Raw genomic sequence first — 70,162 nt, 5'->3', positions numbered from 1 at the left:
TCATGGTCTGGTTGCTGAGATCTAGAGCTCAGCAGGAAGAAATTCTGCCTCCACTGCTTACTGCATCCTGCAAGGAAATGCTGCAAGAGAGCAGTATCTCTCATCTCTGGTACAGCCCCTGCTTTCTCTCCTCCCCTCACAGCCATGTGAGACAGGAGCTGACCTCTCCTTGGCCACTGTGGGTTATGAGGTGCTGTGAAAGACCCCACCGTGGGATCACAAGGGGTTTCCAGGCATTGTGAAGCACCCGTTGGGCATGAGGGATGTTGGTGTATGGGTGAGATGGGAGAGAAACCCTGAGAGGATCTGCTGAAGAGAGGTTTGGGCTGCCATGGGCTAAGGCAATGAGCTTCTCAAGGTGACCTGAGCATCCTTTGGAAACTGGGCTGGATCAATGCAATCGATCCTCCTCGTAATTTCCTCTCTGTCAAAGTGCAGAACAAAATCTTTGAGCTCACAGGCCTTATGCCACAGTGTTCCAGGGATCAGCCAGGAGCCCAGGGACCCCCATTTAGGAAAGGGGAGCCCTTTCTGGTGAATGGGGAGCTGTAGGACCCCTCTGGTTCCTTGCTGGTTTGCCAGAGATTGCACCCCAGGAGGAAGAGGCAGAGGGCGGTGTGGGGTGGCTGCCCCCAGCATAGGAGAAAGCACATCCCTTCCACACTGCTTCCCACATCCTCAAAAGGAGTTTCCTAGCCTAAATTGCCTGTCAGGGAAGGGGATCACAGAATCAAGGAATGGTAGGGGTTGGAAGGGACCTCTGGAGATCATCTAGTCCAAGCCCCCTACTAGAGCAGGTTCATTTGGAGCAGGTTGCACAGGATGGTATCCAGGCAGCTTTTGAATCTCTCCAGAGGTGGAAACTCCACCACCTCACCAGGCAGCCTGCTTCAGTGGTCTGTTACTCTTACAGTATAGACATTGTTCCTTATGCTTTAGTTGAACCTCTTTTGTTCCAGTTTGTGACCATTCCCCCTGTCGTGTCACTGGACATGGCTGCAAAGGCTTTGGTCCCATCCTCCTAACACCTGCCTTTAAATATCTGTACATATTGATGAGATCCCCCCTCACTCTTTTCTAGTCTGAGTAGACCCAGCTCCTTCAGCCTTTCCCCTCATCATCTCAGTGGCTCTGTGCTGGACTCTTTAAAGCAGTTCCTTGTCCTTCATGAACTGGGGAGCCCAGAACTGGACACAGCACTCCAGATGGGGCCTCACCAGGGCAGAGTAGAGCAGGAGGAGAACTTCCCTTGGCCTGCTGGCCACACTCTTCCTTTTGCACCTCAGGATGCCATTGGACTTACTGGCCACAAGGGCACATTGCTGTCTCATGGTCATCTTTCTGTCCACCAGGACTCCCAGCTCTTCTTCCACAGAGCTGCTTTCTAGCAGGTTGCCCCCTATCCTGTCCTGGTGCATGGGGTTGTTTCTCCCTAGGTGCAGAAACCTACACTTGCCCTTGTTGAACTTCATGCTCTTTCTCTCTGCCCTGTTCTGGTCATGCCCAGCCCTCTGGTGTGGCAGCCACCCCTCCAGTTTTGTATCATCAGCAAACTTGCTGAGGGGACACTCTGTACCCTCATCTAAGTCACTGATTAATATAGTGGAGAGAATTGGACCCAGTACCCTGGGGAAAACCAATTTTTACTGACCTCTAACTCAACTCTATACCACTGATGACCGTGATATGTTACGTGCTCTCTGTCCCACACCTTGCACATGGCAGCCACCAATCCCTAAATTTTCATCCAGGTGCTGTAACACCCCCAGCCAGCACCAGGGTTAAAGCAGCAGTGTAGTGAAAATATCAGAACTACCTGTGTTTCAGGTACACAGTCAATGGCCACTCTAGATGGCACTAAAAGACACTTCTCTGGGGCATTTCAGGATCATTTGCTCCCTCACTTAAGCTTCCTAACTAGCCGCAAGGAGGCATGGAGGGACGGATGACAAGGTGCCCCAAAGCAATTTCAGCCCTTGGAAAGAAATAACTGGCATGTAACAGTGACAGGAAATTGTGCAATTAGTACAACAGGGCAATGTCAACAAGCTCTTAACGCCAGTTGTTATGGCAACACCAGAGAAAAAGTGTTGTCGGTGCTGGAAAAATGGAAGAGACTGAAAAATAACAACAGGAGCAGCAGCTGGGATGGCTGTGGTTTTGCTTGCTGCTTGTGGCAGCATCCTGACAGCACTGCAGAGCCACGGCCACCACCTCGGGGCCAGCCCCAGCCCTGTGCTGAGGAGATGATGGGCAGAAGCAAGGGACTGGAAAGGCTTTCCCACCTGCAGCCCTGTGGAACTCATCCCTCTGGCTCTGCCCTGCAGGAGGAGCAGCCCTGGACAATGAGCTCAGAGCATCAAATGGCTGCAGGCTGGCAGCCCTCACCATGCTAATGAAGTAGCAGTGGGGGAATTGCATGAAGGAGAATATTGAATGTTTTTCTGCCAGCAAAACTGTGGTACTTTGGGTCTGGCAGCATGTTAGCTTATCCTAGGCATGTTGGCAAGGTGTGTCTTGTGTGGTTGGACATGCAACTGGCTCCTTCATATAAGGACTGGGCACAGCTGGGCTTTTGTAGCCCCCCAAATGTCCCCACTTCTGCTGGCCACCCCTCCCGTGGTGGGACTGGAGCAGAGAGAGGAGGGAAGAAGAGGACAGCTCAGCCCTCACTCCCAACCCATAGCTGTCACCTGTGCCAGCCTATGTACCCTCACCCACTGGCTTGACTTTCCAGCTTGTATCTGGAGTTGCCTGGTGATGGTTGGACTGAGGTTATTCCTTCCTAGTGTCACCAGCCTGGCTCTGAGCCCCTGGCTCACCTGTGATGGGGTGCTCAGCCACCAGTCATTACAGGGCTCCCATATCCACTGCCCCAGAGGGGCAAGCAAGACCCCGACACATCAGAAGGGTGACAAACCTGAGGAAACTGCTGCAGCATAGCCCTGAAAGCTAAAAGCATATGGCTTCAAAGAGAGAAACATCCTGAGCCTTTTGGAAAGAGCTGAGTGATGAGAGGATCAAAGCACAGAGAGAATTGTGTTTTGTTTAAAACTGAGGTCTTATGGCAGATTTGGAGTGAATCTTAAAGAAAATGTAATGGGATTTCTGAGAAAACAGTGATGTGAGGCTTGCAGCTGGTACAATGAAGAAGAGTGAAGACCTCTGTGTGTTATTTGTACAATGTTATTACCCTTGTAGCAATAGTTGGGTTAGTCATTCAAGTAGGTTAGGATGTTGGTGACCAAGTTTCTGAATGTGACAGGATGCTTTTCTGCCAGCTGAGATCTGTGTTGTGCTTCCATCTGGCCGTACAGTGACACCTTTCCTCATCCTACAATGCATCTTGTCATGGGGATGCTCTTATTCATTTTGCTGAAGCCATTTGCAGAGCAAAACCTGTAATGTGTCTTTAAGTAGGCACAACTGGGCCTGCAGTGAGAGGGATGCTTCTATAAAGCTAATGATCTCCTAATGAATGTCTGATTACTTAGTGCTTGTGCCTGTAAATGCAATAACAGCATGTGTGCAATGATAGGTTACTATACCACCATTTTGGAAAACCTCTACTATTAATCCTTCCCAGAGATTTCCAGTAGTCTACTACCCATCAGCCTACCATCAAAATAAAAGTTGGGTGGTGGAGTATGATGATGTAGTACAGGAGGAGGGGGAAGGGGTTGTTCTGCCTTCACACCTCCCTGCAGAGGAACTATTCCAGGGAGGTAACAGGGAGCTTGGATAAGATGATGTCCCAGCCCAGCCCACTTGCTAGGAAACATCTGGAGAGCTGCAGTGTGACTTTCCTTCCTACCCAATTGGCTATTTCCTTGCTAGGGACCCCAGTGAGCATCCCTCATTGCCTGTGGCTGTTTCATTTCTCACTGGTGTCTCGCCTGGATGAGACAGGAGAAGGCTCCCTCTGACCCCAGTTCCACCTCATCTTTGCCTCCCCTCTTTGTGCTTAAACACAAGGCAGCTGCTGGGATTATTTAGGACTGAGAGAAGGAAGCTTTCTCTCAGTGAGTGTGGCCAGAAGACACCACAGCCAGTCCAGGAGAAGAGAACCAGTCTGTTAAACCATTATTCTCATCTTTGATCCTAGGGACACACTGAGGAGAGCAGGGGTCTGATGCCATAAGCAGCCCTGGACATCTATCCTGACCTTCCTCCTGAAGACCCCTGGGATGTGTTGCTTCCTTACATCTGTTCCAACTCCAAAACTGCCCATTTTGGAGCACAGATCATTTGATTTCCTGACATGTCTACCTTGGGGTGACCTCAGACTTCTCTGCTGGGAATAAGGTGAGATGAGTGGGATGGAGAATGTGTGGGACAAAAACATGGGCAGGAGAATGGCACAGGAACAACACAGTAGTAGTAGTAGAGTTTTCACATAGTGTAGTAGAGTTTTCAGCAGTGATCACCGAGTACCTGGCAGGCTTGGACTTGCTGCAGAAAGGAGAAAAAACATTTAGTAATGTGGTTAATAAGAATTAACCCCAGAAATTCCTGTGTGTCTGTTGCCTGCATGACTCTTTTCAAAGAGAGCAACTCAGATGGAAGTCTTGGTGTGCTGCCAGGACACATGGATGCTGAAAATGAGTGTGGCACAGGATCTGCCCAAACATCTAATCCCTCTTTGTGCTCAGCTCAAAGCCCAGGAGAGGCTGGAAGCATGAGGGACCAGAAGTTTGGAAAGGACTTGCTTCTCTGGCAGGAAAATCTCAGCAACAGCTTTTGAATATGGATAGTTATTGTTTTGGCAGAAGAGGAATATGCAGAAAGCATCAGAAATAAGATACAGGACAGGAACTGTTGCCTGTGATTTTGAATTATTGTGTGAAGTTGTCCAGGGGCTGCCATAAGTCTGTGGACTGTGGGAATGGTGTTCCTGAATCATTTTCTTCTCAAGGGCCAGGAAACTCAAGGTGGAAATATAGGATGAAAATAATGCACCCAGTGGGACTTTTCTTTATGAGTGGTGCAGAGCAGGAGCAAGAAAGTTGCCTGATTTACCCATCTGATTAACCCCAGCATCTCTGAGGCATGCACCTCACCTCCCTCTCCTTCCTCTGGTGGGCAAGGTTTCTAATGTCCCAGTTTCTCTTCCTGCTCCCTTCTCAGTTATCCAAATCCCTTGATCAGCCAAAGATGACCTCACCTCCTCCCTCACCTTCTCCCTCAGCTCCTCCCTCACCTCCTCCCTCCTTTCTTTGGATTACTTGGACAATACCTGCAGACAGCAGAGAGAAGGCTTGCCTTTTCCCAGCCCTGTTCCTGAGCTCCTGTAAGTTTAGCTCCCTTAGCTTCCCCTCACAGCCTTCTTGCCATACTGAATAAATAAAATTTCTGTGCTGCCTCCTTTGATTTCTACAGAGGGAGCCTTTGCTAGCAGTGGAAGTGTCTGATTTTTCTCACTCCACTGTTGCAGCTTTGGAGCCCTAGAGATCCCTGGAGACTCAGATGGTCTTCAAACAGTCAGAGGAGCTGAAACCTTGAGTCTCTTGAGACATCTGAGCACAACACAGCATCAGCTTTTCCATACAAAGCTATCAAGACTTTTCTCTTTATTTCTTTTTCTATTTTCAATGGAACAGAGCTGGTTTCCCTCCTGCTGTTGTTGGGGGCTGTTGGAGAAGGAGGTATTTTCATTTCAGCTCTTGAGTCAAAGAATAAAGGAGGAGGGGAAGGTGGGAGAGAGGAGGCAGGACAGAAATAGCAGAGAGGGCAATAGGGAGAGGATCTGCTCATAGTTTTTCCATAGGCTGCAGGAGGAGGCAATCAAAGGACACTTGCTCGATAAAAGGGACAGTGCTGGAAAGCAAAGGCTTTGTGTCTAGAGGTGAATAAGAGCAGGCAGAAAGGCTTCAGGGGGCTGGAAAACACCAGTGTGCCCAGTGGGTGCCTTTGCATGAACAGATAGCAGGACTGGGAGGGACAGGGCCAAAGGAGCCAAGTGGCTTTGCTGAGCCTCAGTCAATAATCCAGTGTGGAACAGGCTGGTTTCCTCTTTCCACTGGTACAAGTGAGGGCTTTTTCCCCCTCCCAGCACCATGGGGACACCTTTCTGCACTAGTGCAAAGAATCATAGCATCATAGAATTGGCTGAGTTGGAAGGGACCTCAGAGATCATCAAGTCCAACCCTTGATCCACTCCCACTCCAGTTCCCAGCCCATGGCACTGAGTGCCACATCCAGTCTCTTCTTAAATATCTCCAGACACGGAGAATCCACTACTTCCCTGGGCAGCCCATTCCAATGTCTGATCACCCTCTCTGTAAAGAAATTCTTTCTAATCTCCAACCTAAACCTCCCCTGGCACAACTTAAGACCGTGCCCTCTTGTCTTGCTGAGAGTTGCCTGGGAAAAGAGCCCAACCCCCCCCTGGCTCCAACCTCCTTTCAGGGAGTTGTAGAGAGTGATGAGGTCTCCCCTGAGCCTCCTCTTCTCCAGGCTGAACACCCCCAGCTCCCTCAGCCCTTCTTCACAGGACTTGTGCTGGATCCCTTCACAGCCTCCTTGCTCTTCTCTGGACCTGCTCCAGCACCTCAATCTCCTTCCTGAGCTGAGGGGCCCAGAACTGGACACAGGACTCAAGCTGTGGCCTCACCAGGGCTGAGCACAGGGGCAGAATCCCTTCCCTGGACCTGCTGGCCACACTGTTCCTGATCCAGGCCAGGATGCCATTGGCCTTCTTGGCCACAATGAAGCCAGCTTCAGCTTGGCCAGCAGAAAGTTCCCCACCAGGCTGCCAGGTCCTGAGGTCTGCCCTTCCACCCCAGCCCACCCCCCGGGAACCCCAGCTCCATTGGCATGGGAGCTGCCTCTGCCAGCACTTCTCCAGTCCCAGTCCATGCATCTGCCCAGGAGTACTCCCCATCAGAGGCTGTAACAGGCATCAAACTGTTCAGATACAGAGATGCTCCAGGTTATCTGAAGAAACTGAACTCTCATTGGCCCCAAATAGTACCTGCCAAGCAGTTTGGCCTAGAGCAGGACCTGTGCCCATGCTGCCTTGGTTTGGAAGGCCAATGTATAAAATCCTAATCCCCATCAAGGTCTTCTTTGAATATGGCCTGTGATCATCAGTACAAACAATAGTCTTGTCACATGGTGCCCTCAGCAGAAATAATCCTTGTCTCCCACTTGGCTTGGCTCCAAGCTGTGGCCCCACTGGACACCCCAAAACTTTCTGCAGGAGTCTGCTTCATCCCAGTTATTCTTTGCCTGGATTTAATCTCTGCTCCATTAAAGGGCAGGCCCTGGCTGAAGGACCTCAGGCACACTTAGTGTGCAGGAATGCACTCCATATTCCCACCCCCAACTTGTCTGCCTGGCACCAGTGGGACACAAGATCTTTTGCTTCTGTTGACCCTGTGGGACATCTCAGCAGGGACTTCACCTTCCCTTGGAGCTGCCTGGAAGTGCAGGGCCATTGCTAACCAATGCTCAAAGTCTTGCTGTGTGTGTAAGGGAGTTGTTACCCTTGTATTTCCCATACTGCCAACACTTCTTCCCTGCTCCCATATGCATAATCCCCCCCAGGTCCCTTTGTTCTGCCTGCAGCACATTCATTTGAAATTCATCTATGATTTCCTCTTGCAGCTTGGGGCACCCAGACCCTCCTGCTCCATCCACACCAGAGAGGGAAGGGAGAAATGGAGGATGCTGGTGCTGTTGGAGCCAAGTGGGGGTTGGTCTCTTTTCCCAGGCAACTCTCAGCAAGACAAGAGGGCAGGGTCTCAAGTTGTGCCAGGGGAGGTCTAGGTTGGAGATTAGAAAGAATTTCTTTACAGAGAGGGTGATCAGCCATTGGAATGGGCTGCCCAGGGAAGTAGTGGATTCTCCGTGTCTGGAGATATTTCAAAAGAGACTGGATGTGGCACTCAGTGCCATGGGCTGGGAACCACAGCAGGAGTGGATCAAGGGTTGGACTTGATGATCTCAGAGGTCCCTTCCAACCCAGCCCATTCTATGATTCTATGATGATTCTCTTCCTGCCTCTCTGCACTTCTTGGGAAGCAGGTCTCTCCTTCAGCCCCCCCAGAGAGGGTCTGTGAGGCTTTTAAGCCTCCCCCACATGCATGCATGCACTCAACTCTCCACTCATCCTTTGTGCCATTTAATAGCAGAGCCAATGAGGGCTGGGAGAAACTCGTGAGTTGTTAATTCAGGTGGAATGATGAGCTAATGAGAGGAACCTTGTGAGCATCCCTCCCCACTCCTGCTGGCTCGGTGCATATTAATCTTCCTGAGCTCATGTGCCAGCAGCAGCCCCAGCAGCTGAGCACACTGATGCATGTTTGCTTTATGGGCTGTTGTTCCCTGTGCCCAAGACCTCTGCTTGACTTGCTGTAGTTCCTCCCAGTGTATTTGTGCTAAACTAGATTATTTAGTGTTACTGAAAGCCCTGGAGATGGCAGAGGGAGGCCATGTACATTTATGAGGTACCTGTTAGTACTCACCTGCTGTTGCCTGGGTAGGGGCACAGCTAAGTCCCCAGGGACACAACAAAGTCCCCAGTTCCTCTTTGCCTGCTGGGTTTGAATGTTTCCCTTCCTTCTGCATATGGTGGAGGCCTCTGGGTTATGGATTTTTCCAGCCAAACTGGATGATGGCAGTTAAGCTGCTACGGGGCAATGCCAGCATCTCTGAAGTGTAATTCATTCTGTGTGCTTCCCAGGGAATAGAGGGGAGTTTGAATATGGAGGCCATAAAAAACTCTCCCAGGTGAACACATCCATCTTGGTTTGAGCTTTGCAAGCTTTCCTGCTTTAGACCTCCTAAAAATATTCCCATGGAGACACAGATTCCTGTAGAGTAACTGTGAGGCTGCTGACAAGAGGCTTGCTTTTCTTAGTTATGCTTAGAAATAGCCCACAGCCCCCTTGGGATCCATTGACCCCTGGCTGTAAACCATTGACCTGAAGCTTGTAGAGGAGAGAAGTGAGGACAGCAGAGTGATTTCCACCCAGATAAAGCTGTGTACAGCACAAGTGCCAGGGCAGGCTGTCAGCTTAAAAACTGATGCCTGACATTATAAACCTGGCAGCATCAGGCCAAAGGCTCCCTGGTCCCTGGGATGCTAGGATGTTCCCAAAAGGGAGCAGGCAGCTCTGCTGTCCCTGTTAGGCTCCAACATGGAATGAGGCTCTCCACATGGCAGCCTCCACCTGCACGTTATCCATGGCACAGTCTTCAGTTTCCCTTCTCACCATAAATCTCTGATCTATCTTTAAAGGGAAATTTCAGAGCGTTTGGTGGCTGTGGCCACTAGAAGGACTTGCCACCAGGTCACAGCCTGGGTAGGGGACAGAGTAAGTGTGATTTAATGCCACCAAACAACAACCCAGTTTTAGGTTTGAGCGTGGGAGGACTCTGTTCTTCGATCTCAGATGGCTGCTGGTGCCTGAGCTCTAAGAGCAAGATCTATTTAAATATTGCTTCTAATTAAGAGTATTTTAGGTCTGTGTTTGTCCTAAAAATTAACTCTCTTGATTTGAAACTACAAGTTGAGGCATAAAATTACCATGGGTTATTAAAGGCATGTAATTGTAAGTACTCACAAAATGCACGTTTGTTGCCCAAAAGTTAATGCTAAGCCAACAGCTCAGGAGGAACCCAAGACCTTGAATGAAATACAAAACCAGACTTTGACAAGAGCAATAGGCTCTGTAAGTGCAGAGAAAATGCTGTCTTCAGCTCACATTTGAGAAGCTGCAAGCCCCAAAAAGCAGAAAGACTTATTTTCCACCCTTGTCTTAGCATCTTCAAGGTTGAAATCTATACTGCTGAAAATCCTCAAGGATTTTCAGAGCCAGAAACCAAGCCAAATTCATTAACTACTTCTAATGCTGCCTTTAATAAATTGTGTGGCTTTTAAATACAAATATATTTAGAGAGACCCTTTTTGTTCTGTAACTAGGACAGGTAAGGCAGGCTCATAAAACCAAATGTAGCTCCTGAGTTTACATGTTTCAGTTAATTACCAACCAAATTAAAGCTTATTCAACTGATGAATTAAAAAAAAATAATCAGCTTGTGAACAAATGCAATATTAAGCTTTTCAACACAAAGTGGAAAAAATCCTAATAAATGTTAATTACATAATAGCTCTATTAAGCTGGTTTAACTACGATGGAAGTTGGAGAAAAACAAGTATTGGGTTTTGCTGACCAGTGCCTCCTTTTGGAAAGCATTGAAGGAGCTCAAATATTTCAAGACTTCCTCTGTCCAGATTTAGATCAACCTGAACTGAAATCAATTCATCCTTTCTGTCTGGAAGGGGTTTGCTTGATAAGATGACAACACCAGCATATCAGGGACCATGGCAAGTGTGATCCCCCTTATTCACTCTTCACCTTCCTCCACAGAGGGGCGTTACATATAGTTTATATTATTCAACAACAACAAAAAAACCCTTAAAAAACCCCAAACCAAAATAAAACAAAAAATAAAATTAAAAAACCCAAACAAACAACTGGTTGTGAGGTGAGTGGCTCATCTCTCAGTATTTCTGTGAAGGAGACATTATTCAGCAGGGAATTTTCTTTTAACAGCTGAAGCCATAGCAGCTGGATCATGCCTTGGAGCTGTTGTGTACCCCCAAAATAAGGATGCTGCCAGCCCAGTGAGAGCAAACACACTCCTCACCTTCACAGGTAGGGAAGCAGGATGCTGGGTGCCTGCCCCATGCCTGTGTGCCCCAAAGCTGTGCTGGACCAGCAAGATCTGCCCATAAGGGGCCTCCTCCTCCTCCTCACCTCCCATGCAGATGGGGCTGATGTGACACCCAAATCCCTGGTGCCCTGGCTGTGGCAGATGCCTGGCACATCAGTGTTGCTAAGTGAGGAGAGGTTTTAATGCGTTGATTAATGCCCTGACTCTGGGTGAGTAATTAGAATTAATGTGGGATATCAAATCAGGAAATCAGGCATTATTAGGAGGAATTACTGATTTATTTTCATTTTACGCCTGGCTCACCCCAATCCCCCAGCACAGACGGGGGGTTTTGGCAAGAAATGAAGCTCCTCACTTTTTCAGCAAAAGGAAGGGGAAGGAAGTGGCAATGGGAGGAGGAGGAATAAAGGGGAGAGCACAGCTCCTGTGCACTTAATCTCAGTCTCATCACAGCCTGGGATTGCTGTGAGTGAGGTGCAGAGCAGAAGAGAGGGACAGAGAGGGACAATGGCTGTGACTGCCACTCAGGGTTCCAGCCAGCTGTGGATGGAGGGACAGCAAGAGGCCAGCAGCCACTTGACCAAGGAAGATCCATTCTGGCACAAACCTTGGCACTTCCCTGCTCTGATTTCTTTTGCTCTTATGGATGGGAAGAAAGTGACAGTCAAATCCATGCCTCTAAACTGGGACATGGCAGCAGGGCAAGGCAAGGGTGAACCTCACTGCTGCTAATGCTGGGGGTCCTGCTCCTCAGAGGGCTCCTGCTCTGGCACAGCAATGGGGACCAAGCAGTTTCAAGCCTCACCAGGATGCCAAGCAGCCTGTCATGTCACAGCTGGTTGCTCCAAAGCTGCTGTCAGTTAGCATATGGTTGCAGGCTGGCACATGTGGCTGAAAAATTGCTTGTGGCAGTGGGAGGGGGATGGGTTGGAAACTCCAAGCCTGCAGCCCACCTTAATGGTGTTTGGGAAGCAAGGGGGCAGGGGAGTCAAGTGGTGTAATTCAGGACCACCGGCACCAGGGTGGCTTGAGAGCATTTGCTCTGAAAGGGGAAAAATGGACCTAAGGATGGAGATAGAGGAGTGTGTTGGACCCCAATGTCAGTCTGCCCCACCCTGCATCATAGCACTGACAGGGATGCCACAGCAGCATCCTTGCTGGGGGAGAAATCACTGCACAGGGGGCCTCAGGAGGCAGGGATGACATGTGAGCCCTCCCAGCCACAACAGGTTCTTCAATCACCCAAATAAGAAGCTGGTGTTTCTCCACGGCTCATTGGTTATGTCTGAGAATGAATTTTACTTACACTGCCCAGGCTCAGTAAATCCCAGGGGCAATTAAAATCTCCATTTGCACTGACTAATTGCTTCAGAGCATGGATTGTGGTAAGATATTAAGCTTCTTAGCCATGGTACAAGGTAAAGGAGCACGGTGGATTTGGGAGGGAGTAGGAAAAGAGGGATGTAGGTAGGGGGCTGGAATCCACCCATCTTTTGCAGTCGCCATCCCACGTTCTTGGTTGACTTTAATTTGATGGCAACTCAGAAAAGAACCCAAGGGAACCTCTGCAGAAGGCAAGGCCTTTGATGTGCTTGACTGATGTGTGTTGGCTATGTAAAACTGGTACCCAGGGCCACTTTCTGCTTGTACCTCCTCATACTTTCCTTGTAGCACATCCTAGAACTCATCCCTTCTCCAGGAGGTCTGGCTCAAGTCACCCCAGCCAATGGTCCCTTACCCACCTTCCCCCCTTTCTAGCATCACCCCTCCACCAGCCCTGGCAATGAGAGAAGAATGCAAGGCAGGAGAAGAGCCAGACAGGGGTAATTCCTGCAGAGAGCCAACTCCTGGGATCAGCAGCAAGGGAGAGGAGCAGCAGGAGCTGCATCCCTGGGAAGGGCAGCAAGTGCACAGCCTGCTCAGGAGAAAGGACCCCCCTGAGCAACAACTCCTGTGCAGAACCCAGAGCCTGTGGGTTTGCTGTCAGCCAAGCCCAGAAGGCCACAGAGGAATTAATGGCATTGTAGGGGAGTGTCTGAAGACAACAGGTTCTGAAGGACTTGGTGCACACAGTTCAGTTGTCTGCCCCTTGTGTGCTTATGGCAGATGAAGGTCTGAGTTGCCCTCAAAGGAGCTCAAGGAGGTCTTGGGCTAGTAAGGAGGTAAAATGGCCTTTGATTTGCTGTGATGTGGAGGTGGGAAGGTTGAGGGGAGCAGGGAGATACATGAGCTTACGGATTGCCCAGAGGGCCAGGGCATACTGACACAGCCTACTGGGAGCTGGACATGGCCTGGAGCAGGACAGGAGTGCTTGGCAGAGTAGCAGTGATGCTGTCACAGATGGCTGCAGCATCTTCAAATGGGCTTCCCTTTCCAGTTCAGGATCTAGCTATAGTTAAACCTCATGTGACTGGGACCCAGAAGGGCTACTCTTGTTGCAAAAGGCAAGGCAAAGCTTCATTATATGGTCCCTCTTCCTGTGCCCCATGGGTGGGAGGTGGGGTGGATGTACTGATGTACTGGTTCTTGCCTTGCCCCAGCAAAAGTTTCAGGTACTGTCACATTACCACTACTGGTACCCCAGTCTGGGGAGGAGAACCATCTTCCACAAGGCTCTTTCCTGTGACGAGTCCCAGGTGGAGAAATCAGCATCAGGCTGATGATTAAAAACTCTGAGAAAATGCAGACAGAAGGAAACCTCCCTGAGTTCCTAGCTGCTGGGAAAGAATGGGGCAAAAGCAGGAAAAGTTTGCCTCTCTCAGGGTGGAGGTTATGAGCTGGGTACCTTGGAACTACATCACAGTCACTATAGATGATCATCAACTCTTGCACTTTTGCATCTTAGAATCATAGAATTGGCTGGGTTGGAAGGGACCTCAGAGATCATCAAGTCCAACCCTTGATCCACTCCCACTCCAGTTCCCAGCCCATGGCACTGAGTGCCACATCCAGTCTCTTTTGAAATATCTCCAGACACGGAGAATCCACTACTTCCCTGGGCAGCCCATTCCAATGTCTGATCACCCTCTCTGTAAAGAAATTCTTTCTAATCTCCAACCTAAACCTCCCCTGGCACAACTTAAGACCGTGCCCTCTTGTCTTGCTGAGAGTTGCCTGGGAAAAGAGCCCAACCCCCCCCTGGCTCCAACCTCCTTTCAGGGAGTTGTAGAGAGTGATGAGGTCTCCCCTGAGCCTCCTCTTCTCCAGCCTCAACACCCCCAGCTCCCTCAGCCCTTCCTCGCAGGACTTGTGCTGGATCCCTTCACAGCCTCCTTGCTCTTCTCTGGACCTGCTCCAGCACCTCAATCTCCTTCCTGAGCTGAGGGGCCCAGAACTGGACACAGGATTCAAGCTGTGGCCTCACCAGGGCTGAGTACAGGGGCAGAATCCCTTCCCTGGACCTGCTGGCCACACTGCTCCTGATCCTGGATGCCATTGGCCTTCTTGGCCACCTGGGCACACTGCTGGCTGTTAGAGCAGGGAGGAGAGAAGCCCTGGGGGTCTGGCAGCAACAGATGTCTCAGCCTTTTCCTCCCATGGAAGAGTGGGGACCCTGCCAGAAGGGACTGGGAGGAACACAGCACTGGAGCCTGTGCAGAGGACACAGCCAAGGGCTTTCCCATGGCTGCACACAGAGCACACCCCCACAGCACAAATATTCCATGGCTGTCTGGCATGGGAAGGGATGGGGGTGAGAAAGCAGGATGAATTCACAGCTATTCAAGCCCTCCAGGTCTTTGCAGGGACACATCATGAGCACAGGGTACAGGCAGGGGGAAGCACACGGAGCACTTTTACTTTGCCACTGAAGGTTGCTACAGGCAGAGCCCTAACAAAGCAGTGATGGGAGTGGTGGGGAGATGAGCAATGATTGAGTGGTATGGCAGAAAGCAAGGGGCCAGCTGCTGTCCTCCTCCCCAGGGGGCTGGGTAGGGACAAACAGGAGCAGCTGCATCCTATCAGCCCTTCATCCTCCAAGCTCTTGTATTTTGGGGGAGTATTTAACAAGCCCCAAGCTGGGGATGAAGTAGGAGACTCAGTGCTGCTGGTTCCCTGGCTGGAGGAGCCCCAGTGGGAAGAAGAGGGGTATAAAACCTCAGGTGGCAGAGTTCCTCATAGAGTTCCCCTCTCATTTGCAAATTCATCTTCTCAGGTAGGTATTTTAAGCAGATTTTTTTTCACTTTTTTTTTTTTTTTCCCTTCAAGATAAATGTCATTGGTATAGTTCATCGTACCCCTGTAGCTTCTCAGCCTTATTATATTGCCTTTGATAAATCTCATGTGCAACACACATCCTGGTAATAGTGGAATGAAGCTTAAAAAGCAGTATTCAATATGCACAAAGGCATAAACTCCTCAGGAAGTTTATATTCACCAAAAAAGGTAGGTAACCTTTCTCTTTCAATTTCCTTTGAATCAATAAACAGGTAAAAAAAAATCCTCTCTCTTATTTCTCTTCATTCTTCAGAGGAGAGAGCAAATAAGCATAATAAAAGATGCAGTGACTGGGTGGCATATTCAGGCTGCAAAGTGCTAAAAATGGGTGCTGCTTTGGAGTTCCTGGGCATTGCAGATGTAGCCTGACTGGCACAGCTCAGCCTTTACCTTTTTCCTGGGATTTTCACCCCAGCTGAAGATGCAATTATCTCCTGCTCTTGCATAAAGCAAAACAGGGCTCAGTTAAGGAGATGCTCATAAAAACCAACCTTTGCCTTGGCACGCAGTCTTGTGGAGGGAGGCAAGGAGGAAAACCTGGGTTTGGTAGGGTGTGAAGACAACAAGAGAGGTGTCTCCCAAGCAGGAGAGCTTGGAAGGTTTCAGCCCCTATTAAGTTTCATTGACCAGGCAGCTGAGACTCTCTGAGGAGGTGTAAGAGATTGCAGAGCTGACTGCTAAAATGCAGCCTGCTGTGAAGCCTCACACAGATTTCCATGTAGATTTTCATTGGAATTGAGATGTATTTGTTTAATTAGCACCACTGTAACACAGGTTTGGATGGAAAAGCTTCAGAGGAGAGTCAGGTTTACATGGAACTGGGCTCCAGGCAACACAGGAGAACAGGCTGCAGCCTGCTGTGCTGGGACAGCTTGATCCCTTCTGCACAAGCAGCCAGGAGAAGCTTTCCAAAGTGGTACCTAACAGGGCAATCAGCTCTTGGCTTTGACAGAAGGTGCTTTAGCCCGAGGAAGAAAAGAGAGAGGGGCCATTGAGGCAGTCTGTAATCCCAGCCCAAGTGAGGCAGAAAAAGGAGGTTTTTTCACCAAAAGTAGCATATGTCACTCATTCAAGTTAAATGAAGCTTGGGGGGGGGAAAAAAAAAAAGAGAGAAACAAATTATCTTAATAGTCTTCTCTCCTAGATGGTTTCTGTGAAGCTGCACATCTGCCTGAAGACACCCCAGCACCCAGGACCCTGGAGGTGAGTGCCCCAGCACTGATGTGCCAGCCAGCAGCTGCCAGCCCAAACTCCAGGGCTCTCAGCAGAGCAAACCCAGGAGCAGCTCCATGTGTGAGGGTGCAGGGACAACCAACTGGGGTGTCAGCAGGGTCCCTGCTGCTCTGCAGAGGCACTGACAGCCCCGTTACACATTTGCACTTGTCAGCCATATCAGCAGCAAACAGACACTATAGATACCATAAAGATCTACAAGAAGATGACATAAAAGAACTCCACGCATCATGTTTACCACCTCAGGTGCTTCCAGCCTTGCAATATAAAAAGAGGCACCTCCTGGCAGAGCAATCTGATTCCCAGAGGCTTCAGCACAGCTGGTGAGGGACACCAGTGGGAAGGGGATGGTGAGGGATACTGATTACAAGGAGCAGAGCCAAGGCTGGGGAGAGAGAGAGAGAGGCAACCCCATATGGTGGGAAAAGCCCAGCATAGGTGGATACAAAATCACAGGTAAGACAAGGCAAAGGGCAAGGGGCAGCAATGCTGATTCCCAGAGAGCATCTTCTTGCTGGCTCTGGGACAGACACTGCATCTGCCTCTGTCAGAGTTTTAACAGTAACTAGGTGAGAGATGCTCTCTGTTATTCACCACTGTCCTCTCTCAGGGAAAAATGAAGAATGGAATAAGGGAGAGAAGCTTTAAGGTTGGAAGAAAAAAAAAACTTGGGTAGGTTTAATGAGGTAGTAATAGCAGATGGCAAATGTATACGCAAATATGTAAATATTGCCCTCCTTGATTGGTAATTACATCCCAACCAGAAAAGCCCCACACTGGTCTGGGCAGTACATGGGGTGCCCAAGGCCAGGGCCTCAGTGAAAGTTCACAACAGACTTAGGGCAACCAAGCAGCTCCTGCTTGGGAAGGTAGAAGGCAACCAGCCCTGGTGAATGATCTTCTCCTGTGAGGAAACAAAGGAGGTAGAACCTTTACCCAGCCAAAAAAACCCCCCAGAGGTCTCTCTTGGGAGACATTTCATACTGAGCACATGGGAAGGAACACTGGGGTTGGTCCATTTGGGTTACCTGACCCATCCTCTCCTCCCATAGGCTCAGCTACTCCACATTATCACTGCCACATCACCAGGCTGACAATCACTGGGGGTGTCCCAGGCAGGGTTTTTCTGTCCTGCTCTACCCATGGGACATTTGCAAGAAGCAGCAGGGAGGCAGTGACTTTCCCTGGCCACCTGGGAGGGAGGACTTGGGTTTCTACAGATGCTTTGTTTCAGTGTAAAGGGTAGGAGCAGGGTGACAGGTCGTCTTGCCCCGAGGGTTTTAAGTAATGAAGCAAGATACAGTCTGAGCTCAGTGATGGATAGAGAGTGGCATTACAGGGGACTTAGTGCCTGTCTTGATCTTGTCTCTTGCCATCATGGAGGAGAGTGATCTAAATGCTGAGCACCGAGGTCTTGGAGCTGCTCCCATTGCTGGCCTGGGGGCAGCTAATGCCAGCTGCAGAGTGCAGGAGGGGCTGGGGGCATTGCAGACCCCACAGCATTCTTTGCTCCATGGTGTTCTGGAAGCTTCCTTCTGGCATGAAATGTACCTGGAGGTCTTGTTGTGCAGGCTTACTAAAATGGGACTTCTTACGTACAGCCAGAAGCCATCCAAAATTCAAAAGAATTGGAGGAAGCACAAGGCAAATCAAACATAGCTTTTTTTATCTGACGTATTCTACCTCATTACATGGAGATAGAAGAGGTGCCCCCTGTGACCAGTGTCCCTGTAACCACTTTTCACAGTGCTGGTAGCCCTGATACTACAGGGATGGGCTTGACTCATCCTCTCTGGGGCTTCATTTCCTCACAGGGCTGCACTCCAAAGGGACCCCAGCATAGTAGGGGGTGTGAATGGGTTGACCACCTGTGTAAACTTAAATGCCAGCCCCAACACTGCGCTCTGAGGAGTTTGTCTCTATGCCATCCCTCCTGTCATTCAAGCTGCTTTGCTGCCAGCCACTGTGCCCCTCTGCTCCTCTTCACCCAAGGGCTGGGATGCTGTCAGACTGCAGTGCCCTTCTCACATCTCAGCTGTCCCAAAGCTGGGACCTGCTGAAACAAAGCCCTAAGGAAGAGACAATCAAATGCTACATGGGTCCAGGTAAGGCGCCAGCACAAGCACAGGGGTCCCTGGTTGCACTCCCTCAGCCCCAGGATGGAGCCTTGTGCCAGTTCCTTCCCACTTGGGCAGGGCACGGGGGAAGCACTGAAGCTGCAGGCAGGGTTTGGCATAGGCCACAGCAGGCACAAAGACAAAGCTGGGCTCTGCTGCAGCAGATTGATAGGTGTCTGGCAGAAAACCTCCTGCTGATAGCCCGAGAACAAAACGCAAACAGGGAGAAATGACAGCTGCTCCTGTAGCTTTTCCATCATCTTTGCCGATAGCAGCCGTGGCGCCTGCAGCTCCACGATTGATATGTCCCCAGGGACTCCAGGACTTTGGATGCCACAATCAGGAAGGATAAAAGAATTGCTGCTGGAACCCAGAGGAGACTCTGGATCCTTATCAGGAACAAAAAGGACATCAATCTGGTGCCAGCACAGGCCTGTCAGATGCAATCTCATACTCAGCAGCCAGCCCAGCAAAGCTGGCGAGGCTCCATTACCACAGGGCCCTCCTCCCAAACTAGGGTAGCTTCCTTCTTAGGCAGAGGTACCAAGACCCAGTCAATGCTTGGCCAAGAGGTCACTGAAGCAGGAGACAAGGCTCTTTAGAGTCCCAGCTGGCTCTGGAGTGTTTAATGCTGCAGCTGCATGCAGCCCGACAACCCCTGCTGCACCACACAGCCTGAGCTGCAATGGTTGGTCCCCTGAGACCCCAGGACCCAAAATGTATGGTACTTTATACATCACTGGCAGCAGTAAGCATCAACTCCTGAGAGACAGAGGATGCCAGCATTTCCCTTTTAGATCAAGCTTCATGACATGCATGGGGTAGGGACAGGGCATGTGGTGCTGCTGGTTGGAAAGCACCCAAGTGCTTGTCTCAACTGGACTTGTGGGGCTTCCAGCCAAACAGTGCTGTAGGAAGCCCAGCTGCTGCACCTCTGACAAGCACAAGTAGCCTGGTACTCGTGTGCTGTAGCAAACACACATAGCATCCCTTTGGCTGCCACACTTGGCAGGTGCTCCTGCCTGGGAACACAGCAGGATGCTGTCTGGAAGGACCCTTCTGCCACCTCTCCTGGTGCAATCTGCTGCCCAGGAATCCTGCAGCCAGTGCTTGCCTCCAGCCTCTTCTGGGCAGAGCACACCAGTCACTTGATGAGTGCACTGCTCCAAACACTGAGAGGTTAAAGACAACTTCATGGCATGGTCTGTCCCCTGGGCATGACCAGATCCTGGGCTGGCGAAGGTGCCTGTGTGGCCAGAGCAGCTGGACTGGTGAGCTGATGCTCAACATGAGGATGGAGGCTGCTGGCACTGCCTCTGAGGGTGCTTTCTGCAGCATCCATGCCTGGATGCTCCCAGCCCCAGGGATGCTTCTCTGCTCAGCAGTGCAGGGCTGAAGAGGAGCATAGCTGCTGAGCCCCAACACACACTGTCCTCCACCCCATGCCACCAGGGCCACCATCCCCAAGGAGAATTTATTGGCATCACCTTTCAAACAGCTCTTGCATAGTAGTCTTGAGACAGCTTTTGGTGAAAATACAGCTGCTGAAAATTTTTGGGTGAAAAATACAGGAAGGCCATTCCCTGCCTGGCAGGGGGGGTAAGCTAGGACATCAGCAGCCTGCTCCCCAGCCTGCAGGCTGGGTCTGGGACCATGAAATGCCAGATTACAGGGGCATCCTGGAAATTGCAGGTTTTGCAGATCTCTTATTTAAAGTTTCCTGGTCACGACAACCAGCAAAAGCTGTAAAACTCAGGTAGTAATCAGGAGGTCTGGTATTTAGCAACAGAGGTGCTTTTTTGGCTCAGTGCCCACACAGCCAAAGGGGAAATGCATTGATTGGGTTCAGTGTGACGAGGCCTTGCAACAGTGCTGAGCAAATACTAATGCTGTGTAAAGAGGTCTAATTACTTCAGAAGTGAAGCCAGGTAAGAGTTTTCAACATCTTGAGGAAATTGCATCACAGCCATTTAAATCTCCGCAGCTGCTGCCCTCTAGAGAAGGCTGGTGATGTTTTTCTCACTCCTGGAATAATGTTTGTCTCTGTGACTCTGTTTTGCATGACTACTTCAGCTGAGGCAGGGCTACTGGAGAGCTGAGCTCCAAGTGAGACAGAATTTTTGGGAGGGACTTGGAGTGCTGAAGCCCACAGAGACCACGTAGAGCAAGTCAGAGTGGAGAATGAAGGTAGGAGGAGATATTTGGAAAAGAAGGGGATTTGGAGAAGCCTTGAGGCTCTCAGCAAACTAGAAAACTGCAAAGGTTGGATCTAGCCAGAGCTGAGTTCTTACATGTGTCCCCTCACTGCTCTGTCTTTCTCAGGACTTGCTGTTTCTACTGCAAACCAAGCTTCCAATGGCAGGGGATTCATGGCTTGCTTTTCTCTGTCTCCCACCTCACTTCATGTTTAAACAAGATTCTGTCCCTCACTGCCTGGAGGAAGGCTTTGAAAGCCTGACCCTGGTGCATCCTAAAAGCTCAGTAAGCAGCAAGTAAATAAAAAGAGTGCTTTATCTTCTGACTTTAAAAAATCATACTTAAAATCATATTTTAAATCATATTTTTTTTAAAAAAACTGCATTCTCCTAACCCTTTTTGCCCTGATTCGGGAGAAAAAATTTTTCCTCCCCTCTTTTCAGGATGCTACCCCTGGGAGATCTGAAGTTGCAATGCCAGTGCAAAAGAAGCCATTGTGCCCTTTGCTGAGGATGGCCTGTTGCCTGGCTAGGGCTGTTGTCTGCCAGACAGCACTTGGTGGCTGTTGGGGACCATAGCACTGCTCCTACTTACATCCTTTCCTGATGGAGAGCTTCACTGTGAATGTGGGACACAGCCACAGAAGCTGTACCTGTGCCAAGAGCCTTGTCACCCTGCTCTGGCCAGGGTAACTTTGGTCCTTGGAGCCATTAGCTGGGGGCTAATGCACTTGCCTTCAGCTCTCTGATTGCCAGCTGGTCCCTCTTATAGTCCTGGGTGCCTGTCCCAAACTCCTGGGGTATCTGGCAGAGGAGGCACATGGCCCTCAGGGCACTTAAGATCTGCAGTAGGCTGAATAAAGGTGCCCTCTGTGTCTGCTCCCCACTTCTGCTCATCAGCTATAGATGCTGGCAGGAGATCTCCAGCTGGAAGTGGGCTGTGAGACACTGGCAAATAATTGCTAAAGCAAGCAGAGCTGCATTAACTGAGATGAATGCAGCCAGCAATGTGCTCTCAGTTAGTCTTGGCTCTGCAACAGCCAGTGGGGAAGCAGAAAATCCAGAGGGATGGGGAGAGGGGGTCTGTGTTGCTGCAGTGATGCTTCAGGCAAGGGTTTGTAAGGCATCAGGAGGGAAACCTACATTTCCCTTAACAGTGCTCTGAGCACTTGTGAGCTGCACCTCTGCCATCACTGGGGCTCCACACCACGTTGGCATTTACAGCTGATGTGTCCTGCCAAGGCAGAGATTTGGCTCCTCAGATCCTGGGGGTGGCCACAGACCTGGCTAGCTGAAAACACAGTGGGCCAGAGAAGTGCAGCACAGCAAGATGGGGTCTGTGTCTTGCTTGCTGTCACTTCACAGCCTCCTCCCTGGGGCCACCCCCTCCAAGCTGTCAGAGGAAGGACAGTGCCTCTCATTTCATCTTAAACTGGTCAGGTTGGAGTTGCCAGTTCCCCAAGACTTCCAGGACAGGATGCAAAATGTAGTCCAAGGTCGCACAGCTGCTGAGGAGGAACCAGGTGCTGTGGCCACAGCAGCTGCTGGTTGAAAAATAAATTGGAAAAAAAAAAAACCAAACCAGGTTGGTTGTTGCTGTTTGCCTGCAGCAGCACAAGGAGCAGGACTGATAAGCAGGGCTGAGCAGCAGAGGAGTTGGGCTGTCATAGGGTGTCCAGAGGGTGGACAGGAGCCACCAACCATCTGTGCCACCCTCCTAGCCAGGTATCACGGGCTGGAGTGCCCGAAGATGGATGGTCATGGAGTAAGCATCTCCCACCTACCTGCATCACTGCCCAATGGAGGCTGGAACTGAGACAAGGGACCCCATCCTCTGTGGGAACCAGAAAATATCCCCAGCTACTCAATGCCAGGAGCTGCAGGGATCAGAGACCCCTAATTGCAGGTATTTCTTTGAGCTCATCCATGGTGTCTCCCACTGAGCTACAGGGGATTTGTTTGGTCAAGGGCTTAAGGATAAATGATGGGGTTTGAATGCCAGGGGGGAGGCCAGAGCCTCCCTGAAGCAAAGGGCTTGAAGGCAGCAGCATAGCCCAGAGATATTCTTCTAGATGTCTGCCTCCTCCACACCCACCATGTATGAGCATGAGGAGGGGTATGAACCACCTGCAGGAGTACAGGCACCTCCTCTTTCTCTGTCCCTGACCTCAGGAGTTTTGGGGATACCAAAGGCAGAACCCCACTGCAAGCCATAGCAGGGCAGCCAGTGAGGAGAAGGGAGGAGTCAAATGTGGCTGTTATGGCAACAGAAGCTCTGAAGATGAAAGGGAAGGAAAAGGCACCCTTTAAAGCAAGTTTCCATGGCAACAGGCATCTTCAAAGACCTCTATAAAAATAAAATTGAAAAAAAAAAAAGAAAAAAAAAAAGAGGAGGCTTCCGTAGAGGTAGGGAATTCGGAGAGCTGATCTGCTGCGGGTGCTTTGGGAGTTAAATGAAGAGCCTGGGCCCTCCTGAGAGTGGACAGGGACAGCCCTGCAAGGCAGAAAGAGTGGGGGGGAATCAGAGTTTTGCAGTTTAGGGGCTGTGTCCTGCCTCCTTCCTTGCTCAGCCATTGCTCCTTAGGATGGCCAAGTCCAGCAAGGAGAGCAGGGAACAAATATCGTGGTGGAAGCCAAAGGGCAAAGAAATCCCAATGCATTTTTCCTGGCTCTTCCAGCCTTGCTTTCCACACAGAAGGGAGGACTACTGCACAACATCCCCACTGCAAAGCCTTTTCAGCTCCACACCTCCAATGGACAGGAGGCAGCAGGTGATGGAGTCAATACCATAGCTGGCAGTGTGCAGCATGCTGGGGACAGGGTTGTGGCAGCATGACCATGGCTGGTGGTAACAGCCTGCTCTGCCTAGGGGTGGGATGGGGCAGAGTCAGTGTGGTCAGGCACCAGCTCCATCCTACTTGATGCTGAACCTGATTTGGGCCACATGAGTTCTGGTACCACAAGATCTTTGCAAGGATAGTCCAGAAGACATTTCCTCCTTCTTAACATGTGCCCCTTGACTAAAGTATCAGATCTTCCTGGAGGAGCACAAGCTACTGATAAAGGCTGCAGTCATCACTGTGTGCTGGGGCTGCAGGGTATCCAGACTGGATACCCAGCAAAAAATGCTCTCAGAAGGGGCCTTCACCTTCAGCCTGCTTTACTTTCTTTCCCCCCCTCTCCCCAAAAGCTGATTTGCCCCAGATTTCTCCACTGCACAGTCACAAGCCTTGGGTTCAGTTTTCTCCTTCCCCAGGGGTGCTGCCTGGTCTGCCCCGCAGGGGCCAACAGGGATGAGAGACCCCAGGCAGAGCTGCAAGCAGCCACAGGTGTGTTGTGTGGGGCTGGCTTTAGAGTTCTGAACCTTGGTAGTGGTCAATCACAGCTTCATTGCCAGGGATGTCCCACCCAAAAAATGAAGCCTCTCTTTGATCAACAATGATGAGCACTGTGGGGTGGCAGAGGGATGGTGGGTGAGCAGAGGTGCCCTGATGCTGAACAGGTCTTGGCTGGAAGAGGTTTTTCAGACTGTGGCAAACAGTAGAGTCTCCAAACCTGTAACAGTTGTTCAATAAAACAGATGAAGAGGCTTGTTCCAGATGGCCTCTCCACCCTGGATATCTTCAGTGTGGGATGCACTTAATTTTAGCTGATATAATTTCATCTGTGGGCATCCTTTGCTTCAAACAAGAGGTTGAAACTAAAAGGAGGAGCAATACTAGTTGCCAGAGACCTGGCCCTGCATCTGTCACGGGTTTCCTATCAGTGACATACTCCCTGAGAAGTGATCAATGACCCTACAGTGTCTGGCTCCACATCAGCAAGGGATCACTCTGCTCCTCCAGCCCCAGCCCCTTCTATGCAGAGATCTGGACTTCCATGTCTTGTTTCAAGGCTGCTGCTCAGATTAATGGCTAACAAATACTATGCCCAAATGAGCCTGTTGCAGAGTAATGCTCCTAATCTTCCCAGTACTCCCTTGGGATGCTGGAGAACAAGAACTCTCCCAAACCCACAGGCTCTGCAATCATATACCTCCTCTCACTGGTGCCTGATGCAACAACCCTGTGATGCTCCAGTCTCCTGTTCTACAGATGGCTTTTGGGATGTAATCTTACCTGGAAAATCTTTTTAGCTGCTTCTTTGTCTAATTATCTGCAACAGCACAGGATTGTTGAGTAGTGATGCAGGACAGCTTGGCCTCACACAGTGGAACTGGTTAGAGGCAAATTGAAAAGGACAAGCAATAAAGCAGAAATGCATTCAAGGGCCTCCTTCAAGTGTACAAATGAGAGAAAGATTCTGCACAACCAGAAAGTGTAGGTTAAGAGACTGAATGAGCTGGCTGGGTACAGCAGAGCATTTGCCCAGATTGGAAGTGGCAGCAACAGAGAGCAGAGCACTGACTGCCCAGGGGTCCCATGTGCAGCAGCAAGGGCAAGAGGCACAGCAGCTGCATTTTGGCTGTCATTAAGTCTTGTCACCAGTTCCATACAGTAACATCAGGCCAGAGGCTCCACTGACATTTATCAGGCAATCAGAGTCACAGCAGCCCCACGCAGACAAAACAAGGGCTGGGGACCCATGTCCTGGGGAACACAGAACTTGGCTTGGGGTGTGCCACGAGGGGCCTGGCTGGTGATGCTGGAAGCATCAAGGTGATGCCATTCCTGGTGTGCAAGGATCACAGGCAGAGGAGGAGCAGGAGAAAGGCTGCACACTCACTCATGTGCCTCACTCTGGATCATCCTGGCCCCCAGCCACCTGCAGTGCCTGGTAACTGGTTTTACCCTGGGACTTGTTATTGCAGGACTGGTTGTGCCCATGAGATGATTCTCCCCCAAGACTTTGCTTTCCTTCAGCCTTGGCTGCTACAGCTGGCAATCTGGGGGCTCTGAACAAACTGGTACAGGGCCTAAGGGCAGAACTCATGTGAGTGCTAAATGTCTGGTGAGCAGTTGGGAATGGAGAGGAAGATCCCTGGAAAGGAAAGGATGCCTGCTGAGGAGGGGGAGTTTTCTTGCCAGAGAGGATAAATATATTATTTATAAAAAGAACAGAAAGAAAGAAGAGAAAGAAGAGGAAAAAAAAGGAAGAAGAGGAAGAAAAGGAAGAAAAGAGAGAAAAGAAAGAAAAAGAATAAGTGAAAGAAAAGGAAGAAAGGGAAGAAAAGAAATAAAGAAAAGAGAGAAAAGGAAGAAAAGAAAGAAAAGGAATAAAAGAAAAAAGGAAGAAAGGGAAGAAATAAAAGGAAGAAAAGGAAGAAAAGGAAGAAAAGAAATAAGAGAAAGAAAAGGAAGAAAAGGAAGAAAAAAAAGAAGAGATTGGTTCTGATTACTTAGACCCTGTGCTAGCCAACACAGAATGGGGCAGCAGAGCTGCGATGCCTCTGCCACCACCACTATCTGGGAATGACTGCAGCTCCTGGGTTACATTACAGCAGCCAACAGCTCCTCTGTGAGGTGTAAGCTGGCCTTTCTCCTCCCTCCTCCATGGGATGGTTTGCAGGGTACAGCCTGCTCTGTGTATTGGAGCTCTGCCAGCAGCCCTCTCACTGCTCGTATTGTGTTGAATGAAGGAAGATGAATGGGATTTCCTTGGTTGCACCACAGCAGCACTGAGCCACCTTCTTGGCCCTGTGCCTGGCCTGAGCCTCACAAGTGCTTCTACCCCAGGTCACAGCTGGATGCCCAGCAGCAGATTCCAGCTGCAGGGAAAACTCAAGTGCTTTTCCTCTGCTCCAAGCAGTAAGGGAAATCAGGGCTCCTCACACTCTTTCCTCCTGCTTGTTCATGGGTGCCAGGCTCCCGTGGGGTCCTGCAATCCCCTTGTTAATATTCTGGGTGAGAGAGCATCCAGAGTTGCACCAACAGGGGTCAGATGTTAAAAAGCACAAATATATTCATGGTCATAATGCTGCTGGGCATCCAGCTGGAATGGCAGGGGTGGAGGCAGCTGGAGAGAACTTCATGAGCCTCCAACCTGCTCTGGCTTCCTCTGACCAGGTATTTTTCTTCTTTTCTTGACATAATGCATCCTCAGTACCAAGATCCCAAGCCACAGGGAGGCTGAGGGTTTCAGCTTACTAGTTTTGGGAGGCACAGCTCACAAGCATGTTTGTTCCCCTGTGCCAGACCCATCCCATCTCCCCTCCACCACTCACAGATTCTGGAGGTCCATCCACTCTTGCGTTTGCAGTGTGGTCTCCGTGCTAAACATATTCATTTAATAATAGCCAAGGCCCTGGGTATTCCCTAGCAAGCTTGACCTAAATTCAGCAGCAGGGTTTATTCTGCAGCTTGCACTGCAGTGGATGGGAGAGGCTGCAGCAGCTGGGGGAAAAAAACCCAAACAAACAAAACCGAAAAAAAAAACCACGAAATTTTGAAAGGGAGAAGCTTGCATTGAATTAAATCTGAATAAAATTATAGCCATCCCCTCTGCATTTCTTTAACTGGAAGTTTGAATTCAGTTTATTGTTTCCAGCTCCATCATTTTTAGTTTCCACTGGGCTGCAGGATTTGCAATCTCAACCAGCTGTGAGATTGTTGAGCAGGGAAATTCCAACTGCTACGGTTGCTAGAAACTGGGTGATGGGTGGGGTGTATTGTGGGTGATGGTTTATTAGGTTTCAGAGTTAGTCTTGAGCAGAAGGTTTCTGCTTCTATGAGGCATTTCTGGCTGCTTCTTTCATCACCTGTGGAAAGTACTCACTGGCCTGATTTATTCTTTGTTATTGCAGTGACACTCAGGCAGAAAGGGCATAAAGAAGTGGCTTCAGCAAACTCAGTTGTTGGGGAACAAAAAAAATAGCCAGGGCTTGACAGTGGCAAGCTGAACAGCTTGCATGTATGTGCTTTTAGGCATCATAACCTCAGGAGAGTTAGAGCAATAATATGGTTAATCCTGGATGTTGGGCCAACTCAACTTTGTTAGTCAGCTCCCTGGGGAAGGAACAAAGCTGCTCATGTATTTACAGCTCTAAGCAGTTGGCCATGCTCCAGAAAACAGTCCTCTCTGCTTCTGCAGGATCTTCCCCAAAGCTGTGCTCGTGCTCATTCAGGCATAGCCCCTGGAGGGATTAATGCTCAGCAGACGCCAGCTGAAAGGTGCAGAGAAAGGGACATGTCACTTTTCCCTGGAGGGTGACAGTGCTGGCTTCAGGTGTGGGCAGGTGCCAATGCTGGGACATTCTGGTGCTGCTTTATGGTCCTGGTTAAGCTCTCAGCAAGGTCTAAAGCCTTAGACCTCCATCTGCCCAAGCAGGCAGCTCAGTCATGTTTTAAGGCACCAGGAACTGATCTGGATGGAGGAGGATGAGGACAACTGGTCTCATACTGCCAGGTCAGAGCTTTGCCCATACTTTGGCTCACCAACCACTGACACCCTCCTGCTCAGCCTTTGGGAAATGCCACTTCCCTGCTGGAGGGACTGTCCCTGCCTCACCATGGGCCCTGGGACCACTACTCACACCTTTTGGCTCAAGAAACCCAAAGCTATTGACTCCTTTTAGGCAACTCCCAGCTCTGCACATCACACCAGCCAAATGCTGAAGAATGAAGCCCCATCATGTCACAAGCACCCAGGATCTTGGACATCTCCCTTCAGCATGCTTGGGGAGGATTTGTGTCTCCAGCTGCCCCAAGGATGGCTCCAAAGGATCCTTCTCTCTTCCTGGGCATCACTTGGCATGCTTTGGGAGAAGGGGTTTCTTGGTTTGGTTCACATGACTGGGGAGGAGGAGAAGGAAAATGTAGCTCTTCTCTGATCTGAGCCCAGGCCTCCCTGTCTTCTATTATCCCCCTCCAACAGAGCCCTGTGGAGGCTTTGGACCCTTCATCCTCATAAGAAAGTAGGCCAGCCAGCACTGGGGTCCCTTTGCAGCCCACTGGTGCAGACCACATGTCCCTCCTGCCCCAATAGGATGTAGGAAATTGCTCTTCTGGCAGGGCAAATTGGATACTGCTCCATAACTAATGCATCTTAGCTGGAGAGGCAGAAAGGACAAGATGGCCTGGCATGATGCTGTGAGTTGAAGGGGTCTCACTATGGTGGCAGCCTTGTCCCAGGGGAGCTGGATACTCCTGAGCTCCCAGGGAAAAGCAGGGAGGCAGAGAAGGTGCTGGGAGAGCATCCCAAAGAGATGCCCTGGCTGGCCCTCTCCAAAAATAAGTCAGTGCAAACCAAGTACACTGGGAAGCCAAGAGCTGCAAGAGAAAGAGAAGAAAGAAAAGAGAGAAAAGAAAGAAACGGAAGAAAGAAAAGAAAGGAAAGGAAGAAGTGGAAGAAAAAGAAAAGGAAGAAAAGAGAGAAAAGAAAGAAAAGGAAGGAAAGGAAGCCCCTTTTTGGGGAGACAGTTACTTATGCTTGCTTGGCCACCAAGGCAGGGGAACATCTCTGCCCTACCAGATCTGTCTCTCACCTGAAAAGCCAACTTTGGCCCAGCTGTGGAGAAAGAAGCCAGAGTAAAGTGAGAGCAGAGTCACCCTTTGGTTTCTCCACCTGACCTAGCCTTCAAAACTCAATTTCAAAGTGTCATTAGGAAAGCAAGATACCGTTTATCAGGAGCGACAGATCCAATCTATAAATTAACATGCTCAGCCTGGGAGTCAGGAGGCAGAGACATCTATCAGTTCCTCCCTGGCAGGCTGACACAGGCACACAAGTTTGGCCAATTCCCCAGAATGGCATCCAGTCTCCAGCAGGACTGAGGACCCAAAACTGCCCAGGGGACAGAGCCAGTGACAGGGATTTTATATGGGAGAGCCTTGGAGAACCGAACTTCCACCCCACCCTGTTCTCTGTGACATGGGGACAAGAGGATCTGCAATAAAATGGGGTCTGTGTCTCAGTGCAAGGGCATAGAATATTTTTAAAAGCATTGTCAAGGCATTCAGTATAGGATGAGTTGCAAAACATCTGCAGCCCATTAGGAAAAAGCTGGATATTTTAAGATACATCTACACAGTTAACCTCCACCCTCTAAAAAAAAGAAGATAAACCATGATTATGACACTTGCATTTTATGTAGGACCTATACAAACATAACTTTACATACACACAAACCACTGTCACTGTGCTCAATAAATCTGGGGTTTTAAGGATGCTTAGCTCCCAGCCCTGGGAGGTGCTGGGTGACTTTTGGAGATGCCTGGCCTGACTCTGCTGTACAGGACAAGCAAATGAGGACATTAGAAACCCTGTCACGAGGCATTTGTCTCTCTGAATCCCTTTTCTACATAAAACCAGAGAGGCTGGGCTAAATGGAGGAAACAGGTTCAATCAGGAAGCCTGACAGCCTTGCTCCCACCCCAGGTCTCTGCATCAGCTGCTCCCTGTGGGGAGGAATGGCAATGGAGGTGGCTGAGGGAAGCATTCTGTCCAAGGGACACAGGACTGAAATGATCAGGAGGCTCAGATGGTGCAGCCAGGAAGCCTGTTAAAGGCCTCATAAATAAGAGGCCATGTAGACAGCAGGTACTGCGGGGCTTTATAGGCCTATAAAACACCCTGAGCTGCCACCAAGGCTGGAAGGGATGTGTAAGGAATCTAATTTCACAGGATTTAAAGCAGGTGAGAGAGATATAAATGTGTGTTTTTAATAGTAATTAATGCCACCATCCAGAAGCACTTAAGCACTGGGTTCAGAGAGTTTCCAAGGGTTTGCCTCATAAATCACAGCCTCCTACATGCCCATCCTCCTCCTGGGGAGCAGGGCTGCTGCTCTCTCCTGACCTGGCCATGGCAGCAGGGCCATTTCCAGCCCCATGCAGAGACCTCAGCATCGCTGCAGCAGGGCTGCTCCTGAGTCATGGGAAGCAGAGCCATCCCCAGCCATGCCTCTGGACATGAGGACACCCTTTTTTATTATCTTCCTTTCTTGCAGAATCAAAAGGACAAAGCAGCAACTTCCTAATGCACCTCTCAGGTTTCTGCCATGGGCTGACAGTTTTCACCCTGCCTTTTAGAGTCATTCTGGCTGCACAGGCAAGTCAGGTCCCAGTCAGTTCCTTCTGCCTTGTGTATGTGGGGAGCAAAGGCTGCCACAGCTCCCAGGAATGAGGTGGAGTGTGAGGGCTGGATGGAAAACAGGCAGGACCCAGGTAGTGTGTATGATCTGTGCTGTTCTGGGTGGTGTTCTGTGATTTCTAAGTTGAGAGCAGGGCGGTGAAACCAGACCTTGGTTTCACAGACCTGATTTCATACCATTCTTGGATGGTCCAAGTGCTCAGCAGAGAAGCCAAGCTTGGGCATCTAGAGGTGTGTCTCATGCCTTAGCACCCCCATGCAGCTCAGAAATCAGCAGCAGAGCTCAAAGCCTTTGCTGTGTGGTGTACACACACTCCTGTAGAGAAACAAGATAAACCAGGTGCCTCAAGTTGTCAAAGAGTGGGTGTGAGTCCACCTGTGCCTGGTTAGGGCAGGCCCCCTATTACCAGGGGGCCAATAAAGGTGGGACACACACCCACAAGGAGGGAGCTCACTCTGGTGTGAGGTGATGGAGAGGTCAGCAGCTTGTCGAGCCCCAGGAGCAAGAAAGGCTCTTCCTGCTACACACTCCTGCCTTCCACTACGAGCAGGAGAAACGGGACAGCAAGGGCAGGGCTTCCACCCCAGCCCCAGTTCTGCCCCAGTCCTCCCTAGTCCAGACCCAGACTTGTCCCAGCCCCGGCTGGGAAGGCTCCAACCGTGTACCAGCCCTGCCCTCTAGTGTCACTTCTGCCACAGACACGCGTTAAATGTGGCTCATTTCACGCCAGGGGAGCAGGGAGGGGGAAGGATCCAGACTCCGGGAATGCCAGAGGGGGATGCTGTAATTTGGGAATGGAAGGAACTTGCTGCTGCCTTCAGCTCCGATGTCTGCCTGTAGTCGAAGCAGGGCCCCACCATTCTCGAGCACAGATCCTCTGAGGTGAGGCTGGGGGTGTTCAGCCTGGAGAAGAGGAGGCTCAGGGGAGACCTCATCGCTCTCTACAACTCCCTGAAAGGAGGTTGGAGCCAGGGGGGGGTTGGGCTCTTTTCCCAGGCAACTCTCAGCAAGACAAGAGGGCAGGGTCTCAAGTTGTGCCAGGAGAGGTTTAGGTTGGAGATTAGAAAGAATTTCTTTACGGAGAGGGTGATCAGACATTGGAATGGGCTGCCCAGGGAAGTAGTGGATTCTCCGTGTCTGGAGATATTTCAAAAGAGACTGGATGTGGCACTCAGTGCCATGGGCTGGGAACCACAGGGGGAGTGGATCAAGGGTTGGACTTGATGATCTCTGAGGTCCCTTCCAACCCAGCCAATTCTATGATTCTATGATTTCCCCAGCCAAGGCAGGGGCCCTGAAGAAACCAGGAAAGAACAAGATAGCCAGGAGAAACCATCATTAACTATTTTTTATGCATTATTCTTCCACTAATGTGCAGTCAGATTATCCAGGTTGGGATTAAATACAGAGACAGGCTGAGATGGGGTTTATTAGCTGATGGGGCACCTGCACAGCTCCCAGAAACAGCTCAGGTCAGCAAAGCCCAGGGCTGCTTTGGTGTGACACAGGGCCCATACAGAAGTCTTGTTGGACCCCACCACCTCCATAAAGAACAGAGTCAGCATGACTGTTCCAGGGCCCTGGCACCAGGCATGCAAAGACTGAAGAATTCAGTCGGTGCTGGTTTTGATCCAGCTGGGTGCAGCTCTGAGCAGTTTTGGGCTGGGTGCAGCTGGATCCAAGCGCTCTCCAGATGTTGCCAGCAAGCTGCTGGAGGACCACACGTGAGGTAGGCACCAAAGCATCCTTGTAGCAGCTGTCTGTGCCAGCAAGACTGGCACACAACCACAGCTTATAAATCCACCTGGACTGAATCTGTTCCTATTTTGCACTCTCACCAGGCTGCAGTGGATTCCCCAGGTGGTCCATGGGGTGACTGCAGAGACATCTATTACCCTGCTCAACAGAGAGCTACAGCAGCACTGCCCTGCTATGTCTTCTACAAACCAGGGAGAGTCTGGAAAGATTCTGTATCCTGATGGGAAATGCTGGATGCTGTAAATTGGATGTTGTTTAGGGATGATACTGAGAGACCAGGAAATGCAAATTATACTGTCTCACCTCCAGCTGAGATGCCTTCAAGTGTTTGACCGACACCCCAAAACCTAATGCTATCTTATCAGCCAGGCTGCTGGTTATCAGCTGATTTGCTTGCTTTCAAGTAGGTCACTTAATTTAAGTGGGGAAGAGATTTCTCTCCTCAGGGATGAGGAGAGTTTAAAAGGCAAAGGGAAGGACTAAAAAAGGTGCAGGGCTGCATGCAGGTGCTTGTGGATGCTGGTAGGCAGACAAGCATGAGAGCCACCAGCAGCTGCACAGTCACCTCCCAGGGCATGGAATAAGGACACTACCAAGGCAACCAGATTTCCCAACACGAAGAAGTTGTCAAAGCTGCTTATTTCCCAGCCTCGGACCTTCACGAGTGAAAATTGTTTATTTTGAAAGCACTTAGGGAACATGAAGCAGCACAAAGCTAAACCAGAAATAATCCTGTGCTGGCTCTTCACAATCTGTGCCATTGTGTTAACATAGAACCTGACAGCAGGGCAGGAAAGCATCGAGGTCTCACTTTTCAGGATGTCAAGTAGCAATAGGATTAGGGGGAATGGATTCAAACTAGAGGAAGGGAGATTTAGATTGGAAGTTAAGATGAAGTTCTTCACCATGAGGGTGGTGAGATACTGGCTGCCCAGAGAGGTGGTGGAAGCCCCATCCATCCCTGGAAGGTTTTAAGGTCAGGCTGGACAGGGCTCTGAGCAACCTGATCTGTCCCTGCCCATGGCAGGGGAGTTGGAACTGGATGATCTTAAAGGTCCCTCCCAATCCTGAAAATTCTGTGATTCTATGATTCACATAAGGAAGCTAAGTGCTGCTGCTATTGCATAATAAACATGTTCAATAAGGAAGTTAAATGTATTTATCTTCTTAAAAAACTAGGTTAAAAGGTAACTTCATCTGCCTGTAAGCGTTTGCTTGTAAAAAATTCAGCAAAGCTGTAACAAGATCCAAAGGCTGAAATAATGAAGGTAACTTGAAGCATGAAAAAGAATGTATGTTATTTAGTGGGATACTATTGCTACTATCCTGCTGAATTCAGTATCTCAGGAAATATTTTTAATAGGGATATTTTTTTTCCTAAAAGACCAGCTTTAATTCAATCAGGAGCTAATTTAGGGAAGCCCAAGGCTGGTGCTGTGCAGGAGACCAAGCTACACTGTCACGAAGGCTCCAATTAGCATTGTAACCTGTTTGTTATTCACCTTTACTCTGAAATGTCTGAATCATCTAAAACTTTAAATTACTTTGCCCCCAAAGCAGAGCATCCCTGTGAGGCAGGCAGACAGGCATAGCTATAGAAAAGTAACTCTGACAGTCAGGTTTTGCACCTAGCAAGACTTAATTCTAAGAATTCATCAAAACCATTGCCATGCTGTAGACAAGCTGTGCCTAGGGAGATTGACCAGCACAGCTATCATAGAACTATGTGATTATTTGAGAATAAATCATTATTATTTTGGAATACAATGTCAACACCAGGGACTTTTATTGGCAGAGCTGAGAAAGATATTCTGGTCGACTCTCCCATGCAGACATGCCACAAATATGTGATAAAGCTGGAGAATAATGCCCTAGGAAAAGCAACAAACATTTTATTGATTGGGATATTTGAAATGTGTGTTAGGACCAAGCAATCTTCAGTGTGCTGACTGAACACACAAGATGGGATTGAGGGTTGGGTTTTTTCCATCTCTGGGTTCTGTTTAGAGAAGATACTTGGAAAAACACTAGGAAGTGGCACAGGCAGGAGAGGAAAGATCTTTATCTGGCTCCCCCTTTGCCAGAGGTGGTGTCACACTTGCAATACCAGTGGTAGGAGAGGTCACTTTCTTGAAATTCAAGACAAATTTGAGATGCTGAAGCCAGGGATATGTGTAACAGGCCACATGGACCTCTAGAGCCAACACAGCACCCCAAATCCAGGCTGTTTCCATATGGGAGAAGCACTGGGCCAGGCACTGAAAGGTACACAGGATAGGAAGCCTGTGTAAGGAGAGTGCCAGCTGCACTTCTAGCAGCAGGATCAAAGCATGGCTGAGCTGCAGGGGATACTGCTCAGTCATTTCCAGCACCCCCAGAGCAGCTTTCCCGCCCTGCCAATGGGCAACTGGACAGCCCAAAGGAAACACTCAAGAACCAACTTTCTTTGCCCAGAGTGATTCCTACCAGCGCCCAGGTCCTGCTTACAAGGTTGGGGCTATGAGGAAAGATGACAGCTTTTACTAAACGCTGGGGGAAAGTAAAATCAAGTGTGATTTCAGAGATTTCAGAGGAGCACAATATGCCTGAAATATTCCTGCTTGTCCTGGTTTGGGCCAGGATAAAGGTGATTTTCTGTCTTGTACTTCTGCTTTCAGCTCAGTCTCTTGTAAGTAGCTGCACTTGCTGAAATTAACAGCAAGTTTCCCAGTCAGTGTCTGCTCCTAGGACTGATAACACTCGATGTTTATAGTTACTGCTAGAGACTGGTGTGCAGAGCCAAGGGCACTGCTCAGCTCTGAGGAACATTTTACCCTCCAGAAGGAATAAAGAGGTCCCACCTGCAGCCTCCTTTGGGGAGGAACGGACAAGAGAGATGCCAGAATTGACCAAACAGAGTATTCCATCCCATACACCTCATACTCAGGATACATTTCAGGCATCACGAGGGCCAAGCCAGATTTCCTGCTTCCAGCTTCTGGCTGCCTGCCCTTCCTGCCTTTCCTGCTTCCCTTTCTTCACCCGTTCCCTGTTTCCTTCAGCATCCCGGGAGGATTCCATCCATTCCTCTGCCTGTGGTTCTGATCCATCCCAGCCCATATCTGTGTGTTCCTGCCTCCAGTTCCCGACTGCTGCTGACTCCAGGATTCCAGCCTGGACTTTCACAGGGCTGCCCTGCAGCCTCGGTGGTGACGTGAGAGTTAGTGGGGGAAAAGGGGGAGGAATGTGGTTTCCATTTTCCTGTATATTTGTATATATTTAGTAATTTTTTCCTATTTATCATTACTGTTTCATTAAAGCTGTGTAGTTTAGTTTCCAACCCATCAGTCTCTCTCCCTTATTCTCTCTCCTTTCTTTAACAGGGAGGAGAGAGAGATTAATAGACAGCGTCTGTCACTTGGTTTAATTGCCGGGCCAGTGTTAAACCCTGACACTGCTATAACAGATGATGCAGTGAAATGCATCCTTTCTCTCCCCACAGCCCACAAATGCCAGGCCACTCTTCTGTCCTTTACCACTACCAAGCCATGGTTGCTACAAGGGCAATTAACACCCCCCCAGCCTTGCCTCCAAAATTTCCCTAAATGTGCTATGAATTGCTGGGCACTGCAGACCAGAGATTTTGCAGCAGTTCCAGCTGAACTAAGGAGTGTGGGATTGATGTTTGACACTGCTCTCTGCTTCCTCTCTGCCACGTGGAAGCTGGCATTAATTTTAATTTATTTTGTCCTGTCCAGCAGTTTGAATTCACAACATTCCGGAGTTTGGTGTTGAAAAGGCTCCATCACCAAGCACCATTAAAAGCAGGTGGTACCTTTTGGCATCAAATATGGGTATATGGGTCTTTTACACCTGGAATGATGGCTTGGGACTGTGCACACAGTTTACACCCTGCCTTAAACACCCTTCTTTCCTGTATTGCTTGCAGCTCAGCACGGTTGTGCAGAGCTCAGCACAGGATGCACGTCAGTTCTAGAGTAGTTAATAGCATTGCTGGTGACATTGTCCTGATGAGATTTCAAAGATTTTAATGCTGCAGGAAGAGGGATAAAGCAGCTGACACTTCCCCGTCCTGTCCTTATGAGCTGTTTGCAGATGTCACCCCGTCTACTTCGTTTAGCTTGTACCGGGAAGGTTTTATTTACAAACAAACAAACAAAACATCTTTTCTTGTGAAGTACTTTCTGTAACCGAGGCTTAGCCAGCAGAGAGCAGACCGCTACTTTCCGGTGGGTTGTGAGCAGAATCCGCGTTAGAATATAATTAAAAGTAGAAAACCCAGTTCCCATTTGTTCTAAGCAGTGGATGAAGGACAGGGACAGGAGCCGTGGGAGCCGGTGTTGTTCCCACAGTGGGGCTGGTACCAGCCCCCCCTCCACGCCCTGCCGCCCCGGTGCCCGCTTCGCTGACAAACACGATGCCGGTCACCTCGCCGGGCTCCTGTTCCCCGCCACCATGTCGCAGCACTTCCCCAAGGGTCCCTGCCCAACCCCGTCACTTTCTGGCTCGGTTCACGGGTCCTCCCCGAACCGCCCGGGTCCCTGATGCTTCCGCCGCCCTCCCCAGTGCCTGGCCCGGGGCGGGGCGGCGGGGTCTGCCCGGGCCCTCCCCCGACATGGCGGCGGGGCCGGACGGTTGGGGAGGTGCCGAGCAGCGCCCGCGGGGCGTGAATAAAGGGCGGCGGGCGGGGCCGCGGCGCTACGGGAAGAGTGAGGCCGGCGGCGGGGGATCGGGGCCGGCGGCGGCGGGGAGAGGAGGGAGAGCGGGGCTGGGTGGGGCCAGGCCGGTCTGCGGCCGCCCGCCCGCTCGCCCGCCATGACCAGGGCGCAGCTAACGCGGACGCGGATCCTGCGTATGGCGCTGGGCGGTGACAGCGCCGACCCGCTGCTACCGGCGGAGGGCGATGGGGGCCGGCGGGCACCCTTCCTGCTGCGGGCCCTGCGCATCGCCGTGGTGGTCTGTCTCTACTGGTTCACCTCCATCGCCATGGTCTTCCTTAACAAGTACCTGCTGGACAGCCCCTCGCTGCGCCTCGACGCCCCCATCTTTGTCACCTTCTTCCAGTGCGCCCTGACGGCCACCCTCTGCTTGGGACCCAGCCTGGGGGCAGCCTGCGGGCCTCCCTGCCCTGGCCTGCCCACCCTCCGGCTCGACCTCAAGGTGTCCCGCAGTGTCCTGCCCCTCTCTGCCGTCTTCATCGGCATGGTCACTTCCAATAACCTCTGCCTTAAGCACGTCGGTGTGGCCTTCTACAACGTGGGACGCTCCCTCACCACGGTCTTCAACGTGCTGCTCTCCTACCTGCTCCTCAAGCAGACCACCTCCCTCTACGCCCTCCTGGCCTGCGGAGTCATCATAGGTGAGGGGGAGTGGGAGTGGGAGTGGGCTGCACCCACCCCACTGCCGGAGCCAAAGCCTTGGAGAGTTCCAGGTGGAGGGGGTCTTCCCCTGGAGAAGCCATCCCCATGTGCACAGCAGCTTTCAAGGGATGTAGGGTTGCTCAGGGCTACCCTTGCTCTGCCTTGGGCAACCTGTGTAGCGTGTCTGGAGCTTGTAGGTAACTCAGTAAGAAAGGAAATTACTCTTGACCATGGTTTCCTTTTTCTTTTGAGCACTGAACCTTTCTACTCTCTGTTGGGTTTAACTTGCCTTACTTTTTTTTTTTTTTTTTTTTTTCTCCATACAAAGGCCATAAAACAGCAGGTGGCTTACTTCCTGTTCTCAAGTGCTTGTTGATTATTGACTTTGGTAACAATCATGGTGTTTGTCGGCACTAGTGGGACCATACAGGCAGCTATCAGCAAGGCAAGAGGGCAGGGTCTCAAGTTGTGCCAGGGGACATTTAGGTTGGATATTAGAAAGAATTTCTTTACGGAAAGGGTGATCAGACATTGGAATGGGCTGCCCAGGGAAGTAGTGGATTCTCCGTGTCTGGAGATATTTCAAAAGAGACTGGATGTGGCACTCAGTGCCATGGGCTGGGAACTGCAGTGGTAATGGATCAAGGGTTGGACTTGATGATCTCTGAGATTCCTTTCAACCCAGCTGATTCTGTGATTCTATGATACAATGGAACTGGCCAATTCAGGAAGGTCGAATGGATGTGATGAAGTATTAGCTGGCTAAGCCAAGCTTAAAACACCACCAAGATAGCTGGTTGTGTGGTTAGGACATAGAGAAGGGCATAGAGAAAGGCACCGGTAATGCCAAAAGCTACTTGCCACTTCAGGGCCATTTAGATGCCAAGAGTGGTCAAATACTGACTTCAGTCTGGTTCTAGTTGCACATATGTCCACTTTGATGCTTAGAACAATAGATGAACTTGAATGAAAACGAGTTAAGAGAATCTCCCCTCCACAGAAGAGGTGAAAAGAGCTGGGTTTTTTTCCACCCAAGTGGTGCAGACAACTGCTTTCAGCTAATTTAATGTTTAGATATTGCCCAGGACTATGGCATCTGCCAGCCTAGGACTGTCCTGCTATGCCATCCCCTTTTGCTGTGCTTGTGTTGCCCTGTAGCTGTGTAGCAGAGCATCCTCCAGCATGATGCAAAGCCCACCTTCTCTGTGCACTGAACCCATTTGTGTTTGATCTTGGTTTAAAGCACATCAGCCTCTTTGTAGGCAGTTTCCCAGACAGCACCCAACATGAAGCAGCTAATAGGTGATGCAGTGATTCTTGCATTAATACATCTCCCCTTTTATGTTTTGCTTATGAGCTGGATGGGGAGAGGTTTCCCTCTCTACCCTGGAGACACAAAGCCTGTAGCACTTGTTTCTGGAGGTGGTTACAGAAGGTTTTACCCATCATAGAAGTTTAATGCGAATAAGAAACTCATGATCTTCCTTGATTAAGCTTCTTAATATTATGTCCACATGTTTTACTGTTTTTCCATATTCTTTTCTGACCTATAATTCCCTTCCAGGCACAGAAAAGCCTGTGAGGCTGCTTTTTTTTTTTTTTTTTTTTTTTTTTTTAATCTTAGGAATATTTCCTTCTATCTGTATGTAAGTTTGATACCTTTTTAATAAAAAAAAAATATCTTCTTCTGAACTAATCTATACACAAAGAGTAGCATTAACGTTAGTTCATAGCTCTTTGGAATAATAGTTTCTACAGTCATGCTGCCTGGATCCAGTCCTCTGATATTGAATGATAGTACAGTACATTGCCTGCACTCTAAAAATAAATCCTTCCTGGACACTAGCCATGACACTTTGTGGGTTCACTTAATAGAAAGGGAAAGACCTTAAGCCTGTCTCTGCTTGTTGTGGTTGCTCAGTGTGAGGTAGGTGATGAATTGCTGACTGTATATTTTGAGTCCTTCCACAGTTGTTCAGCTGGTGCCTGATTTGTTTGCTTGCAGGTGGCTTCTGGCTGGGTGTTGACCAGGAAGGAGCAGAGGGCACACTGTCATGGACAGGTATATTCTTTGGGATCTTAGCAAGCCTCTGTGTCTCTCTCAACGCCATCTACACAAAGAAGGTGCTGCCTGTGGTGGATGGTAGCATCTGGCGCCTGACCTTCTACAACAACCTCAATGCTTGTGTCCTCTTCTTCCCCCTCATGATGGTGCTTGGCGAGTTTCGCACCCTCTACCATTTTGACAAGCTGTGGAATCCCAGTTTTTGGGGCATGATGATCCTCGGGGGAGTATTTGGCTTTGCCATTGGCTACGTGACAGGACTGCAGATTAAGTTCACCAGCCCACTCACCCACAACGTGTCTGGGACTGCCAAGGCCTGTGCTCAAACAGTGCTGGCTGTTATCTACTTTGAGGAAACAAAGAGCTTCTTGTGGTGGACAAGTAACTTAATGGTGCTGGGAGGCTCCTTTGCCTACACATGGGTAAAAGGGCTGGAGATGAGAAAGGTTCAAGAGGATCCTAATGTCAAAAACAGTGCAAGAAATGAGAGTGGTGTGTAAGCAACTCCTGCACCTCTATTTCTGTACTGAGGAGGTTACCCTTTGGTGCTCATTTCTTCCTGGGGAGTAGAAGAACAAGGAGCATGAAGAAATTCACCTCCTAAGTGTGTGGGGGAACTGTGTCAGGAACCAGAGCCAAAGGCCTGACCATATCATGTGTTATCCATGGGATCTCACTCTGTATTGGAGTTGGGGATAGCATGTGTTGTAGAGAACAATCATGGTTTTTGTGATAATTTTTTAAAAATTGATGTTGCTATTTACCTAATCTGGGTAATTTGCATCTTGGGTGGGGAGGGGTTGGGCTCAGGCTTGTAGCAGTCAAAGACCAGGATGGGAGTTTTGTGTAGTTTGAGATCTAGAATTAACTGAATGAATGCAGTCTGAAGTTACGAAATCCTGAACCTGATAGGAAGAGGCAGGCAGCCAGACTGTTGGGGATAGGCTTCTTGTAAACTGTTCTGCTGTCAAATGATTAGTAACAGCTCTGCTTCCTGTTGTCCTGGTCCATACAAAGGATGGGAATTTCCCTCCCTTCTGGTTCTGTACAAGCCTGAGCAGCAGCAGTGTGTCCAAATCTCCAAAGAGTCAGTGTCACATCCTGCTGAGGTCTCTTGTGTTTCTTTCCACCTGGTTTATTTGCTCCAGAAATCATGCTAAGAATCAGGAATTAAACTTCTTATTCTCTCTGCACCATGTTCTGTGGGGGATGGTGTGCTCTCTCAAGTGGGCTCTCTCAGGAGAGTGGCCTCTGCCTCTCTCAGTGACAAGCACATGGGGAAAAGTTACTTGGAAGCACTGGGTAGAGATCTCAGTTCATGGGATTCACAACGTTTGTGGTCTTTACCCTCTGTGTAGGGGGTAGATTTGTGTTGGAAAATGGGTTTTTTACTAATTATGCATCTTTTGGGGAACTTGTTCCATTCCTACCTTGAATCTCCTCTGGTGTTTGCAGTTTGTCTTGTAGCTTGTTCCTTTTAAACACCCCCCATGATTCACCCCTCAGTGAATCCTTAAACCAAAAAATCATAGTTTTGCTCATCTGCATTGATTTTTTTTTTTTTTTTAAAAAACTTGCTGCTGAATACTTAGCTCTACAAAAATCTCTGCCTCACCATCAGATCCCATGCAAGTGCTACCTGAGGGTCCCCTGTGCTGCAGTTTATAATTCCAGGGTTAGCTTTGGCTTCCTGTAGTCATCTTTGGTGTTGCAGCAGCTTTCTAAACCTCAGGTCCCTTTATATTTAAAGGTTTATTTGAATAGCAGTCTCCTCCCACATGCCCAGTCCCTCCTTCCACAATCTATAGATTCTCTCATGCTTGCCTGTAACAAAAAGTGGGGCAGCACACCAAGGGCAGAGGGATGGAGTGCTAGGAAGTGCTCTCAACTTGTTGCCCTGAGGCAAGCAAGGGAGGATGCACTGAGACTCCCCAAAGAAATCAAGGGGGATTCACTTCAGAGGATGACACTGCCAGCCCAGCTGAAGTGCCTCTAGGTGGATGCACGCAGCTTGTGCAACAAAGAGGATGAATTAAGGGCCACTGTGCTGCTGGAAAGGTTCTCAATGACTTCTTTACCTCAGTCTTCACTGGCAAGGGCTCCAGCCACACTCCTGAAGCCACAGAAGACAATGGAAAGTGTTGGAAGAAGAACTGCCTATTGTAAGTGAAGATCAGGTTCATGACCATCTGAAGAACCTGGAAGTTCCATGCCTGATGGGATACACCCATGGGTACTGAGGGAACTGGTGGATGTGGTTGCTAAACCCCTGTCTATTATATTCCAAAAGTGATGGCAGTCCAGTGAAGTTCCTACTGACTGGAAAAGGGGAAACATAACCCCCATTTTCAAAAAGAGGAAGGAGGAAGATCCAGGGAACTATGGTCCAGTCAGTCTCACCTCTGTGCCTGGTAAGATCATGGAGCAGATCCTCCTGGAGGCACTGCTGAAGCAGAAGAATAATGAAGAGGTGGCTGGCTATAATCAGTACAGCTTCACCAAGGGCAAATTGTGCCTGACAAACCCTGTGGCCTTCTATGAAAAGGTCACAACATCAATAGGCAAGGGAAGAGCAGCCAAGGTCATTTACCTGGGGCTGAGCAAAGCCTTTGACACAGTCCCACACAGCATCCTGGTCTCCAAGCTGGTAAAACATGGGTTTGATGGATGGACCACTCAGTGGATAAAGAACTTGCCTGATGGCTGCACCCAGAGAGTGGCTATCAATGGCTCCATGTCCAAGTGGAGGCCACTGGCACGTGGAGTCCCTCAGGGTTCACTGCTGGGACTGGTCCTGTTTAACATCTTTATTGGTGACATGGATGGTGGCATTGAGTGCACCCTCAGCAAGTTTGCTGGTGACCCCAAGCTGTGTGGTGCAGCTGACACACTGGAAGGAAGGGATGGCATCCAGAGGGATCTTGACAGGCTGGAGAGGTGGGGTCATGAAGTTCAACAAGACCAAGTACAAAGTCCTGCATCTGGGCCGAGGCAATCCCAAGCACTGATACAGGCTGGGCAGTGACTGGATTGAAAGCAGCCCTGAAGAACAGGATTTGTGAATACTGGTGGACAAGAAGTTCAGCATGGGCTATCAGTTTACACTTGCAGCCCAAGAAGCCAACCAGATCCTTGGCTGCATCAAGAGAAGTGTGGCCAGCAGGTCAAGGGAAGTGATTCTCCCCCTCTACTCTGCTCTCATGAGATCCCACCTGGGGTACTGCATCCAGTTCTGCAGCCCCTGTTACAGGAGGGACGTGGACATGCTGGAGTGTGTCCAGAGGAGGGCCACGAGGATGATCAGAGGGCTGGAGCACCTCTCCTATGGAGACAGACAGAGAGTTGGGGTTATTCAGTCTGGAGAGGAGAAGGCTCCAAGGAGACTACAATAAGTAGCCTAAAAGTTTCTGAAGGGGACCTACAAGAAAGTTGGTGTCAGGTAGTTTAGGATGTCAGGTACTGGTAGGACTAGGGGAAATGGATTCAAACCAGAAGATAGGAGATTTAGATTGGAAAGTTAGGAAGAAGTTCTTCACCAGAGGGTGGTGAGACCCTGGCACAGGCTGCCCAGAGAGGTGGTGGAAGCCCCATCCATCCCTGGAAGGTTTTAAGGCCACGCTGGAGAGGGCTCTGAGCAACCTGATCTGGTGGGAGGTGTCCATGCCCATGGCAGGGGGGGTTGGATGATCTTAGAGGTCCTTTCCAACCCTGAAAATTCTGTGACTCTATGATTCTTCTTCCACTTGTGTTTACCCAGCAGTTCCCAGTTTAACTATATGGGTCTCCTGGTTCCCTTTCTCTATATCCTTCCCATTGGGATGCTCTGGTTTGGAGCTTGAAGGAAGTGGTCCCTGAGTGTCAGACCTGTAATCTATCCCTGAATGCAATCAATGCCCTTTGTGTGGCACTGCTGTCACACCAGTGCGTGGGACGTGGACACTCCCACCTCTTCCCACATACCTGCTCTTATCAAACTGGGTGGGGCTCCTTCTCCCAACTTTCATCACCCCAGGTTGACTTTCACTCCTTTTCCACTCAAGCTGCCCTTTGGGCTCCTTGAATTTTGAACGGAAACGGAAATTTTTTTCCATGTCGCACGCGCTGAAACGGCCACATTTTCTCCATAAACTCGGGGTTTTGGGCACAAGAGCCTCGTTCTGCACGGGGCGTGGGGACCGGGGACCCCACCCGAGCCCGGATCCCTGCGCGGTCGCTAGGGGGCGGCAGAGACTCCTCAGAGCCCCGCCCCCTCCCGCCCCGCCGCGCTGATTGGTTATCACTGAGTTCTCGCCGGCAGCCAATCAGCGCGGGGGGGCGGGAGCGACCGGGGGGCGGTGGCGCTTGATGGCGGCGATGGCGGCGCCGGCGGCCGTCCCGTGTTCGCCTCCCGTCCCTTGCTCGGCTCCCGTCCCGGCCTTTTGCCGCTCGGTGCATTGGTTCCGCCGCGGCCTGCGTCTACACGATAATCCGGCGCTGCAGGAAGCGCTGCGGGACGCGGCGTCTCTTCGTTGCATCTATATCTTGGACCCCTGGTTCGCCGCCTCTTCCGCCGTGGGCATCAACCGATGGCGGTGAGCGGGCTGAGGAGGCGGGGGGGGGGTGTGGGGGAGCCCCGGGCTGCAGGCGGGCCTGAGGGGCCAGGGTGGCTTCGGTATGAGCCGGGGGTGTACGGGCCCGGCGGGAGAGGCGGGAAGGAGGCGTTTTGCTGGGCCGTGTCGGTCAGGCCGCCTCGGAAGCGGGAGCAGCTCACGCCGCCGCCTTGTCCGGGCGGGTGCATTTGCTGCCTCCCCTCTCTCCTGGGGTTCTCTGTGCAATAAAGAGGTTGTATGGTCCGGTTGTATGGTCCGGTTGGCCTCGCCGGGGTTTTGTTTGGTTTGGTTTTGTTTTGTGGTTTTGTGGTGTTTATTTTGTGGTGTGGGAGAGCTCCTTCAGCTTTATGTAATGTCATTAGACTTTCTCCTTGGATCCAAGCTGGGCGAATGTATGAGAGCGGCAAGTAATGGGTTTCTAGCTTTAGGAAAAGGTTTTCCCTAAATTCTGCAAAGAATCCTCCGGAGTGCGTGATCGCACCCACGCCTTGACTCTGCCTTGAGGCTGCCGGGTACGCGTGGGTATGTGCGCATGTCTGTCTGTCTGTCTGCCTGCCATCCATCCGTCCCGCTTCTGCGGAAATTCACTTTGGCTGCTGCCAGAGAGGCAGAGTTTAGGATTTTTTTAGGATCCTTTAGGATATTTCCCTCTCCGGAAATGGAAAAATGAATGGTATGAGCCATGTCTGTACAGAGAGAAAGACCTCATGTACCGGTACATAGTAACAGTATATGTGATATATATAACAGTATATAGAATCATAGAATGGGCTGGGTTGGAAGGGACCTCAGAGATCATCAAGTCCAACCCTTGATCCACTCCCGCTGCAGTTCCCAGCCCATGGCACTGAGTGCCACATCCAATCTCTTTTGAAATATCTCCAGACACGGAGAATCCACTACTTCCCTGGGCAGCCCATTCCAATGTCTGATCACCCTCTCCATAAAGAAATTCTTTCTAATATCCAACCTAAACCTCCCCTAGCACAACTTAAGACCGTGCCCTCTTGTCTTGCTGAGAGTTGTGTGGGAACTCCCTGAGCATTTAGAAACCCAATCCAGGAAGAAATTCTCCTCTGTGAAACTCTTCTGCATGCAAGTGAATCCCCATGCCCTCCCCGGGATAGTGGACAGGGCAGACATCTGGCTAAAAATCCTCTAAATGCTCTTTGAAAGGTCTTGTGTCCGTGTGTTAGTGAAACTGTACTGGTATCTGATTGTTTTGCTGTGCACATTGGCTTCATCTTATATGGATGGGACTGTATGGGTGATTTCAGGTGTTTTGAGAGCTCACATCAGATGGCTTAAAATCATAAAAGTGCAGAAATGACCACAATGTAGATGTTCAAATTACAGAAGATTTTGGGTTGTTAAAAATTACTATCTGTAAATAAGCAGTAACCTGAAGCAGTTTTCCCATACATCTTTCTACATGCAACAGCAAACTGCCTTTCATGTGCTGCTGTTGTCACCTGTCCTCATTTGAAAGAAACACAGCAGTGCCCCCAAAAGATTAATTGCTGATCTCTTTAATCCTAGACAAAAGTGTATTAGCAAGCTACTTAGATTTACTGAGGTTCCATTGATTCCTATTTGGAACCTTGGCTTTGTTTTGTTTTGCTAGTTTTTTAATGCAATTGTATTCAGAGTTCCATGCTTCAAAAGGAAATATTGTGGTTTACCTAGCACTCAAAAATAATAATGTTGAAAATCCTTATTATTTAACAGCACACCATTTAATAGCACATCCATATAGGAGTAACCCTTGTTTAATTTTTAGAACATCTTGAAAAGCTGATATTCCTCTGTCAGGGTTTAACACTGGCCCGGCAATTAAACCAAGTAACAGACGCTCTCTATTAATCTCTCTCTCCTCCCTGTTAAAGAAAGGAGAGAGAATAAGGGAGAGAGACTTATGGGTTGGAAACTGAAATATACAACTTTAATGAAACAGTAATGATAAATAGGAAAAATTACTAAATATATACAAATACACAGGAAAATGGAAACCACATTCCTCCCCCTTTTCCCCCACTAACTCTCACGTCACCACCGAGGCTGCAGGGCAGCCCTGGGAAAGTCCAGGCTGGAATCCTGGAGTCAGCAGCAGTTGGGAGCTGGAGGCAGGAACACACAGATATGGGCTGGGATGGATCAGGAGCACAGGTAGAGGAATGGATGGAATCCTTCTAGGATGCCGGGTGAAGGAAGGGAAGCAGGAAAGGCAGGAAGGGCAGGCAGCTGGAAGCTGGAAGCAGGAAATCTGGCTTGGCCCTCGTGATGCCTCAAATTTATCCTGAGTATGAGGTGTATGGGATGGAATACTCTGTTTGGTCAATTCTGGCATCTATCTTGTCCGTTCCTCCCCAAAGGAGGCTGCAGGTGGGACCTCTTTATTCCTTCTGGAGGGTAAAATGTTCCTCAGAGCTGAGCAGTGCCCTTGGCTCTGCACACCAGTCTCTAGCAGTAACTATAAACATCGAGTGTTATCAGTCCTAGGAGCAGACACTGACTGAGGAACTTGCTGTTAATTTCAGCAAGTGCAGCTACTTACAAGAGACTGAGCTGAAAGCAAAAGTACAAGACAGAAAATCACCTTTATCCTGGCCCAAACCAGGACATCCTCTTTAATAGGTGTGAAGTGGGCTGGACATATGGGAGTGGTCTGTTCAGGTTCCAGCGACCTGGTTCTGGGTCTTCTGTGCTGTGATACTGGACCCTTCTTTCCATGAACCTAAAGTCCCTTTCTCCCTCGAAGTGCAGAGGGAGCTTGTTCTAACTCAGAGCTTGCAATTCATGTGTTGGGCAGTGCAGTTGAGAGAGGAAATGTCAGGTTTGCAGAGCAATGTGCAGCTCAGCTTTCCTTTTAGCTGTGTAGGGTGTTTAAGGGAGCTGATGCAAATACTCATGTCCTGCCCATCACGCTGCAGAGTGGGTGTGTAGGAGGAAAGGAGGGGGAGGGGTTGGGCAGCTCACACAGAATTGCAAGTTTTCCACATGCTGTTGTGGGGATTAAAATTCTAAAGCTGGAGTCTTTTGCAGAGTCAGACAAAGCAAAGTGAAGTTGCAGTGTAGGTGGGGTGGCATCTGTGACTGTGAGAACAAAGATGGTAGATTTGGTGTTTTACAGCACAGTGGGGGATCAGTAAGACACACCATTAAATGCAGAAAGCACTGAAATGGGTGCTCTCATCTTTATATCTTCATGGTGGAAGATAAACTGCAGTTCTCTTTGCAACTATATCAACTACAGATAATGCTTGCCTTGGGAAATCTTGATCAGCCATGTTATTGAAGACCTATGAGTGTTCATTCCTCTGCTGTTACACTGGCTGTTTGTAGCCAGAACTGTAAAACCTGCACAGTTCTTGTAGTAATTTGTTACTTTCCTTATTGTAGGGCATCATCATCTTTATACTTCATATGCAAAATCCTTCCCACCCCAGAATCCACGAAAGAATATACTGCAGTGACTTGTACAGTTCATGCTTCTCTCCATGTTGTAATTGGAGGAAGCAGCTGGCAGGGTTGTGCTGCCAGTTCTTGAGAGACAACATGGGAAGGGGGTGCAGGAAGAGGAAAAAAATCCTGGAAACCTCTTGCATCTGGACAAACAGAACATACATAGGAATGGTTTGGAGCTGGGTGGTGCTGAAATCTCACAGCAGTTTGTAAACAGATCAGGGATGAATGTGAATTCTAGTTTTCTGTTTCTTCTCCTAACTTTCAGTTTGATTTGGTGGTACAGGTTTGCTGGAGTTCCATGCAGATTCTTGTTTGTCTTGTAGTTGTAACCAAACTAACTGCTGCTGTTTCTTCTCTGCAGATTTCTACTCCAGTCTCTGGAGGATCTGGACAACAGCTTAAGGAAAATGAACTCCCGCTTGTTTGTTGTGCGAGGACAGCCAACAGATGTCTTCCCAAGACTCTTCAAAGTAAGAGAATAAAGTAATAATTTTCTGGAGCATTGTGAAGAAACCTTATGTCCTAGTGCTCTTTGGTTGGAGATGCCTTTGGCTTCTCTTTAACGAGTTCTTCACTGCACCAAACTCTTTAGCTGCTGTCTGTAAGGGTCAGCTTGGGAGCTACTTACACTTTGAACTCAGACTTGCAAAGGGTGTAACCAGGGTGCTTGAGCTTCTCTGTCTGGATGGTGATTTTTGTGTTTCTGTAAGACAGATACTACCAGGTTGCACTTTAACAAAGGACTTCTCTGTTTTGAGAGCTTCTTCCCTACTGGCCAATTTCTTCCCACAGCTTTTACTTAAGAAAACTAGGTTAATTTGCTTTTACAGATACTGAAAAAGCTTATTGATATATATGTACATTGAAAATAGGGCTTTGTGTTAATGAAAATTCAGAAGCTTCTGTATTATACAATTTTCCTTCTATTCAAGGCCACAGTTCAGCCTGCTCAGCAGCAGAATACATCTTGGATCCAAGCTTCCTGTTAGTGTACCCTTTAGGATGGCAGAATATGAAGTGATTTTAGTGGTTGGTGATGGATTAGTGGGATGCATTTCTAAAGTGATGTGTCAGTACTGAATATTAGCAAGGGGATCTTGAATATCAAGGTTTGTTAAGCAATATCATTCTTCTCTGTCCTGCTCTAAGACTGGATTTCCCAAAGATTATCTTTGAAGCTTTTTGATAGCATCTTAACTACAGTGACAAAGCTAAAGGAAAAAAAGCCAAAACAAAACAAACTAAACCAGTTCATAATAGTCTTTTGAGTTGGGTTTGTCATGTGGTCTGTACCTTGCATATGGGTGACAGAACTAATGTCCCCAAGGCCTGCTGTGTGCCAGGCTGAGAAGCTTCCTGCTGAAAAGGAGAAGCAAGCTTGAATCTATATCCTTCTGCTGTATTATCTGGAGTTGATCAGGGCAGTACTGGGGAGGGTAATCTGACTATGCAGGTCAGAAGGGACAAAATAAGTATTGGTGTCTTCAGCTTTTGCATCTTAACACCATACAAACTATGTGTCACTTCTTTCCAGCATCTGAGTTACTTTTTATCTTTTGGTCTGCCAATAAGTTCTGGCTAGTAGTAGTAGTTCATGCCTTTCTTATTTTAGTTCAAGGTATTTACAGGATAATGAAAGCTTTGTTGGAAAAAAAATGCTTGTTCTGATCAAAAAACAAAAAGTAGAACTTCACTTCAGCTGTGAAGTTTTGAGAAATGGTTGTGGAATCAGACCTGATTTTTGCTGCCGTCTGTTTTGTCTTGGCAGGTAAGTTGGTGAATGTCTTAGATGTGCTTTAGCAGAGCTGAAAAGAAGTGGGGTGGGGGAAACTATTATGGTAAATTAATGACTTTCATGGGAAATCAGGTCCCTCCAGAGCTTCTACACTGAACAGTGAATTAGCAGCATCTCATGCCTTGCTGTCAGCTGCTGTAGAGGAGAATTATGTCACATATAGTAGTGCAACACTTAGACCTAATATAATTTCTCCTCCTGCTGCCAGTAGCTGAGCTATGCTGTCAGTAACAATTGCTACAAGGGCACTGTTATGTGTCCTAGGTACCATGAGAAGTGTTACCATTTGTAGAGGTATTTTTGTCTCATTTCTTCTGAACAAATATCTGAAATTTTACCTCTTCTATCAATGGAGTGTGTTGTTTGAGTTTTTCTTTGTAATAGGCTAGACACTAAGAGACAAATCAATCATGACTTCTCTGTATTGGCAGCAGTTTACTGTCATACAGCTTCCTGTTTCTTTCTAGTTGGTTATTCTCTGCTTCCTGTGTGCTGCTGTATAATATATATAGTGCTGGGCTTCCCAAAACTCTAGAAGTGCTTGAATTGGAAGTTTTATATTCTTACCTTAGCCTTAGATGGCTTTTTATTCCATTCATTTCTTTCAAGCAATGGATATTGCTTCAGAGGCATCTCTTCCAAGCCTTGCAGCTGATGCTGTCTTTCTAATAAAAGAAAGAGAAGTTTAAAATGGAACTATTAAATCACCTGGGATCAGGGCAGGGCCTGGAATGTACCTGGTTGACTCCTGCTCTGAGTTATGGATGCTGTCCTGTTCTTATTTTAAAAAAGGGAGTGAAGGGCCTCTGTTTCAGTTCTCTGTCCTTCCTAATATTAATTTTAGGATTGAATCTGCAAGTTTAGGAAGGAAGGGGTCCTGTACAGTTGTTTTCTGTTTCTAAATTCCCTTCCCCATCTTTGGCATTATTTTTAAAGGTCCTTAGTGAACTAAGCACATCTATTCTTTGTGCTTTGTTTCTGGTTCTGTATATACACAGGTGATTTAAACTGTCTCACTTGCAGACTGTGGCTCATAATCTTAGTTGTGTGAGGGTTTGTTTTTTTTAAGTGTCTATAAATTTCTGACTGTGTTTGACTGAAGTGTTTGCTAAACGAATCTGTGGGCTGCTGCTGGCTGGATGTCTCAGGTGGGTCACTGTGGAAACCATTAAACCTCTTCACATGGGATCCATTTTCTGAGGAAAACTAGGCCACAGTCTTTGAGCTTGTTCTGGAAGAGGTTGAATGCTGTTTCATAAGGCCTATTCTGTGTAATCTGTGAGGAATGTATTAAAGTTATAAAGACACAGATAGCTGCATGGCTTGGCCAGGGTAAAATAACTCCACAAAGGTAGGACTTAAAATTAAATCTGAATTGTACTATCATGCTCTGCTTTGCTGACCAGAAAGGTTCACTTGGTTGCCATCCTTTGTCCTGCATTTTCCACTGTCCTGTTCTTTGCTGGTTGAGTTGGACGTTCATCCTCAGTTATGTGATGGCTTTAAAGAGACAGAAAAAAAAATTAGTGTGTATTTGGTTTACCTAATAAAAATATGGGGGGTTGAGCATAACCTGTACTGAAAGAGTTCTCTGAAAAGCTTTCTCTGCAAGTGCTGGAACAGGATGGTAGGGTTATTTACAGATGGCACGTGCAACAAAACAAGGTCTTGTTAGGTTTTGGGGAGTGTTCTATAACCTTAGAATGTTAACTGAAAAGAACTCAAACCTCCTCTTAAGTGTGTTGAGCTTGACATTTAGGAATTTGCATAACAGATGCGGAGTTTGCTAGAGCTGATTAAATTGTTGATTATTTGGTTATCTCAACTCCAGACTGCAATTGCTCACAGGAACCTTCTTTAAGCTTCCAGGAATTAACACTGTCCAGGAGTGCTGAAATCCTTTTTGTAACTGTGCTGGTTATAAGGTGTCCTGTTTGACAGGTGTGTTTATTGTGATTTTGGCAGGAATGGGGAGTCACTCGTCTCACCTTCGAATACGACTCGGAGCCATTTGGTAAGGAGAGAGATGCAGCTATCATCAAACTGGCCAAGGAGGCTGGCGTGGAGGTGGTGATAGAGAACTCCCACACCCTCTATGACCTGGACAGGTAAGGGAGAAGCAAGGGCAGAGGTGATGCCTGGGCTGGGTTTGTTGCATGTAGGAAGACTTCAGTCTCCTCCATTACACTGGTCTCTCTGCATTGATTGCTGTCATCCTCTCTGAGCCCAGAAGGTGTCAAGAGAGTTGTTCTGCACTTGCACTTTTGGTTAGAGCACATAAAAGTTCTGCCAGCCATGGGAATGTACAGAAGGGTGTTCCTCAACACCCTTGACGACTCTGTGCTTGACAGTTATTTAGGTGGTTCAGTTTTGTTCTTTTTTGATTGCTCTCCTTGAGCATGTCCTCACTTCATGGACTGCTTGTTTTTTTGGATTTTTTTTCTTCATTTTAAATAAAGGTAAAGAGCTGTTGTCTCAAAGAGGCTAGGAAGGCAGGGGGTTTAACTAATGGATGTGCCATGACAGCTGGAAAAATAGAACAAAGTAGACTGTGGCAAACTTACCTTAGTCTAAAACCTGAATGCATTGTCTTTGTTGCATATATGCTATGGGAGAGCCTTGCTTTTATGGTGAGTTTTATATATTTTATGTATAATTTCATTAAATAGTGGGGATGGTCTTTTAGCTAATACTATGGTATGCTTGACTTCAGCTGTGTTTCAGTACCATTCTTACAGGTTGCCTGCTTTTTTGTCTTGATTTTGGTTTTTTGTGGAATGGGAGGGTTGGTTTGGTGTTGGTTTTTTTTTGATGTCTAATGCCAATAATGCTGAATGTAGATTTCCTCCTATAAATCTTTAGCATCCATAATTTCCTATGAGAAGGAGCTTTGCAGTTTGCACATGGTGTGTGTAAATGTTTGTCTTTGGAGTGAGGGGGATTCTTTCTCCTTGAACCTTTCTCTTGAGCAGACTGTTTTTTTCATTTTTGCATTAGAAGTGACCCATGAGTGCTCAGTACATCCTCACCTCTTCAATGTCAGTGCCCCTCACATCCTTCCTCATGTCATCTTTGTCTTTTCCAGGGTGGGTAGTCCTAGTATACTTAATTTTTCAGGTGGAATCTGTATCATATCTAAGTTTTGTTAAATTTCTTTGTACTTCGAGGTATCTAGAGATGGAGAGCAGTGGTGAAAACTGTAGCTAGTGTTTAAAATCTAGGAGTGACATGAATTTTTATACTGCTATAATGTTTCCTGTCTTCTCCTAGTAGACACTAGCATTATTATTGCTTTTTCTGAGTGCTGCTTAAACACTGAAGTGATACCTCGGGTCATACTTTCCAGAGTCTTTTGGGTCTTCTTTCCAGGGTAATCATAGCTATTTGAGAGGCTTCTACTGTATAATTAAGCTTAAAATGACACAGCCATGCATATGGAGAAACCACAGGATGAGCACTGCATTTCCTATGATATTTTTGCCAGCTGATCATATGATGCATAGGGAAATGTTTAAGTTGCCTTTTATCTTTAGCTATCCCAGAGAGCTCCTTGCGTCAGTGAACTGTATCATCATTCTCTCTTTTTTCCTTTTCCAGATATTTTGAGTAATCTTGAGCAACACAAACCTTAACTTAGCTGTGTGTAGGATTTCTCCTCCTGTTGGAAAAATGGATGCCTACTCCATCCTGAATCTCAAAAGAATTTTCAGCCTATGGGGATCTCTTCCTGTATGACAGTTTATCACGAGTTCTTTAAAAATTTTCAGTGGGGGAGGTAGCCTGATGGCTTCTGATTATGCAGGTAGAGTGTAGCTACTAAATCAACCTTGCTCCAGGCTCAAAATGTCACTAATAGATTTTGAGGCACAGCTTCCCTCTACCAAGCCCAAATTAACCCTCCAGTGTATTGCATATACTTGTGCATTCACTGTTTCCATTAGTATTTTCTGCCTAATGCACATGTCAGACTCTCTGTTCTGCCAAACCTCTGATGGCATTGAAATGCTTTTTAAATCTGGAGCTGTATTTTATTTTTTCCTCATAGTATTCATACAGTTTTAAGGCAAGTTTTACATGCAGCAGCTTCTGGTTTGGGTGTATTTTGATGTCCTTTACAACTTGCTGATCTGATGGTTTTTATAGCATGGCTGGGCTTTGTGGTATTTACTCCTGACCTCCCAGTCTGTGATATCTCCTGATACATTGAAACATTTCCTGTAAAAGATTTAGAGTCATAACCTAGTGAATACAGATGGAAAAATAAATGCAGAGGTTTTTTGCTATGCTGTTACAGTCTCACTGGTTTTTATTACTTGATCACTTCTTGGCCCTATAAATATCCTGGAGTGTCTGTAAACTGTTTTGGTTTTTTGTGGGTTTTTTTGGGTGTTTGTAAACTGGAGTGTCTGTAAAGGGATTTTTTTTTTTTCTTTACTACCTATACTTTTTTAAAAAGTTTTCTTGAACTTTCATTTGAGTTGGGATGTGTGTGGAAGGAAGCTGCTTTTTTTTGTTTGTTTTTTTTTTTATTAATTTAACCTGGGTTAAATTGGGGTTAATCTATCTTTATTTGACCTTCATTTTTCTGAAGGATTTTGCCTGTTATATTTACTGATGCTATTTATTTTTTTGACTTGTGATTTTTCTGAAATCTTTTTTGATGGTTTCTGTCAAATTGTTGATCTTTTTCTTTTTTTTTTCCCCCAACTTCATCTTCAGATCATCTCTGTGTTTCCTCTCAGTATTCAAAGTCTCAGCTTGTTCTTTTTGCTTAGCACACTTCCTTATTTTTATGCATTTACCTTCTTAAAATAAAAGCCATTATGGTATTGTTGCTCCTGGAAGAATGTGAAGTTGATGTACACCAAAGTCATGGTTAGAACACACAAGTGATAATTAACATTTCCCACTCTAGCACTGCCTAAGACCAAATCATGGCATTTATGGCAACTAGAAAGTTTTTTGGCAGGCAGTGGGGAGTGACAGCTGCCCAGCTGAAGTCTCCAATTACTCTGACATTTCCTGCTTCTTGGCATCCCTGAGATTTCTCAGCAGGTGGTGATACAGTTCTAATACTGTGTTTCTCCTGGAAGCCTCTCTCAGAGTATATTACCCTCCAGTCATGTTCCTGGGTCTTCCAACTCATGGTATGTGTTGTCTATGTTTTCCCTGCATAATTAGTTTCCTGCATAATTAGCAACCTGGTGTCCTACTCCTCATCTTTCTTTAATCAAAGTTTTCAACAAAATTGTCAGGCCTGGTTTTAAACAATTTAGACCAACCTTTCAGTTCCACATAAATTATTCTAGAAGTCCTTCTTTTGTCATTTGCAGTGTATTCCCAGTACTGTCTCCACCAGCTCCTTTCAAACATTTACAAAGAGTAATGTGAATTTGACCACTCAGCAGCAAGATCCTCCTTGCTGGGACTGCCAGCATAGCTGTGTGATCACCAGAGCATCTTTCCCCTCCTCTTGCCCAAAACAAGGAAAGGGCTATAGAAAAATCATCATCAGTACTGGAAAACACTCCTTAAAAAAAAAAAAAATCTGGAAATTCCCAGTCAGGATTAGTGGTGTTCAGATTATAGAAGTCAGACAAAGCATAATCTCTTGGTTATCAGCTTAGCCTGCTCAAAGCCTTTACTTGACAAGTATTCTGTTTGATGACTTCCAGTTGGCAGGTTTTGTCCCTTCTTGTGGGTCTGCCTGTTTACTCCTCCTCAGAATGTAAGTCCCCTGTATCCTGCTTGGTGGTGGTCAGCATTGGTTTCTGTAATTATTCTGTAATTATTGGTTTCTGGGTTATTCAGGGGCAGAGGTTTAGGTCAGAAGACAAAGCTTACGTGTTTGTTGCATGCCTCAAAAGCAGCTTCTTCTCAAACACTCTAGCCTAAGACTGATAGTTAACCATGTTTTAATCAGATTGTACTAACTTAAAGGGACCAAGCACTGTGGAAGAGAGCTTTGGGGTTTCTCTGGTTCATAATTACACTATGGCAAAGCAGTGGTTTATTTCCATCACAGAAGGTTAAGTTAAACTTCTGCCTGCCAGATCTTGTTATCCTCCTCTGTCTTGCATGGTGCTCCAGTGTTCTCCCCCTTCCCCTGTCATCAAGTCACTTTCTTCATCTTTCACCTGTGTGATTCTGCAGGAGTTGAATTGCTCATCCCTTTCTCCAGTGTCTATTGTGTGGAACAACTGTTGTTTATCTCTCCCTCTCCTCTTTGAATCTGTAGAAAAAGCCTTTCTCTCACCTATGTGTAGCCCTACACCAGCTCCCTGGAGTGAGGCATTAGAGCAGTTGTGTAAGCTGGCAAGAATCACTTCATTGTTTGTGTGAATTAGTGGGGTGGGTTGCTGGGCAGCCTGCTTGCCAAGTGCTGGCAGACAGCTCTTCCCTAGGCACATGCAGTCCCTTGCCTGAACCCCAGGTCCTTTCACTTGCAGGTGAGCTGACGTGTCAGGTTTTGGAGAGGAACAACTTTCCCCAGGCTCTTAGCCACCCCACTGGGGCACTGCTGTGGGTCAGGTGTGAGTCAGAAGCTGACACCTGAAGAGTAGTGCTGGGCAGTGTATTGCTGGTCTGCTAGCACAGCCATTTGTACATGTGTTCTCTGACACAAGAAAGGTTTGGTTTTGTAAGATGAGCCATGATGAGTGTGCTCTTCTCTGTTAGGCTTCAAGAAAACTAGAAGAGTAATTGTCACGTGTTGTCCGTGAGTTGTGCTGGAGGAGATGGTGAAATGGGAGTATTAAATCCTGGGGAGGGTCCTCCCTTTTTCTATCATCGTGGAAAGTCCTTTGAGATATTGGGTTATAAAGACAGGCAGACATTAGGAGGAAGGAAGGGACTCCTGTTTGGGAGGCTTCATGTACAAATCTTTGTACAGAAGGCTGAACAGCAGCACAATACCCTGTATGCATCACATAATATCCAGTGTTGTACAATACTTAGTATGTTATTCTTTTTATGGCAGTATTGTGACAGGTTCAAATTTTGTTGCATAATGCTGGTGTCAGGTGCTGTGAAATGTGCAACTTGTCCTAGTCCTGTCTCTTAAAGATTTATATCTTAGATCCAGTAACTGTTTAGGAATTCAGGAGCTATACTAGGTAACTTCACTCTCGTTCACCTTCTTGAGGATGTCAATTACAGATACTGGCATCCCCCTGCAAGTCACAGTAATGTGCTCCAAGTATCTGTCTGCTCAAAAAAATATTTTTAGCCGTGGATCTGGGACTGAACTGGAGCCTCCAGAGACCTGTGGAATAGGACTGAAAAATGAGGCAGTGTCAAAGAAGTGGCTTCCTTACCTCAGGGTGGAGTTCAGCTTTGTCACGGTTTATCTTCCCAGCTCTGAACTCCTCCTCCGGAAACAAGTGAGCCTCTCTGGAGTGCTCTGACTGGAAATGTCTTTTTCCAACACCAGTGCTGATTTTCTCTTATCTCTGGTCTGTCTTGCTTGGGAGTCCCAGTGCTCAGAGCAAGGCGCACAGAAGAATTGTTGGGTAGAATCCATGAGGGTTCATGATCTCTGGGTGGTACACAGAGACTTGTGGGCTGTAAAGTGCGGGTGTGAAGGCAGGGGAGATGCTCCCTGGTATGAGGGTACAAGGACAGAAGGTGTTCCTGTAGGGCTTCCCTCCATACACCTGCTTGGAAGGGCAGCAGAAGGGGCTGTGCCCGTCCTGTGATCGTGTTCATAGCCTCGAACTTTAAACGTGGTGTTCGCACCCTCCACACATCCTGATCGCCCTCATTTTCCCTGCCCTGTTCATCGGTGTCTTTTACTCCCAATGTTTACAACTTCGAAGCAGAAAACCGGGAGGAAAGTGCAGGAGATGCCTTTTTGACTCGGGCAGCTCTGCCGCCTCTTCCAAACACCTTCCTTCCTGCGGGGCCCCCGGAGCCGGGCCGGGCCCTTGGCAGAACCGGGTCGGGTGGGGGAAGCTGGGTCACTGCGGAGCACACATGGAATGGGGCTGGGATCCGGGGAAGCCCCGGGTTGGCATTTCGCTCCTCCTCCCTACACGTGCGGCTTGGGGAGGGCACATGGCACCGAGGAAACGCTGGGATTTACGCCCAGGTCCTTGCATAAGCTGTTGACTGTAAAGGGTGGGGAAGGCTGCTCTGCTGCTGTGTGAGCTGCGGGGTTGGCTGCCTCAGCTTTATGTAATCCTGGTGATCCTTGCGCTGTCTGCTTTACTGTTAAACTCCTTCCTCTCCCTGCAGGAGAGGGGGTTACAAATGGCGTATTTCACATTGGGGATGCTTCCCTTCTCCCAGGGGATTCTCGGAGCTCCGTGTCTCAGGACTGGGTGGCCCTAGCAGGCTGTGGTTGCTTAGTGAAATAGATATATGGGGAATAATGGCTGCCATTTCCTTAATGTGATCTGACACAGGTGAACCAGTGTGAGCAATTTGCTCATGACCTTCTGGCGTGAGGGAGCGTGGTGATTTCTCTGCTCATGGGGATAGAGGAATGACGCAAATTGGGATTTGCCTCATCTGAGATAGGTGGATGAGGGTATGCTAACAGTCTGGGGTTTTTTGTGCCAGATGGGGAGGAAATAAGGTGAGAATCAGGTTAGGATGTTGCTAGGTATCAGAGGAACAGATGCAGGTCTGGGATTTGCAATCTTGGGAATACAGGCAGTAATCAGTTAGAGGTCATGCAGACATCTGAGGAGCTCTGGGTGAGAGATGTGATTCTAAGCCTGATGTAACTGAAGCTGGTTTGGTTTTTTTTCCTCATGGAGATGAATTAATATGTGGGGGGTTATTTTCTGGTGTGTTTTGGGGGGTTGCTCATTTGTTTGGTTTTAGTATCCTCAAGGGTTACATGAAGTGGAAAGTAGGTCTGTAAGGATTTCTGTCTCCAAAGTGAAAGGCTGTACTTTCAGCAGAGATAGTGGGATACAGTTTGGCTGTCACTTCCTGGTGTCTTCTGTGTTAATGAGGTTGTTTCACCTGGCTTATTTTGTCTGCAGAATAATTGAGCTGAATGGCCACAAGCCACCACTCACCTACAAGCGCTTCCAGGCCATCATCAGCCGTATGGAGCTCCCAAAGAAGCCAGTGAGCACCATAATGAGCCAGCAGATGGAGACATGTAAAGTGGACATCCAGGAGAACCACGATGATGTCTATGGGGTCCCATCCCTGGAAGAGCTGGGTATGTGTTGAGAGTGAATGCAAGGGTTAATTTACCACCTGAAACAGGATCTAGTGAAACTATCCCTGATGACTGGCCTGTGCCCAAGAATCTCCAGTGTTCTTATCTGACCTGGGCTGTCTCTAGCCATAGAAGCAATCTCTTTTCTTTTCAGCAAGTGCTAGACCTTGTGAAAATTGACTGCTGTTCCTTGCAGTACTGTCAATGCCCAGCATCCTCTGAAGCACTCTGCAACTGTCCTTATGTTCTCTACTATACTGAGTATGTAACTACTGTGTCAGTGTCTCATGTCCTTGCCAGCTGCTTTCCTCCTATTGCCATCTCTGACACGTTGTGTAACAAACCTGAAGAGGTAAACTAGCTGTGTACCAGCCTTACATCACTTCATTTAGTTATTGCCAACCAGCACCAAATTGGGAGCTTAGCAAGACACAAAATATTACAGAAACTTCTTTCACTCATCCTGTTATGCCTTATTATCCTGTATTTTTTGTGGAGAAGGAGGATGGATAGAGAGCTGAGGCCTGAGGAATGCAAGGCCTGCAAAAAGGAAGTGAATCTAAGGGAGGAAGGGATTAATGCAGAATACAGAGTGTATACTGAGTGAGTAACTGGAGGCTTCATACCAGCTTTATGAGAGTAGCACCTTTACCTTAAGGCACAGTTTCAGCAGTCATGTAAAAGTATGAGGCTTCACAACAGCAGTATCCTAAGGGTTACAGCCCTGGGTAGGTATACATTTTTTATTGAGCAGCTTAATACAAAACTCTTAAACATTACTCTGCTTTGCTTGCTGCCAAGGGTGGCTCCTCTGTCAGCCCAGAGCAGTGCAGAGCAACTGCATTATTTCTTCTCCTTTTGCATCAGTTTTTCAGCACTAAGCCATCACCTTCCCCAACACCAGCTTTCAGCCTCTCCAAGAGCAGCCAGGCTGTCTGGTGAGCTGTTGGTGTCCATGGCAAGGTATTTTGGAAGGCAGAGCTGTGGGCAGGTGTTCCTTTGGTAGCTACTCTGTCCTGTGTAGCCCTGTGGGCAGTGCTGACACACAAGTGGGAAAAGCCTTCTGAAAGCTGCCTGAAGATTTTGGGGAGAGGCCCTTGCAGTGCAGTGTCCTGAGCAGACTCTGCATGTCTGCCACATGATTTGCCTGCTCTAGAAAGCCTAGAGCAGCAAGTAAGCCATGTTAGGCAGCTGCACTATGTAGTGTAGTGTCTTGCTCTTGTCAGTGCTTAATCCTCTCTATGCCCTTTGTCTAGGTGTAGCTTCAAATCTTAAATTCTTCCTCAGGCTTTCCTACAGAGGGTCTTGGCCCTGCAGTTTGGCACGGAGGGGAGACAGAAGCTTTGGCACGTCTGGATAAACACTTGGAAAGAAAGGTAACCCCTGTTATTTAAGTGACAATTCCTGTAGGCTGTGCCTTCAAACAAGAAATGTTGAGCATTGGCTGTTGCCCCTGTTTCCCTGCTCTCTCTAGCAGTGGTTACAAGCCATACCTGTTTGGTATTGTGTTCCTGTGATCTTGGATTGTGTAGAGCAGGGAGCTCCTGGGCTTCCTTAAACCCAAAGAAGTAGAGCTATATATTAATTATACTGCTCTCTGAAGCATACAGGATTCTTTTCCATGTTTTTACCCCTCTGTTTCTTTTAGAGGAGTGCTAACTTGGAAACTCTCCTATAATCTGTTCTGTAAGTGCTCACTACACAGTCCTTACCATCTCATTTGTCTTAATTTAAGGTCTTGATGCAAGTACATGCTTGTAAAAAAAAAGCCTTCCCCTTGGAAATCAACCTGCTAGTACATTATCTCACTGGCTGGCATTCCTTTAGCCCCTTCTGAAACACACAAATTTTTTCTCTGGGGGACAAAACAAAACAAACAATTTTTGAAGTAATGAGAGGTGACTCAGCTGCAGTGACATGGCTCAATTTTAAACAATTTGTATCCATTTAATTCTGGACAGCCTGGTGGCACTTGTAGGGATCAAAGCATAAACTCTTGTACTGAAGGGGGGATAAACTGTCAAGATAATACTTCACTAAAAGGTCTGAATTTTTGAAAATTTTCTTACTCAGTTGTGAAGTGAGATAGAGTAGTGAAGTGAGATAGAAATAGACCGTGGTATTAATCTATGTTTCAAGGAGATCTCAGGGTTATTAGGTCCTGCATGCAAAATGAATTTAGTTCTTTTCTTGGCCAAAATGACCAAGTGGTTTTAATCCTGTAGTGGAATTTCTGTATTTCTTGAATGAGGCAGGAGGGTTGGGGCTGCCCACTTGAGATCTCTACCAGCAGTAGCTGGAAGTGAATAGAAGACACAGCGCTGTCCAACCTGAGTGGCTTTGCCATCTGCAGAGAGGTCTGCCCTTATGGGACAAACACATTTGAGATTTTTTTTTTTTTGGCTCATTTCTCCTGAACATGTCCAGGCTTGGGTTGCAAATTATGAAAGACCAAGGATGAATGCCAATTCCTTGCTGGCCAGCCCTACAGGACTCAGTCCCTACCTGCGTTTCGGCTGTTTGTCCTGCCGCTTGTTTTACTATCGTCTCTGGGAGCTGTATAAGAAGGTAAGACAAAAGATTTATCTGGCTGGTTTTGAGCACAGCACATGATGCTGGTTTCCAGACAGTGCACCAGAATGACTTTTAAAAGTTACTATTGCCTTCTGTGTAGCTTGTTGCTACTACAGAGGTGGCTCTTGGATGAGGGGGGATGGTGCTCCTGTCTGTAGTCGAGCAGATCTTAAATCTGCTGCTACCCCTGTTCCTCAGCCTGGACTTTTATGTCCTGAGCTGTGCAGAGCTTTTTGCTGGTAGTTTTGGGTCATTCGAGTTTCTTGTCAGTGTACTGAGTGATCTAAAGAGCAGCATTCTTAGTTTTGCTACTTGGGGTTTCTGGTAAAAGGTTATCTGGAATTTACTTTCTTTATGGGGTTTGTGAGTAACTGTCTTGGGATTGGTTTATAAATGTATGGGTGGCCTACAGCTCACTTTGACAAAGCCAGTTCCTCCCCAGCCTGTGAATACCCTTGTGCCCTTCTCCACAGGTGAAGAGGAACAGCACACCCCCCCTCTCTCTGTATGGACAGCTTCTCTGGAGGGAGTTTTTCTACACAGCAGCCACTAACAACCCAAAGTTTGATCGCATGGAGGGCAACCCCATCTGCATCCAAATCCCCTGGGATAGGAACCCTGAAGCCTTGGCAAAGTGGGCAGAGGGCAAGACAGGCTTCCCTTGGATCGATGCAATCATGACCCAGCTGAGGCAGGAGGGGTGGATCCACCATCTGGCCAGGCATGCAGTGGCCTGCTTCCTTACCAGGGGTGACCTCTGGATCAGCTGGGAGTCAGGAGTCAGGGTGAGTCTGGCATTTCCAGAGGCCTGCAGGAGGCCATAAGGAAAACAAGGTCTCTGGCACTTGCTGGATGGGCACACAGGTATGGCTTTTGCTTCACATGTAAAAGTTGTGTGAAAGACAGAATTTGCTGTCAAGCTTTGGGCCTGCCAATAGCCTGACTTCTTTCTGCCTTCTACCATGAGGCTCTGACATCATCAAGAGTCTCCAGTAAGCATAACTAAATGTTAGTGGGATCCACTGGTAAATAAGGACTGGGGTTCTAGGTTGTTTGGTTGTTTTTTTTTTAATTTTTTTTGCAGAAATTCTCTCAGTCCATCTGGTTTTTTTGCAAATTTAATGTCACTTTAGAACTGGACCTTTCTCCTTGTATAATCCATCACCGTGCTGGTCAGGGGCACTCCATGACTGTGAAATCTTGAGTCTAGAGTCTCACAAGGAAAGAGGTAAAAGACCCTCCTTTTGGGCCACCTGGAGGGACAGACTGCTTGCACCTATCCACTGTACATATTGCCCTATGCAAAACGTGGAGGTAGGGGCTTCTTGTCACCAAGCTGGCAGGGTGAAACACAGCTTAAAATGCTGTCATAGGATCAGATGCTAAAAGTGCAGTGCCTGTGCATGGATGTGAGCAAGTTACTGCTGAAATCTGTCTGCCTCTGAGTGACTTTGCTCCGGGACCTTCAGAAAGTTTCTTCCATCTTGTTTTGGTGCTTGTTCTGTGCAGCATCTGCCTGCTTCCCACAGCTGGTGCTTTACACTGGTTATAGCTCCCAGTTTAGGATCAATACCCAAGGCTTGCTGCAACACTAGGCAGTGATTTAGTATGTTGCTGCACAAGAGATAAGCCAGCACTTTATCAAAGTGAGCAGTGCCTGCCTGTGTGAAAGCATCAGGAAGCAAAATACATCGACCACTGATCAGTGCTTTGCTGCTGCTCTGCTTCCTAGTGGCTGTTGTCACAGTGCAGTGCCTGCAATTTGGAAAATCTTGTCTCCTCCTGCCTGGGGAAGTTCTAACTGTGTTTTCCTCCCAATTGCCTCAGGTATTTGATGAGCTGTTGCTGGATGCAGATTTCAGTGTCAATGCAGGCAGCTGGATGTGGCTCTCGTGCAGCGCGTTCTTCCAGCAGTTCTTCCACTGTTACTGCCCCGTGGGCTTTGGACGTCGCACAGACCCCAGTGGTGACTATGTTAAGTAAGTGATGTGACTGCAGAGCCCCTCTTGCTTCATCTGTGAGCTCAGTCATTTAGTGGCTTTTACTTTTTTTTAGTACTTTCTGTGCATCGTGAACGCTGCATTGCTGCGCTTGCAAGTGGCGGCTGTGCATCTTTTTGCTTGTGTTGCAGGAGGTATCTGCCCAAACTGAAGGGCTTCCCCTCACGGTATATCTATGAACCATGGAATGCCCCAGAGGCTGTGCAGAAAGCAGCAAAGTGCATCATTGGGGTGGATTATCCCAAACCCATGGTGAACCACGCAGAAACCAGCCGACTGAACATCGAACGCATGAAGCAGATTTACCAGCAGCTGTCACGCTACAGGGGACTCTGTAAGTACCAACAACTGCAAAAAATTTTGTCTTTATTAGGAGATAAAGGGCTGGGAGGAGACTGATTTAAAATACTTTGTATCTCTGGCCATTCCTTGCAAGAGGAAGCAGTGCCTGCCAAATCGGCTCATTTGGTTTCCACGGAATGCTCTATTTGAGCTCTTGGAGAGGTAAGAATGGGGCTTGACTAATTTTGAGAGCTAATGATGGCACAGCACCATCCATATGCCACAAATGGTCCAGTCTTCACTTTGGAAAAAACCTTTGTGCGTCCTAAATAAATATGCTACTGGATCACAGAGTCTGTGTCAGTCCTGAGTGAGGGCAGCTCTGAACTTTTGGATGCTTTGGGATGTGAATGTTCTGGGAGGTTGTCACTAAGGTGTTTCCATGTGAAAGGCTTCTCCCATTCCAGCTGCTTTCTTGTTTCTTAGCTATGATCCTCTTGCCTTTCTCTAGGTTTACTGGCATCAGTCCCTTCATGTGTGGAAGATCTTGGTGGCCCAGTCACAGACTCAACTTCAGGGCAGGGCTGCAGCACCAGTGCAGGTGAGTAGGAGCTATTTCTGTGCTTCTGAGGTAGTTTCATGTCAACTTAAAGGGTGTAGCAACCGGGAGAGAGAACTCTATTTTTCTAATAGAAGAGGGTGTGTAGCTAGGAAAACATAGATCACATTCACCTTCTTTTAGGCTTTGTTCAGAAGTCTCCATTTTTCATTCCTAAAGGGCCTGAATAATAGTTCATTGAAGTGAATCCTTTATTGCCTGTATTGCATCATACATGGCCACTTAAGAGAGAAGTGCAGATCTTTGTAGGGCTAATCAGGTATAATTAAGCTGTCCTACATAAGAGGATACTTTTGTGTTTGTTCTGGGAGACTCAATTACTCTGCTTTTAACAAATTTTTTTCCAAAGTTTTCAGAGAGCCTGTGGCAACATCTCTGTCCTCGTGCACTGTGATTTCTTCTTTCCCTCAGCTCTGTAGCAGGCTGGGATAGAGTTTACTTGTGAAGCAGTCCAAAGGCAGGGGAAATTTTTCAGTGACTCTTCTTCCCCTACAGCAATGAGGCTGCTGCAGGCAGACCCAGCTTCTCCGAAGCGCAAACACGAGGGAGCAGAGGAGCTGTACTCTGAAGAGCTGTACAAACGGGCCAAAATGACAGGTCTCCCTGCTTCAGAGATCCCTGACAAGAGTTCATGATTGTGAGTATTGTGATCTGGTCTAAAGTACCTTGCTCTGGCAGCTAGCAAGACTCAAGTCTTATTTGCTCCCGGAATTTTAATGAACAAAATAAACTTGTTTGTGAGGGGAGGTGGCTCTTAATTCTAATTCTACAGCTCTGTAACTTGGCAGTGGTCTGCCCTCTGGTTCTTTTGCTTGACAAGCTGTTAACTCAGTTGTCCAGCAACAGGAGTACCCTGTTACTAGAACAATCAGGGAGAGCAGTTGTTCCTGGGTTTGTTCTACTGGGGCTGCTTCTACTTCTACAGCATGTATTTGTGCCCATGTGGTGAGGGTACAGGCTGGAGTAGGGGAGTAAGCAAGTCCAGGCATCTGCCTGAAGTGATCCAGATCCCAGAAGGGAGGAGTTGGTCTCAAGTTCTGCCAACTTTTCAATATGAGAGGAAAGGCAAAGCAAATGCTCTCTTTTGCTTTCTCCTGCAGCCAGTGACAAACACCTTGCAAGTGAAGAGCGAGTGCTGAAGAGGTGACCAGAGGAGTAGGAACTGCTGCTACAGAGGGACTGGAACATGTGGTCTGCGACAGGAAATCTGGGGTCTCATACAAACCTGTAATTCCAACAGTTGCCACAAAAGGGCACTGTGTTTGTGCTTGGAAATACTTGGCTTTCTGACCTCCAGAGAGCCAAGTAGGTCTCATCCATGCCCAAAATCTGCCCACGTTTAAGGAAGCAAGAACCTTCTGTTAACTTGTTCCCTCCCAGCTGTGTGTGTGTCTCCTCTGGCAGCAGCTCAGTGTGTGTGACTTGGTGCATTGACACAAGGAGCAACATCTGCACACCTCAGAAATTGTAAATTTCCTTTCTCATCACTAGTACTAGGCAGTGATGTGTGCTGATTAATTCAGATTATAGTAGGAGATGAGAAGGAAGCTGCTACTGTGTCAAAAATAGAGTACCCATCCTACAAGAGGACAGGAAAAATCTCAGTATTTCCTTTGTTAGGCTAGACCAACAGGGATATAAATGCTTTCTTTGTAAATCAAAGTGATACTTGTGGGGTGGAAAGGAAATGAAGGACAGCTTGTAGCACAAGAACAAAAATATACAAAGTGTTATTACACTCGAAAGGCACTTAAAACTTTTCTCTGCTGCAAGGTGGCATACAGTGCAGCTTCAGAGCAGTTTGACATTTGAGGAAATGGAACACTGAGAGAAGAAAGGATATTTCAGAGAATAAGATCATGCCTTGATTTGAGTCAAGCAGTCTCCCAGAAGCTTGCTGGTCCATATAATAAGGGAGCTACACCTGCACTCTACAGCATTTCCTTCCCTGAGTGTGAGCTCTCAGATGGAGTCACCAGTGTCTGGTGTGTAGCCTGTGGAGTGCCTCCTACTGATAGGAGATGTGTTACACATCAGCTCCTTGAAGTGAGTCTTCCTCAGGCTTTAGTGCCCTGCCCATATTCTATAGATGTTTGCTCTTTCTGTGCTGGCATCTGTGCTTTGATTTTTCTACACATTGCACTCCTGTACCTCCTAACCTGCACACTGCTTCTTGCCATTAGCATTCACACTGGTGCTTTGTAGTCTAGCAGGACAATTGTGTGCTTTCCTGGCTTTTAACCATCCACTCCTTGGCCTGCTCCTCTTGCATGTCATTTCAACACTGCTGGCAGAGCACCTCTGCTTGCTTTCCTACATAAGAGGGCAGGAGAGTGTAGTACTGCAGAAGAGCTTTTTTGACCATTTTCAATAGGGATTACACTGAATAGCTCATCGTGTGTGATGGGTTCCTCTTGATACTGTTTACATTTGCTGTCCAAAACCTTTCATCGCTTCCTGGCACAGGTAGTGTGGGGCTATATGTGAGCTTATGCAACTAACAGCTTGGGGAGCACAGGAGTTGTCTCCCAGACTTGGGGTAATCAAGCTCAGTTTTGGATCCCATTTTTGAACCCAGAGGAATGGGGCTGCAAATAAAAACCGATTCAAATGTACCTGGCAAGCCTGGAGTGGCTGAATTGGGTCTGTGAGTTAATTTATTGAATAGTCAAGTAACCCTTCCTGCTCATCTCCCTAGGGCATTGAGCCTAGACTGCCTTTCCCCAGGGAATTCACTGGGCAGACTGGCCAAGTAAACAGGAGTCACTTTTCCTGCCCTTACTTTCTTGTAAACTATTCATAGAATCTGTGCAGTGGATAACAGAGCAATCAACAAGTTTTGCCTCCTCCCATCTGACCCAGACTTTACCCTCACTGTCTTGAGGGTGGAAAGGTATAAAGAAAGAGACAGTTCCCTGTCTTCTCCTGCAGAGAGAAGAAAGGGGAAAGACATGCACATAGTGCACTTTGATTATAGAGATTGTGTCTTTTGTCATTTGGAGTTTCATGTTTAGGCAATGATCTGTAAATACAACTTTTATATATATATAAATGTCTTTAAACCCTCTCTTTGCTGTCATCTAAATTGTTTCTTTTGGTAAGAGGCATTTTTGGAGCTGGATCCATGGGTGTAAGGAACCAAAGCAAGGGGAAGCAACATCTCTTAGGTGATCTCTTGGAAGGCTTTGCAGATGAGGAGGAAATCACATTTGCAAGATTTCTGTTGTAGTTTGTGATGTGGATGGTGGCACCTAAAAGAGCTGTAGGTTCAGGTAGTAAAACTGGGAAGGACACAGAAACTTAGGGCCAGCCAAAGATGGGGGAAAGCTTCCTGCAAGAAACCTGTTAAGTAGATGGGGATTCACCCCCTCATAGCTTTTCCAATTGAAATTATAACGATGTTTAAAACAGTGTGACAAAGGAGCGGGGGGTGATTGTTTTCTGTAATGTTTAGGTGTGGGCATGTTCAATTAAACTACAAGATGACAGATTGAACAAGACTGCACTTTCATTACACAGATGTTTTGGTGGCAAGCTCTTCCTAATTTGTGGTCTAATTTGTGGTTAACAGTTTGACTGAGCTAAAAAAAAACAACTTGACCAGTTCTTGGGGAAAGAAAATGCCATCAATAACCATTAATGAAGATACCATCTTTCTGTCAGTAAGGATCAAAGGATTGTTGGAGGCTGAGATCATGAAATGGGTGCCAATTTGGGGACTTCATTTCCTGGGGTAGCAACTCTTGTCTGGGGCTAGGTGACAATATGTGATCTGATACAGGCACCCCCAGAGCAGGCAGAGGGTGAGCTCTTTGCTGGGGGAGAGAGAGCAGTTGGGTTTTCAGGATGGTCCCAAGAGTGGTGCTGGAGGCTTCTTTAGGGAGAGAGCTTGGGCACTGGGACAGGGAGTTGCTACAGAGCTCTGAACAACATGAACACTACTCAGTGTGGTTCTCCTATCAGTGACTGACCCTTTTCTCACAGTTTTTCAGATGGGTGAGTTAAACTAAAACACCATGACTTAGCAGTCCAGTCACTAGCTAGGGTGCAGTTTGAGTGGAGTTCTGCTTGTGCATTATGCCATGCTTCTCAGTACTCCTGTGTAGAGCCAGTTACTGGAACCTTTTTATTTATTTCTCTTAGTAGAATTGCATGGGGTACCTTATTTTCTTAGCAACCAGCAAGACTCAAGGAATCACAAGTAGCTGTGACATTTCTTGTCAAGGTTTGGTAGTGGGGCTGATGTAGAACAGAAGGAAGCCTTTGTATCAGTTTGGGTATTTTCAGTTTGGGTATTTATCTCAGTTTGGGTAATACCAGTGATTGTTGGATTGTTCTTAACAAAGACACAGTATTAAAACACTTTGCAAATTTAAGCATTTGAAATTCGGTTCCTAACTTGGCACGTTTGAGATGTAAAGATGCAAATTAGAGTGCTTCAAAGAAGTGCTGCAGATAAAAGGTTATGTCTGGCCTAAAAGGAGAGCAACACGTACAGTGCATTTGTTAAACTGAGTGAGGGTAGAGTCAGGGTTTGTGCTATTGAGCTGTTCTCTCATTCCTGGCAAGGACCTGGTGGGCTGGAGGAAGTAACACTTCAGTGCTTGAAGTGTCTCATATACGACAAAAACCTTTAGAAAATAACAGCCTGTGTCTTAGAAGATGAAGAGCTAGGATGACAGCAAGCTCAGTCAAGCTTTTTCTACCTAAGGTATAATAATGTAAATTAATAGTACTCAGAGAAGCAATAGATCAGGTTAGGAAAGCAAAAGCACAGAGAAAATTGGAGCTGGGAAAGGGGGGCTAAGGACAACAGGAAAAATTTCCATAGGTATGTCAATGGTAAGGGGAAGACCAGGCAAAATGTGAACTGACTCCAGAAAGAAATAGGAGAGCTGGTCACCCATGATGTAGAGAAGGCTGAGATACTTAATGATTATTTTGTCTCTTCACTGGCAAGGACTCTGGTCACACTCTCCATGTTTTGTTTTGTTTGTTTTATTGGCTGGGTTGGAAGGGACCTCAGAGATCATCAAGTCCAACCCTTGATCCACTCCCGCTGCAGTTCCCAGCCCATGGCACTGAGTGCCACATCCAGTCTCTTTTGAAATATCTCCAGACACGGAGAATCCACTACTTCCCTGGGCAGCCCATTCCAATGTCTGATCACCCTCTCCATAAGGAAATTCTTTCTAATCTCCAACCTAAACCTCCCCTGGCACAACTTGAGACCCTGCCCTCTTGTCTTGCTGAGAGTTGCCTGGGAAAAGAGACCAACCCCCCCCCCTGGCTCCAACCTCCTTTCAGGGAGTTGTAGAGAGTGATGAGGTCTCCCCTGAGCCTTCTCTTCTCCAGCCTCAACACCCCCAGCTCCCTCAGTCCTTCCTCACAGGACTTGTGCTGGATCCCTTCACAGCCTCCTTGCTCTTCTCTGGACCTGCTCCAGCACCTCAATCTCCTTCCTGAGCTGAGGGGCCCAGAACTGGACACAGGACTCAAGCTGTGGCCTCACCAGGGCTGAGTACAGGGGCAGAATCCCTTCCCTGGACCTGCTGGCCACGCTGTTCCTGATCCAGGCCAGGATGCCATTGGCCTTCTTGGCCACCTGGGCACACTGCTGGCTCATGTTCAGCTTCCTGGCAATCCAGACTCCCAGGTCCCTTTCTGCCTGGCTGCTCTCTAGGAGCAGAAGCTAAAGGCAGTATCTGGTGAAAGGAAGATCCTCCCTCTGTAGATGAAAAGCAGGTTTGAGACCACCTAAAGGTGAGCAAGTCCATGGGATCTATTGGGATTCACTTACAGCTCCTGAAAACTGGGAGATGGAGTTGCAAAGCCAGTGTCCATCGTATTTGAAAAGTCATGGCAGTGTGGTGGAGTTCCCGCTGACTGGAAGAGGGGAAACGTAAGCCCCATTTCCAAAAAATGGAAAAAAGATTTGGGGAACTGCAGGCCAGCCAGTCTCACCTCTGTGCTTGGTGTCCACGTGGGGATGTGCAATGAGTGG

The 70,162-nt window shown here is 48.0% G+C and overlaps 2 protein-coding genes across 2 annotated transcripts; both read left to right on the top strand.

Moving 5' to 3' along the window:
- Window positions 1-37,020: 37,020 nt before the first annotated feature.
- SLC35C1 (solute carrier family 35 member C1) lies at window positions 37,021-41,151 on the top strand. The gene is made up of 2 exons (XM_030452667.1): window positions 37,021-37,590; window positions 39,597-41,151. The coding sequence occupies exons 1-2, from the start codon at window positions 37,047-37,049 to the stop codon at window positions 40,154-40,156; spliced, it is 1,104 nt and encodes a 367-aa protein (XP_030308527.1). The 5' UTR covers window positions 37,021-37,046; the 3' UTR covers window positions 40,157-41,151.
- Window positions 41,152-43,965: 2,814 nt separating this feature from the next.
- Window positions 43,966-68,530, top strand: CRY2 (cryptochrome circadian regulator 2). The gene is made up of 12 exons (XM_030452008.1): window positions 43,966-44,227; window positions 48,072-48,180; window positions 51,471-51,613; window positions 58,499-58,683; window positions 59,971-60,059; window positions 61,111-61,251; window positions 61,731-62,042; window positions 63,085-63,236; window positions 63,389-63,591; window positions 64,051-64,140; window positions 64,654-64,795; window positions 65,259-68,530. Exons 1-11 carry the CDS (start codon window positions 44,001-44,003, stop codon window positions 64,791-64,793), a joined length of 1,791 nt encoding a protein of 596 aa, XP_030307868.1. The 5' UTR covers window positions 43,966-44,000; the 3' UTR covers window positions 64,794-64,795; window positions 65,259-68,530.
- Window positions 68,531-70,162: the final 1,632 nt, after the last annotated feature.

Source organism: Calypte anna, chromosome 5A, assembly GCF_003957555.1.
Source record: "Calypte anna isolate BGI_N300 chromosome 5A, bCalAnn1_v1.p, whole genome shotgun sequence".
NCBI classification, from domain to species: domain Eukaryota; kingdom Metazoa; phylum Chordata; class Aves; order Apodiformes; family Trochilidae; genus Calypte; species Calypte anna.
This window is presented reverse-complemented; position numbering and strand designations above follow the sequence as displayed.

What these genes read in the sequence shown, in the direction of transcription:
- SLC35C1 (XM_030452667.1), top strand. Translation starts at nt 37,047, where the DNA reads ATGACCAGGGCGCAGCTAACGCGGACGCGGATCCTGCGTATGGCGCTG. An exon ending in GGCCTGCGGAGTCATCATAG is followed by an intron (nt 37,591 to 39,596) that starts GTGAGGGGGAGT and finishes GTTTGCTTGCAG; the next exon opens with GTGGCTTCTGGCTGGGTGTT.
- CRY2 (XM_030452008.1), top strand. Translation starts at nt 44,001, where the DNA reads ATGGCGGCGATGGCGGCGCCGGCGGCCGTCCCGTGTTCGCCTCCCGTC. An exon ending in GCTGGGAGTCAGGAGTCAGG is followed by an intron (nt 62,043 to 63,084) that starts GTGAGTCTGGCA and finishes CAATTGCCTCAG; the next exon opens with GTATTTGATGAGCTGTTGCT. An exon ending in CCCAGTGGTGACTATGTTAA is followed by an intron (nt 63,237 to 63,388) that starts GTAAGTGATGTG and finishes CTTGTGTTGCAG; the next exon opens with GAGGTATCTGCCCAAACTGA.